General features: G+C 38.4%; 1 protein-coding gene and 1 long non-coding RNA gene across 2 annotated transcripts; both read left to right on the plus strand.

Annotated features, from left to right (window-relative positions):
- The first annotated feature begins 1671 nt into the window (after positions 1 to 1671).
- On the plus strand, positions 1672 to 6490 carry LOC139723416 (uncharacterized). The gene is made up of 4 exons (XR_011710351.1): positions 1672 to 1778; positions 4404 to 4459; positions 4885 to 4972; positions 6149 to 6490. It is a non-coding gene; the product is annotated as an uncharacterized lncRNA (long non-coding RNA).
- A 23570-nt stretch (positions 6491 to 30060) lies between these two features.
- LOC139723419 (plexin-A4-like) lies at positions 30061 to 60291 on the plus strand. The gene is made up of 3 exons (XM_071634665.1): positions 30061 to 30720; positions 48221 to 49381; positions 59980 to 60291. Exons 1-3 carry the CDS (start codon positions 30616 to 30618, stop codon positions 60289 to 60291), a joined length of 1578 nt encoding a protein of 525 aa, XP_071490766.1. The 5' UTR covers positions 30061 to 30615.
- Positions 60292 to 72089: the final 11798 nt, after the last annotated feature.

Below are 72089 nucleotides of genomic sequence, written 5' to 3' on the forward strand. Positions count from 1 at the left end.
TTTGGGGACCTTGCAGTTTTACAAGCTAGCTTTCATGGATGGAGGCCCCCTTTTCTGTTACTCCTTCTGGATACGTTCGTACCAAAGTATGACCATTAGCATTTTGTGATGTTCAATACGTACTTTATTAATTTTGATGTAATGTGCAATCTTAACACGTGGTTGTGCACCTTTGTATGATATATTCTTATTAATTTTGTTGTGGGGTTGTACCAATGTCAAGGCGATTGTAATGCCATTGAAAAATGTGGAAATATGAAATAAATTGACTGAACTGGACTAAACTAGATTAAACTAATACCATTCAAACAATAATGGCATGCTTTTTCTTTTCCATGGTTTCGAAAAACTGGATTGTTTCATCAGATGAAAATGACTTTGTTTATGAGTATTTTTTCCCTGCCAAATCTAGAATCCAAGGAAATTTTTCAACCGAGTAATGGGGAAAGATCTCATTCCATTACAACCTATCACCTCCCCCACACATTTTTTTTTTCAGAATACAAAGGAATACATAATGTCTTTTCATACACTTGCCCCCTCTTTTTATTCAAAAAAAAATGGGGTTTGACTTCTTTTTTTTTTTAAATCTTGGAGCCAATGTTGTTAGAGGAGTGGCATCAAAAACTGTGAAGCTTGTTAGCCGATATTGGTAGGATAATGTATCCACAGCGGGGATTTTTTCAGGCTTTTTGTTTTGTTTTGTTTTGTTTTTGCTAAGCCCGGAAGTGCCAGGAGGAAAATGCATGGTAAGCCTTTTGTTTTTGTTTTTGTTTGCTTTTGCTTGTTTTTGTTTTGTTTTGTTTTGTTTTGTTTTTGCTTTCGTTTTTGCTTGTCAGCCGATTAACACCTGAAGAATGTCGTTTCTTTTATACTTGTCACAGCTGGATCATCCAAAATGTCTCCATCTGCGTCCCTGTTCCCATAAACTGGGCCCCTTCACTTTCAAAAATCTAGCACCGGCCCTGAACTAATCCCTACATGACAAAATCTAATGTGAAAATCCACAATGCAAAAGCTCTAGTTGGCTTGAATGGCCAAACACTCAAACAAACCGTTGCGACGCTTTAGAGTTTTCGACAGAATCAGGAATCATCAGAAATAAGAAAGTTGTGGAATCCTGAAGTTTCGTACTAATTACGTTTTCATATAAATTTGATATAATTCCTAACCACAAAAAAAAAAAGGCAGACAAACAACCAAACAGACATGTGGTTATCTGGGAGTGTTATCCCATCTGAGTATCATTACCAATGTGTACGATACTGAGGATTATGCTTGTTTGACTAAATGCATTGTGTCTCCGATCATACGCTCACTTTACAAGTCTGTTTTCTGCTTGAACATAAACCGTCCCTATATTTTAGCAACTGTAAAAGAAACACACAAAAAAATCTCGAAAAGAAAATAAATTTGATCTCCTTATATACACCCGGTACCCTTGTCAATATCCATCCCCCCACCCCACCCCCCCCCCCCCCCCCCCCCCCCCTCGAAAAACTTGGAGCTGTTTACACTCCGTGGTTACAAACGAAACAAATGAGGGGATGCTCTTAGGGAGTGGCGCGAAAAGTTGTATTGTGCGGTGTTTCTGCAGCTTTTGGGCTAGTTTAGCTATCTGCTCAAAACGTGACCCTGATCATAATTGGGCGCGTTAATGACGAAGACTGGCGTCAATTGAGGATATGTTAGCGCCAATAGGATTTGGTATTACAGCACGTGCAAGAGTTTCAGCAGGGGTAGGAACGTTAGATTCAAGAAAATGTCGGGAAGAGAAGGTAAGAAGAATTGTTTTAGGTATTGGTGAATTCATGAGACACCAGGAATCATGTGCTTATCAATCACTGTTTTGTCGCAACTGCCCATACCATGAATCAATCATAGCGGCAGAGCCTTTATTGTCTTTGCTTTGTCTGTACCAAACCCACACGCAAAAATGTATAGGTGGGACTACACAAGCACAGTGCTTCCCAGTTGTAAAATATACGGCACAGTCTATTTGCATGCTCTTCAGCTTTGCATTGCCTCCCATCTCGATCTCGTAACTCGTGGCACTTAGCCACATCACATTCCTAGACTTGTTTTGGAGACATTTTCACGCAGTCAAGTGGTCATGTTTCCATACTACAAAAGGGGCTGAACCCATAGAAGGGTGTCTAATGGAAGTGGAAATGGATTGATGGGAAAATGTTTCTCTGTGTCTAGCCTATTCAAGAAAAGACAAAAAATAAAATTTTTAAATTTAGATTTAAATGTTACAATTATTGTAGTCAAAAGCCTCATTTATTGGGATAACTGCACCACCAGTGACCAGGGACTGTGACCCCAACACTGGCAAGTTTGTGTTGTGTTACTGCGATACTGGTTACAGTCAACACGAAGCAGCCAACATCAACGTTTTATGAGAACCGGCTCTACCTTGGATGCCTACAAATACAGTTTTTTCCCAAGGACAAGCAGAGACTGGGATAGGCTTCCTCAACACATCATTGAACTGCCCTATGTTGAGCAGTTCAAGAGAGCCACAGAAGCCAATTAAGCATGGCAGAGATTTTTTACTTGCACAAGCACAAAGCACAAATGGCATCCACTGTCTGAAGCACCACACCACAAACCCTCATCCAGTTGCTGAACAGGCTTTGATGAGAAGCACCATAGAAGTAGAAGAAGTAGAACAGTGCCCTGCCCCTGGCCTGGGATTATCAAGGACAAGGTTATGAATATTATCAATATCATCAACAGCAAACAAATGTTCTTTAAGTGTTTACTTCTCTAGTCGTGTCACTCATGAAGACACTGTCAAAGTATAAACATATGTACCAACCATAGAAAAAGAGCCTAGAGTAGAAAGCCTAGTTAATACTGTAATAATAGTCTATGATGTACATCAACATAATGATGATTGACATTCATTGTTGGTTGTTCACTTGTACTGTAGCTTGTGAAGCAAGCAGCTCGGGCCATATTCCGACCATATCCTGCCTCATTGTATGCTTTGTGTGTGGTCAAATTTTAGCACAGAAGGTCAAACCTTGATGTGATTTTTTTTTTTTTAAACCAATAATCAACAAAGTACAAGTCAGTGTGACAAATGATATTCAGCACTTTAGTGAATATCATTTGGCCCACTGCCACTGGCTTGTACTTCCATGTCGCTGCTCAAAACTCCTCCGTCTTCACAAGCAATTGTGATGTACACTGCCGACACAGTATGAAACTGAAGTTAGACGTCAGTAATATCAGGGAATCATGACCAAATGATAACAAATCTTTTAAGTACTAGCAGCTGGGAGCTAGAAATCAATGTACAAATGATTTTATTACAGTGAGTTGAATGAAGTCTGTTGAGAAATGCAATTCGTAGAGCGCACAAAACCACACACAGACAGACTGACAGGCAGAGACAAACAAACAGACAAACAGAGCAATACACTTTTCTGAACCGACATTTTTCAATTTGCCACATTCATTGTACATTGATACACCTGTTGTGACCTCTTGCATTGAGTCTCGGCTATGTTCACTTGAAAGATACATCACATAATATAACATGACAAACTTCAATTTCAGATTGTGCAGGCAGCGTACACCCTGATCTCTCACAAACAGTGAGTTGTTTCGAGTGATGGCATGAAAGTTTACATTGATATTGGCGCTTTCCAACAACCGATTTGATTCAAAATCAGTTGAGTGATTGGAAATAAGCTATGGAATATCCTGTGATTCTGGTGCAATTTGGTTCATAGTAGAATATTAGATACCTACATTGTGCATCCACAGATACAAATGTGCATTAATGCCACACTGTATTTGATTCTACTTTTCCAAAGTTCTCTTTGTACTGTAAAAGTGGATATTTTCGTGCAACTAATTTTTCGCGCTTGGCCAGGTAAGAAGAATTTTACCTGTTTTTAATTCCGCGGAATCAAGACATCGACTACTGGAACATACTGCAGGCAAAAAAATTTGCATGCTTTTAATTTTGCGCTAGCTTCTTGTTGTCCTGGAAAATTTCCAGTTTTACAGTATCTCACTGCACTGCAACAGATTAACTTTGGGAGTATTAAACTCTTTTAAAGAAATGTCGAAGTCAAACTGTAAGTGCATGTAGCAGGCAGCAGCTACAAAAGCAAAGTAGTCAGTGCCACAAAACGATTAACAGTGATTTCCATGTGTTGTATTTGCTTTCTAGAATTCTTGATGATAATGGTACAAGCCTTCTTCAAAGTTTGCTCAAATGAGTATTTTGTCTCATACCTTGTGGCCTCCTAACCCCAGTGATGGCACAAAGATCAGATCCTGGTGAGATGTTCGTCCATGACATTATATGGAATGTTTGACAATTGTCATGTATTTGTTTTTTAGTTTTACCGGTTTACATTTCTTTGTTTTTCACATAAAAGGAGGAAAGAAGAAGCCTCTGAAGCAGCCCAAGAAGCAGAAAGGAGATGAAGATGAGGTAATAATTCTATTTTCCTTTCCCCTCCAACTATGGGGGGATGAATAAGATAAAGTGTTTGCCATATGCCCATGATCAATTTTAATGATAAAACTTTGCACCATACAAAGGAATACATAAGGTGTCACCACTTTGGCCCCCCCCCCCCCCCCCCACACACACACACACACTTTTTTTTACCTCGGAAGTGCGTAAGTGGCACTAGAAAGAAATAAAGACCTTGAAGTGTGAGCATGATAAGGTTATGTTTTTGCGCTGAAGACATTTTGTGTGTGTGTGTGTGTGTGCTTATCAGCTGAAGAAACCTGGAAGTGCCCCCCCCCTCCACTTTTTAAAACGCTCCGGCGGCCCTGTTAAGTACAACGTAACAACTTCTCTCGTGGACTTTATCCTTTTTTTGTTTGTTTTGTAATTCACTTATGCAGGATGATATTGCACACAAGCAGAAAATGCGAGAGGAACAGAAGAAACTGAAGGAAGCCCAAGCAAAGGCACAAAAGAAAGGACCCATGGGTGAGATTTATTGACCTATAGACCGATTTGGGTTCGTTGAGGGCAGCAGACAATTTGTGGCACTGGGCGCAGCCATGAGCTCATTTTGAGGTGTCTTAGCCGACCCCCCCCCTCCCCCACCCCCAGGCAACATGTTTATCGCGCACTTGTAACAAAGGTTCGCGCACTAAGCAAGTGTTCGTGCACTCAGTACGAGACGCCTATTGGCTAAAACAACCATGCATCAGTTTTTCATTCCGCGCGCGGAAGGGGGTGGGGGAGAGGGGAGGGGGGGTCAGCTAAGACACCGCAGTAATGGCACTGCCCATGCCAAAAATACACATAGCGCGTCACAGAATCAGCCTATTGGATGCAAGCCATGCAAGATAACTTGAAATGAGGAGGGAGGTGATTTTTGCATGGGTATACCGCACATACTGTGATCAGAGATATTTGACCATATAAGTGTTTCGATAGGAGTCACCAGCCATGGACAACTGTATAACTGAGAGATTTGTGTCTATATTGTATGCTTTCTCCCTATATTAGCTATGTGGATTTGCTGTTGTTATTTTCATGAAATACTGAAACTAATTAAGAATTACTGTACGGATCCTAATGTATATTGCACTTGGCCGCTTGCACAAGATGTTTAGTCACAATTTAAAGATTGCATGCAACCTGCTGGGAAACATAGTCCGTCATCTGACAAGTGTTTCTGTGTCTCTTCGGTGCTGCTGTAGGTAAGGTACTGGATACACGTGTTATATTTTGGTATATATTTTGCTAGTGTAACATTAGTGAATTGGGCTTCATAAGACAATTCTGCTAGTGCTTGAATATGCAGGGATGAGAAAGGCAGTGACAGAATGAAATATAAGAATCATCCCTTTTCTGGAGAAAAGTCAGTGATTTCCCTCCTTGGAGGAAAAAATACACAGTGTTTGTGTCAAACAAGTTGTTAATTTTATGGAATGTCAGCCGACCTGCAAAATTCATGAAATATCAATACAAAAATAATACCAGTACTTGAAACATACAGGAAATACATAATGCATACTATTAGTCTTTTATGCTATATTACTTTGTCTGTCCATTCATACTGTTTCATTCTTCCCTGTGAAGTACATTGTAGGTCTGCTCCTCACATGCTTGTGATTATAAGCCCAGTTCTCGTTCAATTTCTCTCAATGACAGGTGGTAGTGGAATCAAAAAGTCAGGAAAGAAGTAACATCGTCAGCGCCACACATCATAGGAGAACTACCAAACCAAGATTATGACGATTGCTGCTTGGAACATTACATGGACATATTTACAGACTTTGCCGTTAGCGGTGTACGAGGATTTGACCCCCGTGGACTGAGAGTGTTGCAAGACAGCATCAATGTGGAAAAGCCTTGCAGACGAGACTAAAGTTCTTCATTTCAGAAATATACTATAAGCTCTTATGGTACAGTTTCGGTTGAGATGGGGCTTCAGTTTTCCAATGTTTTTTAATGATGATTTTTTTTTGTTGAGATAATGAGAAACCTTTATGAAATATTAAAGAGCATATAGCTCTAATAGGAATTCAAAGTTTATTTGATGAAGATTGGTTTTGAAATGGATGAAATATCCAAAACAAAGCGATCCTGCTCAAAGGTGGGCCCCACCTTTTACTGGGATTGCTCTGTTTTACTTTGTTATTGGATATCTCAGCCATTGCAAAACTGATTTTCATCAAATAAACTTTGAATTCCTCTTAGAATTGTATGTTCTTAAATATTTCATGAAGTGGTTTCTAAGTATCTCGCAAAAAAGTTAAAAGCTAAATCCTCACCTCAACCAATGCTGTACCATCCCTTTAAGCTCTGAATCTCTGTCAAAATTTGTTTTGTTTGTTTGTTTTTTGACAGAAGATGCATTCCTATCAATTACTGCCCACACCAGTGCATCATGTCTCTAAATAATTGTCTCTATTTAGATAGATGCGCATCCCTGGGCATGAATCCTTCTTTATGCACCTAAATTTAGCCGTGATTTTAACCAGTTTTGTTCCACTTTTGCTTCCTGAAACCAAATACTGTTTACTTCTGTCAAGTTGAATCATTGAGACCATTCAAGAGTGAATTTGACAATCAACTGTCTCTCATAAAGTGATGACCTAAATGCTGAATATCTACACACCTTATTTGGCACTGTCTTGAAAATGTGTGTATAATGATTGGAAGTATAACCAGTAGCCTAAATTCTGCTGATAGATTTATGCCCTATTCAGGATTTGAGTTGGGCTTAAGTCTTGCGAGTGGTATTAACGTGTACTAAAATTTTTCCTATTTCAGTTTTGCTTGGCTGATTCGATGATACCAAAGTATGGCAAGTGAAATACAATGTAGATGTTCCTCCACCTATAGCTGTAGTTGAATTTGCAATTTCTCTGCAGTGATGCAACACAAAGAGTTGCATCACATTTATGACATTGTCTGTAGAACTTGGATCGCATCTTGTGAGATTGCTAAATATCAGTAGGAATATCAAGTTTGGGTCTGGCAGTGGGTCTTCTTTTGCTTGTGTCTACAGTGGACTCCCGTTATACATTGTAATGAAGTCCTCGGGGACCGGCAGTTTTCTGTCTTTGTCTCGAAATTTTGTTTCAGCCTAACAAATAAACAGTAAGAATACATAGAGCGGATAATGTTGCGGCATAATGTTTTACAGTTGTACTTCGTTGTAACAGGAGTTTTGTTATAACCGTGTTTGTTCTAACGGGAGAGCACTGTAGTTTCCATCTGATCTGTTCTGCAATGTACTGATTAGCTGAACAAGATTCCATGAAAGGCAAGTCAGATGCAAGAGAAATGAGAGGAGCAATGCCTTGATTCAGGTTACATCAAGTTTGTGTGCTTCTCTGTTCATTCACTCATTTCAGGTACTTCTCTGTGTGAAATGTCTATGAAATCAAGAATGTGTAGTAAGTGGCAATGATATTGACATTGGTGTCAATACATGTATGATATTTGAAATGATGACTATCTTAACTATCTCTCCCTATCAAGCAATGAGATTCTCTACCCTGCCCCTGAATAACTGGATGTACACGTACATGTATCTTCAATCTTGGTGTGTTGAGAATGTACTTTCCATTCTGAAAAAAACATACCCGTTAGGACATTTTCTTGTTGAAGGTTGAGATGGAAGAAAACAAACAAGCTCAAAGAACACAAAAATAGTAGCAACTGTAAAATAGTTTATCCATTTCTAGCAGTCATTGAGTTTCATACAAGTGTTTAGTTTGGGAACAATGAACATCTGTTCCCTGGGCTGAACAGTATAGCCATAGATTAAGGTCACGAAGAGTCTTTAATTATTTTTTTTTTCTGAAGCATCATGTGTTTATAGAGACAAAAAGTAGGAATTCGTCCTTTCAGTGCTCAGCAGGAAATTTAGAGGATACGAAAAGCTGTGCTTCACAAGGTAAACACACAGCAACTTGAAGCATCATTTGAATGTTATTTCCGCTATTTCTGCATGTGACAACGACAGAATAATTGAGCTGGGCATCTATTTCCTGTGTCTTTGCTGTCACTATACAGTCTATCATTTCAAGAATTTTTGGTGTATACACATGTATTTAGTAGTTTTGAACTAAATCAAAATCATGAAATGAGAAAGTGATCCAAGAAATAAAACAGGGAAAAATATGCTGCCCAGATCTTCTGGGGCTTCAGAGAAGCAAAATTGTGCAAAGAGTGAATAGATGCCGTTACATTGTACCAAGGTGTTTTTAGGTCATTTCTTTGATTTCATGTCATACACTGTATTTTTGACATTGATGACAAATTGTAGCCAAGGCTGTGAGACAATGGCCTGAGGTCAGGGTATGGGTCAGAGAACAGACGTCTAGTGGTTCACATTGTCTATATCTGTGCAAATATGAAGATTTGGATCATTTGTACAGTAAATCTTTGGAAATGTCTTGCAAACTCTGTATTATAGCAGCGAGTTATTTGTGCTGGTCTGGCGGTGTGAGTTAGAGAATAAACCTTGACATTGGGGCATTTTGTGTGCGTGTGTGTGTGTGTGTGTGTTTGTGTGTGTGTGTGCATGTGTTGATGTGTGCATGCGTGTGTGTGTGTGTGTGTGTCTGTGTCTGTGTGTAGTATTGCATATAACGACACTATTTGGATGTTTCTCTTCAACATTTTCTTTGTAGCTATTGTATGTTCCAAGGGGCACCCCATTCTAGGCTTGAAACTGACATATTACAAAACAAACCAAATAAATAGTGCAGTAAAATTTTGTGAAATTTACTAGAAAAGAGAAAATTCCACATGTATTTCAAATTACACATGGGCAATATTGACCACCTTCACATAATTCATTTTGTTGTACATGTATATGCAAGTTAAATGAAGTAGTTTTGATTCAGATTATGTCATTGCGCAAAAAACAAAAAAAAAACAAAACTATACATCGAAATAAGTGGCAAAGCGAATTTGCTTCACGTTCAATTCTTGTCAATGAAGGCTCAAAGCATCAGAATGACTGAAAATTGCTTTGATATGGTAGATGATAAAGAGTTATGAGTCCATTCCATGAAGAAATTTGTAATGATGGCAAAAATTGCAACAGTTGTAGTTGTGATAGCAATACTCGTGGCCTATTGGTTATTTTCCAGTTGTGCCACAGTAACCGCAATTAATGTAATATTGTCAAAGCTCCATACAGCTGTATATTCATAATTGATGTAATACTATACGATGATAAGAGCGATGATGATTAATACACATTCTTCAGCCCATTTATGAGGAGGGGGATATTGCTGCAAGCATTATCACCTTTTCATTATCAAATTGGCACATTGGCCCTTTTCTCTGCATATCTTACATCGGAGCAAAATTCGTTGACATAAGAAGGGAATAGATGTTGAATTGTCCACAAACCTGGCAAAATTCGATGAAAGTCCAGGTGAAAGTTTTCATAGTCACAGTTGAAGGTCAAATGTTAGAACCGATACCCAAATTTTAATATTTTTGTGCGATATATTGATATTTCTCAAATAGGTCCTTAGTTACAACATAGCAGGGCAAAATCACGAACTAAATTTGATTGAAATGTGATAGGAAAGGATACAATTTTAAGGTAAGCTGTTAAAATTCAATGTGTACATTCTTCACAAGAACTACAATGTATGATTTCTTTGACAATACATACTTCAAGATGGAGTTAGTGATAATGTCTTCCCATTTACCTTCACACAAAACTTTACTAAAATGCTTATGAACTGATAAGTCCAAGAATGGGAAAAACGTCTGTATATCAAATAATTTTGAAGATGAAATTAAGAGAGGGAATGAAAGCCCCCCCCCCCCCCCACACACAAACAAACAAACAAACAACTGTTTGTATAACGACTTCCCAGAGATTTGCTACAATGACACACTAAAGATAGACATTCTTTCTTTTCGTTGATTTTGCTTGATTTTAAGTGTTATGAAATTAATTTTTTCGGCCTGTACACATTAGAAGAATGATATTCTTGTTACTCCCTCAACTATGACTAATTCTTGGGACATTCGGTTTCATACCAGCTAGATGTACTAGTACTCGTCATCGGGCATGCCTACGGGGTAACTCTGTACGTGCTAGTATAGCGCCATCTATTGGACAATGAGTGCAGAACTCCGCAAAGCGCAACTATCGAATCATTCCAAACACCGTTTCGTACCGCATTGGGTGCTACCCATAGAGATATATACTAAGGGCACATTAGTATACATCTCTATGGTGCTACTTGATTGTCACAAGGGTTATTGGTGGGAAATAGATATACTCAGTAATTACAGTTCCATGTTTTACTCTAATTCTTTGATCAGTCTGCTTCTCACACTTATTTTATCCTCAGTCTTTCTCTTATTGTTATCATTCTCCTTGTTGTTCCTCTCATTCTTCTTATTAAAAAAAAAGGAGTATTAAGATTTTGTTTTACCATTATCTCAATACCACTACCACTGCTGCTGCTACTACTTCTACCACTGTTGATGCTGCTGCTACTACTACTACTACAGCTACTGCTACTACATAACTAAACACCCAATTGTGCTACTATCACTACTGCTACTGTTACTACTACTGATATAGTACCCACTACAAAATCATTTGATGCTAGCGCATAATAAGGGATACAAACAAATGGCGGATCCAGGCGGGGGCGCGCGTCCCCCTTTAATTTTTGTAAAACAAAAGAAATAAGAAAAAATGGAGGGGGAGACGCGTGGTCCCCTCCCCTTTAATTTTGTAAAGGCGTTCCCTTTTATACGGCATTCTTGGATCCGCCCCTGCAAACTGTAAACAAACATGCAAGCATTCAAGGGAACTTTGCAATTCAAATACATTTGAGCTTATGTTGATTCATAGATCCCTGATCATAATTTATTATATTACCTGACTAAAAGAACATCTAAATTTGTGCCACTTATTTTATTATGATTTTTAAAATTATTTTTCTTCAAATTACTTGGATATGCCCACAAAAAACAACAACTTCCAGCCCAAGATTCTGCCAGTGACGTCAACAATCATTGCTGAAGTGCTTATCATTATGAACGAAATATAGTGGACGGTATATTCCCGTATATACATGTAGACTGAACTTAATGCATGTTTCTCTGCAATGTTTTTGTTACCAATAGTGGCATGGAAATGCTCAGTTTAGGCATGGACCGACTACACAATATGGACTATGAACTGAGGTCTTTCTTTGATCCCATCATCACCACCGCCACCTGATTATGTGCATCTTAATGAGTACATTCAGGTGCTTGGATAATGGTGATTGTGCAATCGTGCATTGTCACTAACAAAAGAATCATTTCCCTCAATGAGATCTTGTTTCGCTGATGTGCCTTTTTCAGACGGAAATTGTCTTTGAATAAATACAGATGATGAGGAGCAGCAAAACCGGAGAACATGGCAAATTTTGTGTCAAAAGATGGATAATTGCTGATTCGCACATTTTCGCACACGCATAAGACCTTGCCTATATGGCAAAATATAATATCAATTCTGTTCTCTACCATCACCGTCCCTTTTTGCTCTGGAATAAGCTGGAGAAAAGTGAAATATTGAGATCACAAATGACTATCATTCTGCCAAAATGTTAGTTTTCTTTCAAAAACTGCCTGCTTCTCCCAAGCGAAATTGTTTGAGGCATGATTTCCTAACATACACCACAACTGCACATTCACTTTACTTGATTTTTGTGAGTTATTTTCTTCTGCGCATATAGTTTTAGATTTCTCGAATCTCCGTCTTGTTCTTCTACCGGCTTGCTGGCGGCGACGATCATAGGGATCAAAGCAGTGAAGCATGTTAAAAATGTCTATATGGCGCTTTTGAGATGTATAGGTGCATGAATTAATTAACGATACGATGAATGTCCATGTGTGTAGTAGGTCCATGGTTCAGGGAAAGGTGCATTCCAATGTCTTTTGTTAATCATATTGGTATAATAAACAATGATTGACAGATGACGCCACCGGCAGAATTTTGATTTGGAAGAATTTTATTGTGTGTGTGTGTGTGTGTGTGTGTGTGTGTGTGTGTGTGTGTGTGTGTGTGTGTGTGTGTGTGTGTGTTTTGGGGGGGGGCGGGGTTGTGGGCGTATCAGTCAAATATTCTGAAGAAAAATAGTAAAAAAATACATTGAAATATATGACACGCATTTAGATATTAATTTGACCACACGTGTGATGTTGAGGGCATCATGAATCAACACAAGTGTGCATGCATTTGCATTACATAGTTCCTTTGAAGTGAATCCATACAGTGCTCCACAAGCAATTCTGTATCACCATAATTATACAGAAGACACCCCCAGCCCCAACCTCGCGGAGTGTCGATGAAAATTACCTTAAACGTAACGCTAGTAGATTAACATGCCTGTTTGTAGTGTATCGTTGTGAATAATTTGATTACGGTTAAGTTTCCGTGACCGTAATTTCGTTATCATCGTGCATCAGTCCCGAGAGAATTTCTGTCACTTTTGCGAGTTCGAAGAACTTTCAGTAATCTCTGTATTGATGGCATCTCAGATGGTCCTTTGTGACGTCATCGGTATACCGATTGTATTGACATACCTAGCGGACGGAGGGGAACGCTTTGAAAGTCAAATCCTCGTGCGACGAAGCCACCTCTATTCAACGCGATGAATCTCCTATTGAAAACTAATGGTGCCTTCATCACTGTGCAGAACTAATAACCTGGACTTAGAGGCCCGCCTGTCACATTGTGCCATGCTAAGTAGTCAGTAATAAGATCCTTAAGCTCTTCAGAATGGAAAGATTTGACCTAGTGACATCAATGTTGAACCGATTCACCTTCAATGAAAAAAAGGAATTGGTCAACAAAATAGGCTCATGATTTGGCATATAAATAATCAGTCCATTGCAGTGCTAAGGGCGCAACTTTTCCTTGAAATGATAGCTAAAGAAAACAGATACCGTATGAAGTTCATCAAAGAGGAATATAAAACTGGGAGAGGTGGCTTTCCATCCGGGTGATTCTTATTGAAAGATCTCTTGTCCGTGTAAAGTCGACGCATGCGCTGAGGACACTTCAGGATATATAAGGACGTCTTTCGAAGGAGAGTTCACAGCACTATGGATGTACGCCCTAAAACGATTTAAAAGGCTCCCGTCAAGTATTTTGGGGAAGAGAGAAAGAGATGGGGGGGGGGGGGTGGAGAGTAATGGGATAGTCATGTATTCATCATCATAGCACATACTGCCCGAGTGCTCAATCTGGCATTGATGAATATGTCTATCTATTTGATAATGCATTCTTTATTCCATTGTTAATTCATCCTGTATCCACTTGTTTAGTGATTTATTGATGCATCATAATCGTCGCGTGTTCTAGACATTAGCCTGATCAACAAAAGCTGGTTGACTTCGAGACCCTTTACAATTTACATGACGAATATTTCGTTTGGTAACGATCGAGGCAAATAATATTCTCACAATGATGTATAAGAATAGTCCAAACATGTTTACAATGAAACATGATATTTTTCAAAGATATAGGAAATGAAATGAAACGGACACTAACCCACGATCTAGATACACTTCAGGCACAAGTTAATTGATACTCTGGGGGGAAAAAAATCATAAAATGAAATCACAAAGGATGAAACAAGCAAGTGATGATATAAAAATCACGTTGGCTAATGAGAAGACGAAATAGATAAATAAGAAGCCAATAAAAGCACAGAGAGGAGAAAGATTGTGCTGGAGTTTAATAATGTTGCCCACTTGAGGATAATTATGATCACGCCGCCGTAAATAACCCCTTCCCTCTCCAATAATGATTATAATCAATGTTTGAAAGCACGTACACGTGTGTTTACCTGGAGAAAACAGAGGTCAAAACGTGTTTTGAGGTCAGGTAGACAAGACCAGCTGTCGTGAATCAAATGGTATTATGATAGCTCACATTAATCAATAACCGTGCATAGACACACACACACAAATATAAGTGTACAAACACACTAAAACACACACACACACACACACTTTTTATTTTATGATATTCTTTATTTGAGTTACATTCAATATCAGGTCCATGTTGACAATGAAATTAATATGAACAACATCAACAACCAAAAAGCAGCTGTAATTCTTCTTTCTTGTGCTGCTAAATCATTTTTTTCCAATATACAGTACAATATATTTTGTTTTTTTTTATCATACCATGTTTATATAAGAGAAATGACATGAAATTTTGCATAACTCTCAGAAAAAGCTATCTTGATTAACCTAATCAAGCCAATCCATGCATATCTGCCTTATTACACACACATAAAAAAAAATGTGCTGCTAAAATCACTTTTTTAACATACCTTTTTTTTTGGAGAGCACACGCTTTATACAAAAATTATATCAAATTAAGAAAAAAAACACCATCTTGATCAACTTGATCAAATCAATCAATATCCGCTTCATTACATAAACCCCCTTACACTCCCTTGAGAATAGGCCTACAGCATTTCCCAAAACTTTCCATAAACTGAAAAAAAAAAATAATGCTTAAATTGACCGAACAAAACTCATCATTTTTTAACCTATCAACCTACCCCCTTGTACACACACACACACACACACACACACACACTTATACACTCACAATGAAGGATCCTTCATAAAACCTTCAAAGTTTACAATCTCATAGGCTGACATGAGTCGATATAGGGGATCGTAGCTGCTTCTTTTAAATATAATTGCAAACTATTCTCTTCACTCACTATTATCTATAAAATCATCACTTTTCTGTCTGTTTGTCAGTATGTGTGTTCATGTGTGTATCATCTATGTGTGTATTCGTGGAATTATTTATATATGCATATGGTGTAATCATTATATTCTGTTATAATGACATAGGCCCTTCGTTTATCAACAAAAGTTTTCCATTCTGCAGAAAACTGTATTCATCAACATCAATCATTCCTATTGTTAACTCTATGAGAATCATAATCAGTATGGTATCAACAAGGAGGCATCACACACCTCCTTGCTACTACCATAGCCCGTGAAATACCAAACATAAAAACAAACAAACAAAGAAAGAAACCAGCAAAAACCCTAAATATCGTTTCCCCGGCTCCCACTGTATGTATCTGTTTACCGTGTACTGGAAATAATTTTGACGTTCGTAGCGGTGTCGTATATAATACGCAATCATTTTCCTGTTCACCGTACACATTTTCCCCCCTTTTTTTGAGGCAGAAGCACAGGGACAGCTGAGGGAGGACGAGTCTGCCTTGACAGTGTCAAAGAACACTTTTAAGGCGTTCTGACGTGAGTGTTTGGGATTGGATATCTATCCTTTGTTTACGCAATCAAGAAAAGCGCTAAACAAACCGTCGATAAACGAAATGCGAACATGGCTGCGAGCGCGCCTTTTTTTTTCTTTTCCTTTTTTTCCCTCTTTTTTTTCAGTAATGTGGTGTGACATGACTCGCACCGTCCATCGTTTATCGTTGCTGACGGTGAGCCTTTGATGGCCCATTACGGCTAACTCGTGGGACATTACAAGAGGGTATCTCTCGTCGGTTGGTGTCACCGTCGTTCTTGTCCAGTTATTACGAGAATTCCGTCCGTCGGGTGAAAACTCCCTCGTCTCCTCAAGACCGTAATCACATCATGTGATATAAAAAGGAATATCAAACAGTAGAGTGCAATGGATGTTTTATGCATATTAGATACATACACATAATGTACAAGTATCAAATTGTGTTCGTATATATGCATAATTATGCTTACCATTACAGTGTATATACAAATTTATGCAATCTAAACACACGTATACATTATCATTATTATCATTATTATTATTATCATTATCATTATCATTATTATTATTATTATTATTATCATTATCATTATTATTATTATTATTATTATTATTATTATTATTATTATTATTATTATTATTATTATTATTATTATTATTATTATTATCATTATTATTATTATTGGTATTATCTAATGTGTATAAGCCAGTTCGGCGTGAACAGAAAAAGCCATTTGTACCAACAGACATGTTGGTGTTTATAATTTTCTTTGAGACAAGCATTAGTGGTCAATTATCATTCATGTAAATGGTGCGTGCCAGCTCGTTCATACATGACAGCTAAAGCAGTTGGCAAGTCTGGTAAATAGTAACATTCAGAAAACGTTTTTAGTGTATTCAATGCAGCATAATGTAATTGATGCTATACACTTCAGTGTTTATACAAGTCAACCTGATATATTATGCATTATATCGCTTTGAAAACGCATAAAGTGCCTAACCAACTTAAAAAAGGAGAGAAAAGCCCATCTGTACTATAAAGGTGCACTTGAGCTAACTCCGAACTGGTTATTCCATCATTCACGTAAAACCAATCTAATTTTTCTTTGTTTTTTTTTTCCATCTCATATCAATGCTACTTGAAAAGCGTATTCGTCTGTTATTCTCAGAAGTGGGTAGGTGATCATTATAAGTTCAGATAATTCCAGTCCGTGGGTAGACATACCATTACTTCTTTTCACAAAAGTAACCCCACGCATATAGGCCTACGCTGTATATAATTATACAAAAGTTGCGTCACCCGGAATTCTCTGAATTCTGCGCATGAATGCTTCGACAAAACTCTTTTTGACGTGAAGTGCGTGACTCCAGTGTAGATATGCATTTTCTAGTTTCTTTTTTAAGGAGAATTTACCTGAAAGAGCCTCAATAATAGACAGAGCACATCTGTGAAAAAATGCAATAGAATCGTGACGGAATAAATGCCAGTTGATTAGAGTTCATAATGACTTGTGAGGGTATCCCAAAATAGCTCGTATCAAGACCTGTGATTATTATTGTTATTTCTATCATGCTCTTCTTTTTTATTTCATTATTCTTTAAGACGGCACGAAAATGCCCTGTGGATCTTATATACCTAACACATTATTCTAGATTTTTCTTGAGCATATTCAGGAATGATTTTTTTTTTTAGAGCAAATTAGAAAATTGCTGCTTTTCATAGATTACACACACAACATTACCACCACACAACCGTTGAATCAATGTTGGAAATCCAATTCGACACCATATCGGTTGACTCGTTGACATCGGTGAGTTCAAACTGTCTTAATAATTTGCCTCATTTCCCTTGTTTTTTCTTGTTTTTACTGAACCGACCGATTCCCTTGAGTTTCAATAACAAGAGCAAGAAAACTTTCGTAAGAGATATAATCTTCTCTGAAATTTGAAAACTAAAACAGGGAGTTTACGCAACGAAGAAAACACATTTTTGTAGCCATGGGATAGAAGAAGTGTAGATAAGCCTACTCCTTTCGAAATAAACGTATAAGCATTCATGCATTCTAAATGAATTTGGCTGAATCAGAAGAATGAAAACATCTTTTCAGTTATTAATAATGACGAGTTACTCAGAGCTGGAAGGAGATTTCCCGTACAAGACTCCATACTGTTGTTTGTCAAAACGTATGCGCGGATTCTTGTACCAATTTCGTCTCGATTGACATTTGCGTGTAGAGGAGGTGCATCAATCACTACTGAATAAATTTTACATCGACAGCTTCCTTTCGGCTTGCATGAATTGAAGGCGATCTTCACATTGGCACGAGTGATAATATTGTTGTTAGAAGGTGTGAAATGACGGAGGCTCTCGGAACTCAACACACGCCTGCTTCTTCTATCGCCAACCGCAATCACTTTGTCTCTCATCCAAAGTAAGACAAAAGAAGTAACTTTTGGAATCGTCGATTTAGAAAAGGGGACAAGACTAATATTTCGCTACATTTTAATCATTAACTGCTCTTTAATATCACTCATTACATTGTAGCGAGGGCAGTTGATAAGTATACATACTACTGAGATTTGATATTATGATGTAAAAATTATACTTTATTTTGAGTGAGAAAGATTTTTACAAAATTACCCCTAATAGCTGGGATCTACATAGCCGCGCCCCAACTGTAATCAATAACCTCCGGAATCTGAAGCAGGTTATTGCGGAGCATGTGCGCTGCGTACGGTGCGTGCCTCCCTCGTCTTCTGTGAGCACCGCGGCCTCACATTGCTACACCACCTTTCTCAGCGAGTGTGTGTTTGCTCCTGTCGCCCAATCTTTGAGAATGGGTTACACACACTGACGAAGTTGTGAGGGGACATAGTTTCGTTGCGATTCATCGGATATTTACCAAACTTTGAGTGCTTCTGGATTGGTGAAAACGTGCTTTACCCGTGTGTGGACGTTATCAAATGCTTATGTGGAAGGCAGCTCTAGTGAGTCGAGTGGTGCTGTCATACATCCACACGATCTAGGTAAGAAATCTGGAATTTTGTTTGATATCATGCATATATGTTTTGAAGAAATCCGCTCGTCAAGGAGTGCGGAGCGGGGCCCTGTGCCCTCTACCTCCACCGGTGGTGGGCTTATCCAACGTAGCTGAGACCACGGACTCTGCTGGTGTGGTGATGCCGCACCGGTGGTCCTATGTGGGCGATGGATAGGTTGACTTGACAAGGCTCTCTATTTAGTGGCTGAACCTTGTTCATTCTTGTCGATCCCAGCTGTTGTTGTTACCTGTAAACTCTGGTATGCACCGTGACATCCAGACAAATCGTTTCATGCTAACGAGCAGGTGAATGGTGAATGTAGGTTAAATGGATGCCCCCTTTCTCGACTCGTCTCTGTCGATGAGACTCCGACCCCATCAACGAATGCTGGATTTGGGGCAGTGCATGAGGGGTGACGATTTGCACTGGGAGCAATGACTAATGACTGAGGTACAGTGATTGGTGACCGACAGCCCGAAGCATCATGTGCGCTTTGGCACTGCATTGTTTGGTTTTCATTTAGAAAATCGATGATTATAATTGGATGGGACATGTGGGAGAAGTGCAGAGAATGAGGTACCAGTTTGCAAGGGAAAATGGGTTATTTATGACTTGAAAGAAGCTTTCTGTAGGCAAATCATTTGAAACACCAGTGAAATCAACTGAATTAGTTTTTGTAGGAAATGTCATTGTGTACATGTATTAAGATATTCGTCATGTTAAACTTAGTGTGCTTTCTTTTTGTTTTATCGCTTTAATAGTAAAAGTATGTCAATTTTAATAATTTCATTGCCCATACTCCGGTAGTTGCTAATGAAATAGAATTCTCACAACAGTTTTTTTTTTGTGTGTGTTTTCCTGTAATGTTTGGTCTTTGACAAAGTATATTGTAATTATAAAGTAATTTGTTAATTATGTTTTGTGATAGTATCAAAGCGCACAGGGAACATTCACTTGTCACATGTGCTATAAAAATGTCATTATTATTATTATATGAAAGGCTCAGTGTTCTTTGGTAATATACTAATAAGCAAGAATGTATTCTGTGTATGAGATTCTTGTTTTGTCTTGTATCTGAATTCTTTGAAATCATTGAAAGTTTTTTGAAAGGACTGTTTTTATTTTTTTAGTCACATTTGATAACTTGGTAGAGAGAGATCACAGAACTGTGAGCTAAAAGAATTAAACAATATCCCCCCTGAAACTAAATTTGGACTCTTACAACAATGATTTAGGTTTGGGATTAAAGAGGTTTAATACAGTAAACATGGAGGAGAAATCTCTGTTATGTATGCCTTTCCCTAAGTTATTCAAGACCCCCCCCCCCCCCCACTCCCCACGGACTGGCACAGCAGAAACACAAAATAGTTACAAGTAATATCCTTCCTTTGATGTACATGTACTTATGTGTCAGCTTATATCCCATTGGCTGGCTTCTTCCAATGACCACACCCAGTTATGACACATGTATGTTGTTACTGTTGGTGACCTTGTCAGATTCCATAATACCATATGTCCAACAAAATTACAATGGTACCCTCCGCAACGATAACTTCAAAAATAGTGAATCAATCCACATACAATTTCAGGGCATGAAAATATAAAATATTACCCACATCTTACAGAAAACCCCATCTGATTTGCTTCAGTGGTCAAAGCGAAATGAGGATCTTTGCAGAGCATGTCAGGAATCCCTTCTTCTAAGTTCTCTCCATTAGTTTTGAGAGCATCCATGTGCTAATATACTTGAAAGAAATAGACCCATGACATGCTTTACGTCGATCCACATTTCTCTGTAACCACTGAACCAAATCGAACAGGATTTTCCGCAAAATATAAATAAGATGTTATATGTTTAGACCCTGAAATGGCATTCAGATAGTTTAATCATATTGAAAGTTATCAATGCAGAAATCCAGTTGAATTTTTGTTTTTTTGGACTTACTGCACAATCATGTCTGGTTTAGAATACTAAAAATTCAGTGTTAAAAGGATTTTTGTGCATTTCAGTGTGTGTGTGTGTATGTGTGCTTGTGTATGTATAATGGTTTTGAGTCAAGAAACATGACAAGATCTGGTTTTGCTAGAAATAAAGAAGATTTTCAGGGAAAGTAATAAAGTTGATAAAATGATCGTATCATACACTGTACATCAGCAGTGAGTAGGTCATGAACTCAAGAAGACTGTGTCGAAACTCCTGAGGGTTCAGTCAGTGGATGGTTTCAGGTGAGCTGCTAGGTGCTGACATTGGTGTTTTCTCCCAAACAACTGCACTAAAATTGAACTTCAACTCAAATGGTCAGATTATTAATGGCAACGGATACTGATCAATCACAATCATCAATCCCCAACACCAGTGTTATCTTTACACCACTGCAAAGTTCTCATTATTGTGTGGGGATTGCATGATGAAGAAATTGATCAGGCTTGGTTCAAAACAGAAAAAGCGTCTTAAATCACCTACCACAGAATAGTGCTTTGGAGCTCAGTTCGGTAGATAGCATCCAACACTGGGTTCAACACTAGCTCCGGAAACTATGTTGTAATTTTTTAGTTCAACCTCTTTACAATACATGTAGTACTGACTTATTTCAAATTAGTGATTATCAGTGGTGTACCATTGAGATACATTGTCGCACTCGTGCTAGCACTAGCACCAAACATGAATTCATCCACGATGGTGGTAATATGTGCATGCCATCCCCATCCATGGTGGTGAAGTTTGGAGAGTACAGTCAATCTGTGACGTGACCTTCATGTTGGCCCAGCCAGGAAGGAAGTGGGAACAGGGAGTAACGTTCACCTCTGATGTTTGCATTGATAGAATTAAATCTATGGTATCTTTCGAGGAATATCTGGTCCTTTGTTTTCGAAAGTTTAACAAACATAAAATCAATAACAACTTGAGTGAAATTGGATGAATCATATTTACTTCTTTGTTTCATATAGTCTGATGTGGTACAATCTTTGGTCATAAAATGTAAAGATCTCAAAATTACTGTCTGAGTCATTCATCAGATATCTCCATCAAACACAGTATTTCCTATATAGGGCATAAAGACTACAAATACATATCAAGCAATGTACAAATGTACACTGCTATAAAATTGCTTTCTTACTTTGAATAATCAAGCATGTTTTCATAGTATGTTGTACATTTATTGAATAAATTTGCAAGGTTGCGTACTGTAGGGCCTACACTAGCTGTTTCACAGATAAAGATTTGTCCTTTGTTTTAAGCACTGTCAAGAAGGAAACATACACAGGAAACCACTGTTCCAAATGGAAGAATCTGGGTTTTTATTGTGTTTTACAATTTCCGTGGCTTGTTTGGTTTTGGGAGCAAACTGTAATCAAACAATGTAGAGAAGTGTTTGCTTATTACAGTTGTCAACAGAGTGGTTGTGATTCATTTTCAGTATCCTCAATACATTGATTGCTCATGGTCATTCTAAGTGTGGTGTGGGCTATAGGCACACAAGTACAGACCCAGGATTTTACAACTTTCCTGAGTGTGTACATACTGCTGACAGTTGTTCCACAGGTACAGAAGTTTAAGTAACACAAGCACATGACAGCCATTCACACTGTGTCGTGCATCTTGAAACAATTGCCAGATAGTCATTCTACCAAGTATTTTGTACACACACCCCACAGCCATTCAACAGTATGTCAAACACCAGACAGTCCCTCCATATTTATCTGAAGTTATATCATAGACACTAGGCAGTCATTCTGTAAGTATGTCACTCACAGACGTTACATTCCTTCCACAGTTGTTCATGCAGCTACCAGATGGTCATTCCTTATTTAATCTGTGCACACACCTGGCAGTCATTCCACACTGTGTTGTGTATATTTAAAGGGGAAGTCCAAACAATTTCCATAATTTCATATCATTAATAGTATATAGGCCTAAATTGACAGCTCCATGGATAGATTTGTGGAATTTGTTGTGGTCTTTGAGCAAAGAAACCGATAGGGCCTACTCTGAAAACCCCTAAACAATATAGGCCTACACTGAACAATGATGATGACATAGGAGGCTCACATATTCAAAAAATGAAGCAGTGTAATTCCATTACAATATTGCTTGCTTAACAAGTTCAGTGGTGTAGAAGTTATGCATGCCTTCTTCTTTTGTTCTGCTTCCTTTAGCTCCAACTCATGCATTCCTGTGATGAGGCTGCAATGTCATCTTTTTTCTTTGCGAATTGTTATGAAATTTGAAAACATTCATTATTCCCTATCCCAATCACTCTAAATCTGAAACTCTGTACCCAGTATAACCAATTTATTATTTGTTCAAATGCAAAAGTATGAAAATCATTCGAAGGTCTCAAAACAAACGCCAGACAGTGGTTCCATATTATGTTTTTCTCGCGCAGCTGACAGGCATTTCACAGTGTATTGTTTGTCTTTGTAAAGCAAACACATGTCAGCAGCCAGTCATTCCACAGTATTTTGTACACAAAACTGACAGCAATCCTCCAGTATCTTTATACAGACACCATACAATCATTCAGTATACAAATGTTTGGGGGAAGCTTTACTTTCATAGGCTGGGATATTACAATCCAAATCATATAAATAGCACAGTATGACCTGTTTTGCAGTGTGTGAAAGTTCACACTTTCATTGTTCCCAGTACCAGGAGCTGTGAGTGAGGTGGGTGGAGATCTCCATGGTTTTGCTGTGACGTATAGTGTGGAAGACCTCTTCCACTCCTGAGACATAAAGCGAGGGTGTGGCTGTAGGCCAATCAGAAATGATATTAGCCATCTGCGCATTAGTGTGCTCTTCAATGTCCCGGGCCAGTGACTCACACCTGAAGTGCATGTGAGCAAGAAACGGAACACCCAGTCACCTTCTGAGCTATTTAGATTGTCCTCCACGTTAGTCGCAACCCCCAAACAATTGAGGCCTCCTCGGCCGCCGGACCTCCATGTAAACTCTCACATCCTCCTGTCATCCTTGACTGTAAATCACTGATGGTAATATAGTTTGACAAAGCTTCCGTGGAGTGTGTAGACAACTTGTTTTGGCGCCATTATCACTGTATTATGGCTTAACGACTTGGCTTTGATTTGGAATAGGGCAGTATACAATGACTGCATTCCCCATGAATTGTGGCTGATGATGCACTTTATGTCTATGTTTATTTGTTAGTGCATGTTGTAGACATTGATGTCAAACATTGAAATGTGCTGTACCTAGAAGGAAAAATGAAATATAAATAATGAGTTATCTCTTCATATCATTTAAATCAAAGGAAGTTATCTGAGCTGTTATGTATAATTCTAAAAAAGAAAAACAACCAACACATTTGGCTTTCAGTCTCTTGGCCAAAAGCTGATAAATAATTCTTTGCAAGGGACTTTAAAGCAAAATGGCTCTAGAGTTCACCATGGGATGACTGAAAGATTTCATGATGTTAATCAAACTGCTTGATTTTATTTTTCTTCGGTTGATTTCTTATTAAGATTGTGCTCAAACTTCTAGTATTTGATACATTTTACCATATAATTTATTTATAGAGTATAACAGAATTGTATTTCCAGGGTATTGCAAAATTACCGAAAGCAATTAGTAAGGAAGAGACCCATTTTTAAATCGGGCAAGTGTCCCTTTAATTTACATGCCTTGGATAAGTGGGCAAGTTTATTTGTAGTGAAGTGCATTCTATTTGAGAGGGAAAAAAAGTTCTCCCTGTAAAGAAAAAGAAAAATGATAATAAACAAATGCAACAAACAAGCAAGCAGGCAGCTATTCCTCAGGGCCTCTTACCCATTATGACAGGATATGTGCCACGATGCAGTTTACAAAGTAACCAGAATTTATGGTGTAACCCACTTTCCAGGTCTAGAAAACATAAAGAAACATTTGCAGGCCAGCCTGGGGAAATAGATATTTCAACAAAATTCCTTCCTCTGTGGAAATCAAGCAAGCGTATTCTTCCTTGCTGATGTGAGACCCTTGTTGGCATTCTCTCTGAATATTGTAAGTTGGACCATGGATACATTATGCTTCAAGTGTAGCAGTAACGTTTCTTCTACCCAACAACGTGGAAGGGTGAGATAAGAGGAATATGGTGATGATTTCCAACTACAAGCATTCAAGGGGACACCTTCAGCATGCATCTTTTCATTGTAAGATAAAAACCCTTCACAATGAAATATGACATTTTCACGGAGATGGCCTGCTTGGTGAAAAAAAGGAGGGAGATGGGGAAGGAAGAGATGCAAAACCTTCTTAGCCCATTATTTGTTGCATTTGCTGCGTAAACTGTATTATTGTTCTGTATTAGGTACGAATGGAAATCTAAGAAATACACACTTGTAATATACTATGCTTATGTGTAGTGAGCTGACAATGGGAGTGAAAAATCTTTGCTTCGAGTGACTCATCTGCTATTGTGGCGTTTTGCAACTGAAGCAGGAATGAAACAATTCATGAAAATTCAAATTCATGCAGTTTCAGGCTTGACGAGTTAGTTTCTTCCTTCATGTATTTTTTTTTTTTTGTCTCTCCAATGGAAATAGTTGAAGCTGAATTTCCAGATCTTTCATAAGGTGTGTCATCAACCTAACATCATTTCAAATGCTAAGGAGATAGAAGAAGAAGAAGAAGGAGGAGGAGGAGGAGGAAGAAGAAGAAGAGAGAATCAACCTGATATTGTTTGAAGTATGATGACAGAGACTGTGCTGACAGAGTGCTATCACTTGACAAAGATGTCTTGAGGCTGACAGTGATATTGATACTCTCCGTTTGCATTGGTGCAAGAGAATGACGCTTGAATTGAATTCCCTGAATACCATGAATCAAATGATGACAGGATTGTCTTCACTCCACGGATGAGTCTTTGAGTCCCCCCTCCCCCCTTCCTAAATCCGTTTGAAAAGATTCGCCTCTAATACTGGGTCAATAAACTCATACAATGCATGCAGGTGAATAGGGAACTTGCTGCAGTGATATCATCAGGAAAAGTGCACGTTGTATTAAGTTACAGGAATTAGGACAGCGTCAGTTCCTTCTTCCACCCCACCCCCGTCTTTCTATCTTTAGTTGTCTCTCATGGAACAGCCTTTAGGTCACGTCAGCCAGTTGACACCTGACAAGTAGTAAAGATGCCCATGACACCTACCTAAGTCTGCTAATGACAGCTTGAATGACAATGCAGCACCAGTAGTCTTGAAAGATCATCTTGCAGAAGAGCCTGGAGCTACGGTATACATTCATATCATGCCACTGCTTCCTTGTATAAGCGATGCATCATAAGAAAAATTCTCCCTGTGAAGCAAGAGTCTTTTTTCTCATGCTGGATTTAATAGAATAATTACTGACTTCATCCATAACACCATTGCCATTAGGATATAGAAAACTCTTGTAGAAACTCCCTACACTCATTTATGGTCATTGAAGGTGGTCAAAACTTTGTTTAAGGTGTTGAGGAATGTGCAGCGAGTACTCCTGTCACTCTTGAATTGATTCCTCACCTTTACAAGGCAAGAAAGTCAACAATGTGACACTACTAACCCATTGAGGACGAGTCACAAGTACAGCTGTATGCTTGGGTAGGTGTCTATGGGAAATGCGTGTTGTAGCAAAATCAGTCCGTCCTCAATGTGTTAAGTATTCGTTCTCATCATCAATTTGTGTTGCATTTAACAAGATCTTTGAACATTGTTGACTCTGTGAAGAACCATGGACCTACTGTAGGTCCATGGATGAACCTAGTGATGCAATTCATTAGTGTTTTATCGATAAACTTAATGGCTACTGCTACTGATACCAATTGGTCATGCTGAATTAAAGCTTCTGTGGGACTACTTCCAATACCTTTGGCCTTAGTCACTTCTAAAAAATCACTGTAGAAGGAAAAGCATCATCTTCGTACTGGTAAAGTGGTCAGCTTCCAGAACTACTTGTTACTCTCTTATTTAGCCCCCCCCCCCCCCCCGAAGCATTTGACTGTTCTTTTGAGATTTCTTACGAATTCCAAACAGTGTCCAACATCTACACACAGTTGAAAGTTTCCCTGAAAGCAGTCGAAGGCATAGCTAATAAATGGAGCATAGCAAGTCGCGCTCTAAGCCGATGTGGGCTCACTCAAGCCTTTGTAGAATCCTTTCAAGAATCCTCCATCACTCATAGCAATAGACTCATCCTTTCTAAGCCATGCCATAAAACACCCAAACCAAACAACAGTAACAACAGGACAAAACTTTCAAAGGTACCCAGAGGTAATAATACCCTGCGAATACCCTATGAATAAGACCCAACGGCACGCCATGCATTTGCTGGCGAGTTGAACAAATGTGCTTTTACGTGTGAAGCTGCATAAACGTTGCTACTGTACAAGAAAGAGTGCAGGCTGTCTGTTTGGTTGTGTCTGTACCATGGCTGCTCTCTCATCATAGTTCTTAAAGGTAGTTTTTTTTTTACAAGACAGATTTGGAATAAAGCAAGGTCCAAGAAAAAGAAGAAGAATAAAACATTTGCTTTACAATAAATGACCCTCAGCCTCAATATGCCATGAAATGAAAAGTCCATCATGAGTTCATGTTAAAGGGAAAGTCCGTCCTGATATTGTGTTGCTTTGTATGAAAACAGAAAAATCAGCGAATTACATTTTGAAGAGTGATTAAAATGTTGGGAGAGAATGAAACGAATTGGCATCTGTGTGTGATGTAGGTGCTTTGCACACAAAATTTTAAGTACTTTTGGTCATTTTTCTCAGATATTTTGGTCCGGACAGAACCTATGAACTTAAGAAAACATGCAAAAATGTATTGCATTAATTATACACCAAGAAATTTGTCAGTTTTTGTGTACAAATAGAATGAAAAGTTTTTTTCCTGCCCTTTAGAATTAAAAGCATTTCATAAAAATAGAGTGAACATGAAAAGAATAAGAAAAAAGAATAACAAATAACGTAAAGCCAGACATTTTTATTACATGAGGAAGACAAGATTTGCAATTTATATCCTAGTAAAAATACACACAAAAAGTTTTATCTACACAATGCATTAAGGGCCAGGAGCAATTCACAGAAGTTTCATGCTGTGAAAAAAAAACGCTATTGGCTCTAATTTGTGAAAGTTTCATGCACTGTGAATGTTTTTGGTTTTACAGAACACTTAGCAGGGTAAATCACACTTCATTCCTTCCTTAGATCTGGCCAGCACTCTGCTAATCCCTATAGTTCCATTTTGGGGAGCTTATCAAGGATCCTGCAATATTTGATCAATATCTGGTGGCGTAGGTGTGCGTTTATGAGCCAAAAAACACCTTGAGCATTGTGCGGCTCCTGTGTGTAAGGAGGCAATTATCTGCAGTAAAGAGTTGAACGGCTTCTATTAGTCATTGGAGAATTTATCCTAAAACTCATCCAAGGTCCCCAATGCCAGAAGAAGTGAGTGCTCAGCTTTATTGCAATGTAGGCTTCCATATGATATGTATCAGATTTGTAGCTCATGAAAAAACAAAAAAACAAACTATGCCACAGACACAGTTGCGATATGACGTAAGTCTCTTTATTTTTAACCCTACAATGTAATTTTAATCTTCTTTAAGCTCTATACAGTAGCTTTATCAATGTACAATGTAGGACCCTATATCTTCATCCATCTATCTGCTTACAGAGACTCATCTAATCTATCTACGTGTATACTATCTATCTATCTATCTATCTATCTATCTATCTATCTATCTGTTAGCCCTGTAGGATTTTATGATGCTGTCGTTCTCTTGGATGGGGGAAAGAGTCTGTGGGGTTTGTGAGAGATATCAAATATTGTACACTCTCTTAAAAACCAAAAGAACAAATAAACACACACACATATAAAATAATGTCTTTTCGTCACATAGATTTATTTCATTCAATTTTGTCATGTTCCTGTATTCAGTGTTATTAAACACAAAGTTAACAATCGTGTGCTTATTCTATAGGAGGAATATTCTTTTCCTTTTGAGCAAAATTTCAATAATTTGTCATTTTGGGCAGTGGAGAGTGAGGAGAAAGTCATACTTTAGGTAAATTATATGTTCTGAATTTTCACATATTATAGACAGATCTTTTGATATCTTATAAAGATGAGATGGCATTTTTTGCCTTTGTATGCCAATATTAAATTTTCTAAGCCTTCATTTGAGAAGTATCAAGGAAGTGGGATGCAAAGATTTCATGTAGTTTATGCATTGATGTACCCTATATTTTTGCAGTCAGTGAAAGTTTCTGTATGTCATCGTCGGTCCTATTTGCCGAACTCATCAGTTGGTACCCACCCTTGGTATGTGTGAGTGTGATGCCCATGTCATGCTTTCATCTTGAGAGGATTATGGAAAGTAATTTTTAATGTTGGAGGCTTGCACATATATATCAAAAGAGAGCTGCCTCTTTTGCAGCCAGCATGAAGTCTGAGCAGTATCAACAAGATTGTGTTGAATTTTGATATCAAAGTTTAGAAGGCCTGATAGCAAAGGAGCTGGCCCTTACTGTTGAGCTGAGTGAATTATGTGCTGTGCGGTTTAAGGAATAAAAAAGTTGCAACCATGTGAAACGGTGTGGACAAACAGAAGCTGACGGCAGGAGATGTGCCCGTCCTTGTGTCGACAGTTTTCCGTTGTATTTATCCTGCAGATTGACAGGGCCGATGTGTTGCACATGAGTACACACCTTAGCGCTTTGATGTTACTCATGCAGAATACCACATCTTCACAGCTCTTAGTTTGATGTGGACAGTGGTAGCAGTCCTGTTGGTAACCGTCCTGTTGGAGTCTGAAGCTTTTTTGCAAGACATGAGGTCGCAGGCGGGAGAAGTTGGTAATTGTAGGGTTGCTTGTATTCATTCCTCTCTCTTTTCTCCCCCTCTCCATATTGTCCATCTTTTCTTCGAAGAATCCAGCAGTTGATCTCGTCATGAAAAGTGACTGGGATGAAGTGGGATGAACTCGTAGCCCTCCTGCATATTTGCAGAAATATCAACAATTCAAACTATGTACATGTATTCAGAATAGTCAGAACATTGTCTAATAACAAAGTGCATCTGGTTCAAAATGGGTTGTTATAAAATGCTACTATACATGCCTTTAATGGACATGGTCTGGTGTTATTGATTATACATAATTTTGTAAACATTGTAGCATTGGATGATTCAGCAAAGGGAGGAGGAATAATGGCATTTTATTTTTTCGTAATCAATTAGACACTTTTCATTGTGTACTTTATAATACTGCAGTGTTCCCATTGACCCAGATTACTTTTGCACTGAAATTTGCAGTTATGCAGCATCTATAAGTTGTGTGCCATGTCATTTTACACGTAATAGCAACATTCATGTCCACAAAAGTGAAATTTAGATCTTCCATATTTCGGAATGTGGAGATATAGTTTACCTCGAGACCATATCAAACCCCTGTCCCCCCCCCCAAAAAAAAAAAAAATGAAGAAGAAAAAGAAAGAGCATAAAGTAGCACACTCGGTATGAGGTTTCATCAACAAATATGATACTCGCAAATGTGAAAATGTGACTGTTCCCTCAACTGTTCAGAAATGTTTGACATTGCTGTGGCACTGCTGTGGTGTCGGCAAGAAATAACAAAACAGGAAAGAATAAAAGAAAATGGAACATCGTAACTTTGGTATAGCAGTTGGCCAACGCAAAGCATACCACAAAGTTTGACTTCGCAAATGTGAATGTTTTTTTTTTTCAACAAGTAGCAACATCCTGCCAGTCACAATACTGTAGATTTTAACGGAATTTTGTCACTTCCTCAGGCTGACATTGGATGCATGGTTTGTCTGTGGTTCAGTTCTGTGTTTGGTGTGACTGTCGGTTTTCATTGCCACGCAGTAGAGCTCCTATATTTATCGCTGATTCTGCAGCATTATCATGAGGTGAGTGGCCAGCACAACACAATGCTGCATAAAAGGACAATTTTGTGCTGAAAAAGATTGCTATACATGTGTAAAGTGTAATCAAATATGCAGGAAAGGACCCGTTTGAACAAAAATAAGGACCATGTAGAAAGTTATGACAGTTTAATAGTCCTCTATACATGTGGTATTCAATGGGCTATGTAAAACTACTTAGTCCGTCACTTACGTTCATGCGCCCTTTAGATATGTCCATTGCACAACTTTTAGGCAATCATCACATTTCCTTGAAAGATGTGTTTGTGTCTTTGTGATTTAGTGATTTTGTTGAAGAAACATGGTAGATTTTGATGTCATGTAAAATCCTGTAAATGTGAGTAACATATCTTCCAAGTTGATGAGATTTGATTTTTCAGTACATTTGTATGGAAAAAAAAAAGGAAAGTTTTATTCAGTTGATGGCTGTCACAAGAAAATGGTGGCCCTTTCAAGAAACCATAACCGCTCAAATGACCTTTTGCTAACCTTTGATTGAACTGGTGGAAGAACTACTTGTCCAGTCGTTCTCAAACTAGAGCTTTCATTGAAAATGAAAAAGAAAAAAAAAATCTTCTGATGCCCTTCAAAGTCAACTCTCGTCTGGAAATAGGCCTGTATTCTTTCAAACTGTACATATGTTGGTGTGTAAGGGTATGAGTCAGCGATAATGGGTTTTCCAGCTGTCCTGCACAATGTGAGAACATTCAAAATCTAGTTTCATGGGTAATAGACTGTGCTTGAAAGTGGAACCAGTACTCAATGTTCAAGGTGACTGTAATGCAAAAAAAAAAAACACAAACACCCAACAACAACAACAAACAAACAAACGAACAGGAAAAAAGAAGAAAGTCAGAGAGGACAGGGAATGTATCATTAGAACTTGAAAAAAAAAGTGAGAAAGGGATGGTATGGGATTTTAAACTGTCGGTATGTTCCCATTCAACAGCACTTTCAGTTTTAGTCATACAAATTCCTCTGCTAATAGATGAGGCATGGATATAATTTTCTCATTTTCAAGTCTTGAATTCACTGGCAGAGTATTTGCTAAATTTCCTTTTTAGAAGTGAGAATCACAACAGTAGTAATTGTTCCTTATAGGCCCTGTATTCTTGAGCTATGATAATCTAGCAACCCCTTTCCATAGTTTTTCTTTTGTTGTTATAAATGTTATTGAAATGAGAGGAAATTTTTATGTTTGCTGAATTTTTGACCGAAATCATGTTGAAAAACACTTTTTGTGATATTCAAGGAAGGGAGAGCTTTTATTTCATATCATTCATGCATTATGTGAGTTTGAACTGAATGTAACTTTTTTGGTGAATCGTTGGAACATTTTAAGTAATGTACTGTAAAATGTATGGTTATGTCCTTCTTTGGGAGAACTTACACTAATATATGTGACCCGCTACAACAAAAGGATTCTAAAGTCGCTGACGGGCGAGCCAAGCATGGCCCAGAAAAATGCTATTTTCACGCCTTTCCTTTGATCATTTAGCTTCGAAATTTCGGCAGATAAGAAAAGATATATTAGACTAAAAAGTTATGTTAAAAACAGAAACCCAAACGTTTTGACAGATTTTGGTGATCTGACTTCAAACTCGATTTTCTCGGCTCACCCGTCAGCGACTTTAGGATCCTTTTGTTGTAGCGGGTCACATATACAAATGTACATTCTCTTGAGCATGGCACAAAGATGCCCTGTAAAATCATTCTAAATATATCACAAATTACATTGCAATACATGAGGCCTACTAGAAATGTTGGTTTCATGATATATTGTAGAAGTGAATACCCCTCTTGCAATTTATGCTGTCCAGCATTGACATTCGAAGCAACCCACAGTGATCAATTATACGCATACGTTTTTGATGCATGCAGAATGTAAATGTGCTGTCAATTGTTGCTATCAGACTAGGCTCAGAGAAGCTTCTGTACATTGAAAGGTTGAGATGAGAACTCTTCCCTTTTCTGATGGCATGGTCAAACTCTGAATACAAAGGACCTACAATGTACAGTACAATGCAGTGGGGGATCCAGAGGGGTATGCGCCGGGCATGTGCCCCCTCTTTATTTTTTGTTAAAACAAAAGAAATATAAAGAAAAAAATGGGGGCATGTGCACCCCCCCAATTTTGTAAAGGCGCCTCCCCTTTTCAAAATTCCTGGATCCGCCCTTGCAATGTATGCTGGACATATCAAGTGTTGTCACATGAAGACATTGTTTGAACTGCCATGAATTTGTGGAACTGAAACAGAGCAGTGCTGAAGCAGAAACTATAGGTGGAGAAGTTTATATCAAATGATTATGAGGGATGCTCGATCTACTCTGAAAAAATAATATTATCCAACTTCATAAGTATTATTGGTACATGTATGTGCATATTGCGCATGCTTCTGGGAAAACTCTTGACCATGCTTTGAAGTGGAAATAAGAATCCTCCCTCTGATATTGTGGTCAAAATTTAAAACATGAAAGACAAACACTGGACATCTCAAAGTTGTCACCCACACACTTTTTTTTTTTATTAATGGCATTTCATGCAGTGTCATGATTCTTTGGAACCGAAACAGAACAGTGCTAAAGGAGGAACTTGAGGCAGAAGTTTATAGATCAAATGATGAACAAGGATTCTCCACTCTAAAGAGATAATATCATTCAACTTCACAAAATATTTTAGATGCACTTGTATTGCTTCACAAATATTGTTGGTACATGCACATGCTTCTAGAGAAACATTTTGTATGCCTGCTATAAAGTTGGAATGAAAAACCCCTTCTGATGCTTTGGTCAAACTTTGAATATGAAAGACAAACACTGGGCATCTCCCATGCCTTGAACAGTTAGAGTGCCATGATCCTGTGAAACCCAAAACAGAACAGTGCTAAATGCAGAAGCTTAAGGCAGGAGTTTATAATGATTAAAGAATTCACTGTTCTCAAAAAAAGTAATGATAGTAGACAATGCCTGTAGAGAAACCTTTGAAAAAGTTTTAGTGATGCCCCCCCCCCCCCCCCCCAATGGTTTTGTGAAACTCTGAATACAATGGATAACCACTCCTATTTTTACTACTGGAACCAAAACGCAACAATGCTTAGAGACAGGAGTTTCATACCAAGGAAAAGGATTCTCAACTGCAAATGAGTGTAATATACATGTACAATGTAGCTCCCATGCTTATTGGTATACATGCATACACATATTGTATACATATTTTGCCAGGGAAACTCTTGAGCATGCTTTGAAATTGGAAGAACCCACCACTTTTTTATGATGGCTTAGTTAAACTTTTAATTCTGTGAAGAAATCCTTTCTTTGTGGAACCAAAACAAAGCAGTGCTAAAGCTGAAAATTGAGGAAGAAGTTTACGTGGTAACAAAAGATGTGTAACTCCCCTTAAAGGATAAATATTGGGATAAAATACCTTTTTTTTGGTGTGTGTGACTCTGCTTTATTTATTTCAGTGAGCTTGAAAATGGAGTAGATCTGACTCACACTTTATAGGCTAAATTACTTGGAAATCATATTACATGTACATGTCCAGCACTTTGAGGCTGGCTTGGAAAAAGAAACGTCTATTTTCAAAAAGGAATCATGCATATTGGATGATTTTGCCAATGATAATACTCACCAAGTGACATTCAAACCATAATCAGAAATAATGAAGCAGTGTACAGTATAATTCAAGTTTTGTGTTCTATAAAAAGAAGTGGTAGTAATGCAAAGTACAAGTGCACTTTTCATCGCAGTGTTTGAAGTTGATTATCTGACATCCCACATTATGGGTGTATAAGTGTGATGAAATGTTACATGAATAGGAATGTTTCTCAACACATCAATTAACAATCAACCACAGTGTTTCTGGTATTGCAGATACTGTAAAAGTGGAAAGTTTTGTGGTGTGGAAATTTTTGTGCATTTTGCATGATCAGAAACCAGGCGAAAATAAAAACAAATATTTTAGCACGTCATACAATGTATGTTCCATTACTAAATGTCTTGATTCCGCAGAATTAAAAACACGGCAAATTCATCTCATCCAGCCGAGAATGAAAAATTACTTGCACGAAAATAACCACTTGCTCAGTAAACTAATTTTGCAACCCCCAGGGGCATTTGGCCTCACAGATGTATGATCTGACTATTCAGCTGACATGATAAAAAGAAAATTGTATCGCTTACAAAAAACATCCCAAATATTCAGCTTCATGGTGGGTTTGAAGATGTTAATTTCTTTTCATGCAAAGCTAATTTTTGGAAACATCTTTTGCAGCAAGTCATTTATTATGAGAGCAATAATTTGTTTTGCCCTCCCCCCCCCCCCCCCCCCCGAAAAAAAAATATTGATGGCATTGGTTTAATGTAACTTAGTTTAACTATAAGTGTGAAGATCTGCATTTATGACATTACTGGAAAACTTATTTGATGAGACATGCAGCCAACTAAACAAGGATGAAAGTGAGCTTTTCAGTCCGTTCCCTTTTATACTTGGTCTTGAGGAACATGAAATCTAATTACCGCAGCCATTCCCCACTTCGTTACATGAATATTCTCCCTTGGTCCCTGGGGTTGATACCACTAAGTGGCTGTATGATGCATATGTATGATGAGCACACATGCTCGTCGTAACTCCAGTGGTGTTATCAATGCCTCAGCATGCCTTCTGGATCATCTTCCGCCGAAATTATGCATCAAAAAAATGATTGTCATTCTGGTTGAACGCACTCCATCTACTCGCATTTCAGCTTCAGATTCTTAATGCAGCGTTTGCGGCTTGCATGTACAATGATTTGTCCATCCCGTGAGAGGCACTTGTACTTAAAGGTTGCATCCTTCTTTCCCTGAACCTCTCCATTTTTTTTTAAAACCAGTTGTCATCTGAAGAGGACATTTGATATCAGAATAGCTATTTTTTCTCTCCTCTCATTCTGCCACCGTATATATTTGCTGAAGAAAGAGTCATTATTCTGTGAATTTAATTCTATTTTTGTGACTATCGCATTACAGCTACAGTGTAGTTTGGCAAGTCACCTACACGTGTAAGAATGCAAAATGTCTTGTCACTTTCTCAGTCAGTGGCAAAAGTTATTTTATGAACTGCTAACAGGTAAATTAAAAAAAAAAGAAATTACTATGAGATGATGAATTCTTCATTCTAGATTTTGACATGTGTGTGTGTGTGTTTGTGTGTGTGTGTGTGTGTGTGTGTGTGTGTGTGTGTGTGTGTGTTGGTAGTGATAAAGCCTGGGACTGCCTTTCTGGTATTGTTTCTCTTCGGGACAGTTATTTTTTATTTACCAAATTTGCCTAAAAAAAACTTTGTTCATGATTTCATCATTTCTACAATGTACTTTAACAGTCCAGTAGACAATCGGGAACAAAATTATGCAACAGAAAGGCCTAATGGGTCTAATGTGTCTGTCCATTTTAGAAAAGATTAAAAGGATCAAATGCAATTGAACATTGATGTTTGCATTAAGACCATAATGTGGGTGTATTTATATACATTTGAACGCGTCTGTCTCAAGCTGTCATTTGAAGCCATTGTGAGCTTTATTACATGTACTTCAGCCCGCACTGAGGACACTACCCTAATACTCGTCAGCCTCCATTGTAATGGAAGTGACCGTCTCTTGAGACATTTATACTGCCGGCGCCCATCTGCCCCTCAAGGCCTCAAATGTTCTATACTACCATGGTGCAATCAAACAAGCACCCAAGCTGTTTGTGCAAATTGAATGCTAATTAGTGAAGGTTTTTTTTTTTTTTAATACATACTGCCATTGATTTTTATCAACATGGAAATACTTAATCAGTGTAGTTACATCAGCAGGCAAAACTATAGAAGTTTGATGTCAATCGAAGTGAAATGTATGCTAAGAAGATTTTGACATTCAATATGTGAATTATAGACAAGTTAGAAGCAATTAAGGTGCTTTTGTTGATTAGTGGGTACCTTTTTGCTCCATCAGCAGTTTGTTGAATAATTTCTTAAATTTGTGCAAGGAGTTTAGACACAGATGGATAGGTAAGTCAGGGCTCGACACTAACGGTGGCCCGGTGGCCCGGTGGCCCGGGGCCACCCAAAATGAAAGTCGGGCCACCAAATTTCAAAAAAGGGCAAATTTGGTGGCCCGCCTCGGGCCACCAAACTTTTGTGAAAAGTATGTCAATAAATTCGTAACTTTTTACGCCGGAAATTAGCAGTTAAATTTTGTTCAAAGGATGGATGAAAATGACTGAATGAGTGCCTGAGAGTGAGTGTTGCAAGTTTGTTGAAGTTTATTTTTGAGTAGATATGTCCAACTTCTAATTCTTACTATCATAAATCTTAAATATTTGACTCATTAAAAAAAAAAGGACTTTTAATGTTTTTTATTGTTTTTTTACGGGACACCAAATTTTTCTCTCGGGCCACCAAAAATGTGAAATTTAGGATTTTGGTGGCCCCATCGGGCCACCAAACAAAAAAGTTAGTGTCGAGCCATGGGTAAGTGCTGTAAAACCAGAACTTATCGAATGAATGTACATGAAACTTTCATGAATTTCACAGGGCCATCATAATTCGCAAAGGTAAAATGTGTACGAAAGGTTTTGTCTGCACAATGCATTGAATGCCAGTCACCAGTTCATAAAAGTTTCTTGCCACAAAAAAAAAAAAAAATGGCTGTCAACTCCAATTCGCAAAAGTTTCAGGCTGCGAATGTTTCTGTTTATTTTTTTTGTTTTATTTCCAGTATTTCATTCATGTTGTCTCCATCAGCACATCACTGAGCCTGAAAAGCGATCGCTTATTTCATCTCGAGTATGCCCAATGCGGATTATTGCTCATACATAGTAGATATCTGCCATGTAGAATGTTCTAGGGTGTAGGGGGCGGTGTATAGACTAGCTTCAATTTCATGGTCAGGGAACTGAAGAGCATGCACAATAGTCCCATGTGTGTCTTTTTGCGCTGTGTAAACTTTTCAAGTCCCATCACCTGCTCGTCTGTGTTTGCATTTGAAAATTGGAGAGCAGCGGAGAGGATCATGATGGCATGGAGTGCATCCCTATTGTAGTTGGAATACAAGTAGACCGAGCGACCAAGGTTCATGAAATATTGAGTCCTCACAGAAATGGCTTTGGGTTCAGCATCTGAGCAGGCAATATCATCCCTCGAACATTACCCTAGTTCCATTAATGTGAACAGACAATGCTCGCTGATTATCTTTTCCTAATGACACATTTGTAATCAGTTTTCTAGTTCATTGTGTGATTATTGCTCGGTTTCAGAGTTTTTGTCAGACACAGTGAATGTTTCTGTCCAAATAAGGTCTATATATGTGTGAATAATAATGTCAAAAGAAGCAATTAAAATTAGAATAATAATATTAATGATGGATATGATGATGATTATTTTAAGTATGAAAGTGATCAATAACAATAACAAACCAGTGATCAATATCAATAACAGTACGTAATCAAAATACTGATGCTTAGAATATCATGAGAATTATACATATTTGCTCAATAGTTGCTCAATAGTGAAATTTGTTAGTGCTTTTAAATGGAATGAATAACAGGAACTGATCAGACAGTATGCTTTACACTACAGTGAGCAGTTAAGCCGTTGAGGACGAGTCCCCGCAGGCAAGCGTCTATGAGAAATGCGCATTGTAACAAAATCAAACCATCCTCAACGGGTTAAGGATTCCATGATGGGGCCATTACAGGTACAGATAGGTAACTGGGATAGGTATTAATGGTTATCTTCATCATCATTTCCCTTTCCTTGTTTGGAAGTAGTACCATTGGTTCTAAGAGCAAATCTATGCATATCTTTCCCCATCACGTCCTGTCAGCTGGGCCTGTACTTCCTGTCTGATTACGTGTGGACCAATTTTCATTGACCTCTGCAAATTTTGGGCAGATAAGGGTGGGCTTTGTGCTTATTTAGGACGCTCTTCTAGCTAGATACCTTTATATGGTGGTACTGTACTTGACTGGAGTGCAAATTCATATTATCTCAGTTATACTTGTATTAAAGTTGGACGGATGTGAAAAACACACAGGAGAATCTGCTGTTCTTCGTGTTTTAAGTACACCTGCTTTGAGTTTCAGTGATCCCGAACAGTTTTGTTCATTTTTTTTGGGGGGGGGGGGGAAGGGGAGGAGGAAAGGGGGTTATTGCTTGAAAGTTGAAAATTTCTTTTCATTCACCTTTATATAATTTTATTTTCAGTTTGCTCTTTCCTTGATTCTGCTGTGTTCTTCTTTAATGCAGTCTGAGATAATGTAGCTATTCTGTGGTTACATCAATGTAAATAATTATGTATATCTTATGTATGATGAACATATATCTTCTTTTTTTTTCAAATTTCTTCCTCCATTTGATAAAATGAAAAGTGTCCTCTGCTGACTTGTGTTGGAGGTATGCGGATTATACGACGAAACCTGCTGGGAGGAAACTTTATCCTCTATCCCGATTATCCTCTATCCTGATTATGCAATACTGCAAACTGTAATTCTTGCTTGCAGTTGTTTCTGTTTATCTACAAGTCTTGTGTCATACAGACAAGGTGGCAATGATATGTGTGTAAGGTATTATTTGCATAGATATGTACACACATACTTGTAAATAATGCAAGCAAAGGATGTGTGCATAACTCGTATACAGAATGCATATAGGTGTTAGAATTGCAAAGGAGATATAAACAGCTGTTGGGAATTCACGCACAAAAAAGGCACTGCTTTGGATGCTTTGGATCCCAGCAGCCCTAATCTGGCCTCAGAGGCTGGCGATTATTTCCTCATGAGCTGTTTGGTTGCCCAACAGTAAGCCCTGCAGATGCAGATAAAATGTTCTCAAGGAAGCTATTGATGGGACAATAGTGGATTTATCTTTTTTCACACTTTGCTGCGCACATCTTCGTCTTCCCGCGAAGGAGGAGAGAAGCATTTTCCCTTCTTCTCCCACCCCCCCCCCCCCAACCACCCCTTCCCTCATTCGGTTTGTTAAATCCTCATGTAAGTTATCGTTCCTCGGCTCTTCATGCACGGATTACAGTGATGGGGATTTTGTCAAAGATCAATAAAAGGTACTTTGTGGTGGAGAGAGAGAAAGGTTGGGTGAATCCCAAAGACCGAACCACGGGATTGACGCAGGAATGGGAAACCCTGATTTGGATTGTAGCGGCAGCATTGTCTGTTACTTTCTGTGTACGGAGGTAACTGGAATAGCTGTGCAGACGTCTCTCCTTTTATACAGGTGTTTTTCTTTTCGGCTTGAAGTTTATATCTGTGAAGAAGTGAAACTGATAATTTGAAGTCATATGTTTACGATGTTCTGCTATTCCTAATCCAACAAAAAGAGGGATTTAGGAGTTAACATTGTATAGATTAGAGGAAGGTTTTAAGAACCAAAAGTCTGGAAACTTTTCATTTTGCCTTGCCTTTTTTTTTTTAACCACAGTGAATCTGAGTAAAATCATAACATTGTGCTTCCAAAACATACTCAGGGGTATCCACAGAGCTCTCACATTGATTGCACTGTATTTGGATTTCACTTTGAGATATTTTTTGATATTTTCTATCTACACCCAAAATGTCATATGAAAAAAAAACACACACTCTGTATTCCACTTCATATTTTTGCCTGGTCTGAAAATGCTTTTAGCTCACTGAAAACCACTCTACACAAATACATTCTGTAAAAAGTAATCTCTCCTATATTTTCCCCAGCTATGCTTTGAGGATAATACAAATGTATAGTAGGTCTAAGTTTCAAGCTTACTACAAAGTCCTCTGGATCACACAATTTCCCCCCCTAATGTAACATTTTGATCAGAACTGAAATCTGTAGGTTTCAGTGGGGAATTGAGAATAAAAAGAATGTATATTCAGGGAGAGATTGTCTACATTTTGCCGTAATACTATGATTCATTGAAGTACTACCCAGCCACCGACAGCTAAATTAAATTGGCCAAACTAATGCATAAATTTCGAACTGTAAATCTTTGCCGGAGATACAAAATATGGCATGTTAATGCAACTAACTTGGATACGAAATGTATATCGTATACGAAAAAGTTTTATGAATGAAGTCAGTATTTTTTTTAGATATAAAAAAATGAAAATGTGCTGTTATTTGTAATCATTTTGGCATTTATATCAAAGGTCCTGTTTACCTTTGGGAGCAGTATTTAAAAAAGATATTCAAGATATCACATTTGATGCATATAATGTAGGTCTGTTGTATCACAAAACATCCTAATATATTACAATTTTGCAATAAAGCCTAAGATATAAGGAGATATCTGTATTTTTCTCATTAGACGTAACTATAGATGGTTTAGTCGGGAAACATTTTTATTATAACTATTGTTCACATTTTGTGTATTTAACAATACTTAACATCAAAATATACGGATTCAAATTTTTACAGTGGTTGTTTCCATCCCTAACTCACATTTTAGAACTACAATGTATTTTAAAGCACTAATGCTGGGTTTTTGTTTCTTATGCAAATGGTAAATTATACCTTTAACAATGTGTTTTCAAACAATTTCAGTGATTAAATATAATTCACATTCAAATATTTGTTATATTATACCTTTTGGGAAGACTATTAGTAGAATGTAGCAGTTTTGAACAAAGCAGAAATTACAGAATGATTATGCAGTGTATAGAGCAGTTTTAGTTTTTAAACAAAGTACCAGGTAGTAATTTGTGGAGAGCTGAAACGTCTGCATGAATGATGCAGTGATTTTCCAGGTGCCATTTCTCAGGTACTTTTGCTTGATACTGTTTATTTCTGTGTGTGCATGTTTGTGTGTGTGTGTGTGGGGGATATACCATATTATTAGCAATGTTTGATTTTGTTGCAGCAAAACACAGTCTCCAAGGAATTGGATGCATTAGTTATACCCATGGTTGCAAAGCAGCTTAGAGCAGAGTGAGATATCGTTCATATTTCAAAGAAGTACAGTGGAGTCTTAGGCAGGCTGTCAAATGGGAAAGAGAGAGATATAATATATTCTGCCTAACAAAATGCCATGTCTTGAACGATGTGTGGAAAGTTTTCTGGAGAGAGGGAGGTCAAACTGAAGTTGAGCTGTAAAAATGTGATAGATTTCAAGGCAGAGATACCTATTGCAAAGACAGTATTATTGTATTTTGACTCTAAATCCTCCTTGGGTTTATAATGCTCTCTGTAAAAGCTAATTCTGTAAACCAGTCCCTGAGGGAACCGCCACAAAATATTTATGACAGTTATATATCAGTTTATGTGTGCGTGTATGCAGAACTAATAATTGCTATGTTGGGTAAGGCTTTAGCACAACCCTCATTTTTTTTTTGGTCGTGTTCTCTCAAGAACACATAAAGTTTTTGCAGACAGGAAACACATAAATCTTCAAAGCGAGAAAGACGTGTCTGTCCGTCGTCCGAACCCGTCGTCGTCGCCGTGGAATCACCATACATCTCTGTCTGGAACTGACGCTTAACCAAATAAAAGCGTAGATCATATCGCAGCAGGTCACATGTATCAGTTTCATTGGTCGGGTAAAAGCTTCAGCCACACGAGGGCCACTGATGCATTTAGCGAGTGGCTGCACTGTAGATCATTCGGACAGATTATCCCCCCCCCCCTCGCTTTTTCTTTTCTAACTATGTATCACCCCAACACATTCTGCTAGTTGTATAGTCTTCAGGAGAGACTCTCTTGACTTCTTGTTATGTATGCTTTTGTGCAAAATGTCAAGTAAGCTTGAATATGATGTGATATACAATTAGTGGAATCTTCTCTTTCTTCCTCACTTTCTCTCTTCCTAGGATCTCAATAGTGGTATTCGCACCATGGAAAAATTTGCGGGATACAAATTTCAAGATTTTTGCTTTTGTGGACATTAAAGTCCCACAAAATTGTGCAATCAGCATTGAAATCCAAATCACTTGAAATTTTGTGAATATTTCAAAATCATTGTGATAATTTGCACCATGGTGTGGTATGTGAACACTGTTGTGAAAGATCTTGAAAAATGTTTGTCCCTTCATTCAGCACATGCATGATTGAACTGCATCCAGAGGCAAGGGTAAGAGTCACCATTAAATTTCAGTAGATTTTGGGTGTTCGCATTTTGGTCGACAAATCATCAGGAATGGCAATTAGCGGGATATGTCTGTCTGTCGTAAAGGGATGTTATAGTTTTGGTTGAGATGGGGATTCAGGTATAAACCATTTGCAAGATAATTGAGAACCACTTATATGAAATAATTATGAGCATACAATTCTTAGAGGAATTGAAAGTTTGTCTGATGAAAATTAGTTTTGAAATGGCTGAAACATCCCAAAACAAAGTAAAACAAAGTGGTCCTAATAAAAGATGGGTTCCACCTTTCATTAGGACCTCTTTGTTTTTGGATTTCTCAGCCATATCAGAACCGATTTTCATCAAATAAACTTTGAGTTCCTCATAGAATTGTATGCTCTTATCTCATATAAGTGGTTTTACATTTTTTTGCAAGAAGTTAAAACCTGACTCTCCATCTCAACCAAAACCATACCATCCATTTAAATGGCACACACACACACACACACACAAAAAATCTTGAGATTTGGATTTCTATGGTTATACCACTGTTTTGTCTGTGTGAATGCCATTATCGAGTTTGTGGCTATTACCTCTTTTTATACAGGAAATTGTTCTCTGCGTCTTTCCAAGCCCTTTCCTATCTGTAGTGCAATCACTTTGAATCCCCAACATTTCTTGGGTGTAGTGATACAGTATTTCGGGAATGCCTTGAAAAAATGTGTCTGGACAGGTTGATAAGGGCAGTTGATATCAATCCCGTAGAAAGAAGTTACAACAAGTAGGATGTGGGTAACCAGTAGTATGAAAAAGAATTATGATTATGTGCCAGGCTGAAGATGGCATGATGACCACCTGTAACTAAAAAATACTTTGCAGATGATTACTATGCGAAACAACACTTTCTTCAAATTGTGTTTTCATCCACACACACACACACACACACACACACACACACAATTGCAAAAATGTTTGGTTCTATTATCATAATTATAAAGACTTAGCCTTTTATAGAGAGACAAGTAAACCTGACTTACACCTATGTCCTCTGATATCATTTTTGTAACTTTGTCGTAACCATAACAACTTGTTTGCGTGAAATGTCAATGGCATTATGCCTTTTGGTCATGAGGAACATGTAATTTTTGTGTGGCATTTTATCTGTCATCTTTATGTTGAGAAGACATGAAATGCAAGGTCTCACTGTTAAAAGCCACATTTGACAGTTGACTATCTAACCTGGCAGGGGGTATTAGAAAAAGGGAGTTTTTTTTTTGTGTCTCATTGCCAATATTTTTGGCACAAGATGCCAAAGTGTTGGTGCGTACACACTGCCGGGGAATAAATGAATGGCACTATTTTGATCACCATGACAACTGCAGTAATCCCTGCCTGCATCTACAGAGAGGTAACCTTGACTATGATTGCCTTATGGGGCATGAGACAGATAGCAGTTGTCTACAGAAGGAGGTTAACGGTGGCAGGGAACATCTAAAACTCCCCTTTGCCAAAAGAGCAATTTAAAGCATAGCGTATGGTCAGGGCAGTTCAAGAGGGCGATGTAATTGACCTACAATGTATGTATACCTCATGCCTCTGTCTTGCTGTGTTTGTTTCTGACATATACAGTTTATATATCCTGTTTACTCCTCTTCCTCTTGAAATAAAGACTATATGATGGAGGAAACTGGACAGACTGTGAATCACTGAATCCTGGACATGATTGCGTAGGCTTGCGTAGGCCTATATCCATAATTATATCTGTGGTTTATCTTGGTGTTGTTTGCATCAAAGTTTGAAATCATACCGAGAACATCTTTACATTATGAATGTCTCTTCCTCATTGAAATGTCGGTGTGAAGATGCCTGGTCATTCATTCTTCTATCAGTATTTATCAAGTGCAATTTGCTTCAATATGCTCATTATTCAAGGTCATGCTGACTCAAAAAAAAAAAGAAAGAAAGAAAGAAGAAAGAAAGTCAACAACAATAACAACAACCAGAACTTCTGTGCTGATATCAGTATCTAAAAGGCAGTTGGTTTGGATGGAAGGTGGGCTCATTTCTGCTCCATTCTTCCAATATCGCAACTGAAAGATGAGCCTAGAGAGAGGAAGGCAGTTTGATGCCTCTGATTTCCTCTGCGCAAATCTTTTGCCCCGTTCACACTAAATAAATAAGTAGAATGTGGTGTAACGTTTCCCCCTCCCAAAAAGGTACAAGTACTCCTATACCTCCTTGATATAATGAAACTTACATCATTCTTTAATTTGACTTTGTATAGTTTACAACAGTAAACCTCAACCTGGAGTACCAAGGAGGTATGACTCATACCTCCTTGATTATATCGGACATGATATGAGAACAATGGATTTTTTTTTTTTGTAGTGTCATGTTTTTTTTTTTCTTTTTGAATAGGAAACTGTGCTTTCAGTGAATTTGTCACAGTTACGTGTGGTATGTGTATTAGATGAAGTAATGAGGTCAATTTTTCCCCAAGTTTTGACCTGCACACATTCTTAACCCCCCTCCCCCCCCAAAAAAAAGTCCACACACAGTAGCATGTGATTGTCTCAGATAAATGGTTCTAATAAATGAGTCATGATTATTTGTTAAGGTTATAGAGGATGGGGATATTATATTGCTCTATTCTGAGCCCCTATCATCCCCCCCCAAAAAAAAATGATTTCTAATAATTTCATGCCAGCTACAGTAGGGATGCCATCATCTTCTCATGTTTTTATCCGATATTGATGTCTCACAAAGAACATACGAAACTTAGATTTACCATGTGAAAGTGACATGTACACAATTGTGTTTTTATCAACATCAAAATATTCCTCCTGGCCCTCTATGTTTGGTATTTACCATATCAGATCTATCACAGTCAACATTGATACGGAGTGAGGTTTTTCAGCTTGAGATTGGCTGATGTGTGTGAAAACATCAAGATTTCTCTCTTGACATGACTTTTGGACAATATTTATTTGGCAATGGTTTTTATGGTACAGTATGCATAGAGCTCTGATGTGCTTCGTTAAAGCTTATGAACATGTTCTAAAAACTGTTCATCCATTAAATAGTACAGACTTTGCAGTCACCTTGCTTGAGATGTAAGAGGGTAGGAATATACACATAGTATACAGAGACAAACTAAGGGCTTTGCATTGGCGCTCGCTCCTAATGCATATCATTCTAGTGTGAAATGGAATCTAAACCAGCAACAGTGCCGACTATTCAGGGACATTCCTCACCAGAGGCCTGCCACTGATCCCAAAACTCGGTCAAACTCCCATCCCCCAGGGGGGTCGTTCAACTCCGACTCTGTCCCAGCTAGTAGGGCAGGTCTGTATCCATCTGCGTGTCCAAGCTATGGCCGTATTTGGCAAATATTTCGTGATCTCGTGAGAGCTTGTGTAGGCTTCAAGGAGGCCTAGTGCCAAGCTGCTGTCCTATTGTTCTGTAGTCCGTCTCCGCAGTAGTCAACTCCCTAGAGGACCTATGCAAGGCAGAGGCATGTTGACTTGTTCATCTATTTTATTATGTTGATTATCACCTACAATGTACATGGCCGAATGAATATTTGAATGCATACCTTTATTCTATGATAATTATTCGACTCTTTTTCTTCAGATTACTTGAATACTTTCTTCAGATTATTTGGGTACGGTAACGCCAACGAAAAAATATCTTCCAAACCAAGATTCTGTCAGTTACATTGTCTGTTAATCACTGCTGAAGTACGAATATGATTGACAAAAGACTTTGGCATGCATCTTTCCTAAATTGAGCATATTGTAAAATTGGAAATTTTGGCGGAACGAAAATAGGAGCAAACATGTGAATATTTTTGCTTGCTATGTTCCAGTAGTTCATGTCTTGATTCCAGGCAATCAAAACAGCTGAGCGCGGAAAATTACTCATACAAAAATATCCACTTTTACAGTAATTTGCATGTTTCCATGTTATCAATTCAATATAATTATCAAAAAGCATTGTATGGAAATATGCAAGTTATTTGTGGTTAGTCTAGGGGAAGGTGCATTCTGATGTCTTTTGTTAGTAATATCAATACTTTAAAAGTGATTGACAGATGATGACATAGACAGATTCAACCATTATATTCGACCAGGGAATAACATGATGTTTCAGACTTCAATGACAGAAACATTGAATTTTAGTCATTTTTTTTTTGTACCCGATCAATGGAAAATTGTGAGGCTATGACATGGTTAGCTCACTCATTTGCATATTCATATCCACTGTACAAGAACTGTTTTTCAGAAATTAGCAAAACTTCAAAATTTCATAACTTCCTTATTTTTCGTCCAATTTCAGTCAAATGTTTACCGTTGAACTTGTTAAAATTTTACTTTTTTTTAAAATCAGACTAACTTATATTTGGACTGGATATCCCCTGGATATCCCCAAGTACCGTGCAGATGCACGCAAAGGTACAGACTGTAAGCGAACTCGAAGTTAACTCGAAAAGAATCTCAAGATTTCTCAGGGTTAACACTCTATCCAGGAGCTGCGGAGGGGGGGGGGGGGGGGAGGGGAGGGAAGGAGGGTCCCCACTCAAAGTTAACATCATGTGGACACAAAAATCAACCATCTTGAATGTTTTGCTTCCAGGTCAACCTCCCCGATGTAAATACAGTGCTCCTTATATCATCGAGAGGACTCGCTCACAGTTGTGGCGTGTACCTTAACTTATCCTCGAAGTGAGCTGAAAACTGGAAATTAATGATCACCATCTGAGTGTACAGCTGTAACTAGAGTGTTTAAAAATACTTATTATGATAATAATCCAATGTACCCAGGGGGATGTTTCATAAAGCTGTTCGTAAAGTTACGAACAACTTACGATCACCAGTCGTTCGTAAGCTGTTCGTAACTTTACGAACAGCTTTATGAAACACCCCCCAGGAACCATACCTAGGTGTATTGACCTTCAATACATTAAGAACCTGGCATGTCTCTGATATTTTCTTTTGAAATGAGATTTGCATCTATTCACAACTTTTCTTTCTTCCGTTGTCATGGTTTACTGACCCCGATGTGTGAATGCCTGTCAGAGGATGACTCGTTGTCGTCTCACCTGATGTAAACCTTGACAATTGTCAGGAATTTCTGTGTTGTGGAAACAATGAAAAATCACTCACCTGCGTTGATTCGCTCCAGAGGTCACACCTGCAGTTTGTCAGAGGGTGATCCTCCAAACGTCTCTCCAGCGTTTTATGCATTTTGAAAGCCAAGGTTGTCTCAAAATTCGGAAGTTTTAGTTTGCTTCCAGCCTTGTGAATGTGTCATGCAAGTTTGAACTCTGTGTTCTTTTATAGTGAGTAAATTGAGTCCATTGTATAAGTAAGTAATTTCATATCTCTCATGGCATTCTGTCTTGTTCTTTGCAGGTGACTGCTGATGACGTGTTGGAAGAGAAGAACAGTACCAGCCCAAAGATGACTTCTTGTCACCTATCAACTCCACTTAGGGGGACTCACAGATTCCTAGTGAATCTTCTTCTGCTGCTGTTCATTGTCGTGTCTGAAGTTGCCTCTTCTTCAGGAATCTTAGATGCCTACAACATCGCTTCCTTTGCTCAACCAGAAGGAGAAGCAACGTCACTGACTAAATTCGTTGTTGATAGCAGGACAGGCAGTGTGTACTTAGCAGCAGACAAATACTTGTATAGATTAGCGCTAAACTTGACAGTGCAGGAAAGCGATGTTGCTACGGGTGCAGAGTGTGCTGGCGACAATCTGTGCCACGACGTTGCCAAGATTCTCGCAATTGCTGCAGGTGATGCGGGTAGCTTGATCATTTGCAAAAGCCGAGATGGCCTGTGCGAGCAGAGAGACCTCGGCAGGATATCGCAAGTACTAAACCCCGACGAGAGCAGTGAGGTGGTAGTGGTGCCAGGGGATCCCACAGAGCTTACTTCTGCTGGAGTGGTTGCACCAGGTCAGGATGGCAAGGAGGCACTCTTTGTGGCCAATACCCTGAGTGTGGATTTTCCATCTATCATTCATCCAGTCAGTAGGTGGTACATAGAATATTCATTTTTGTTCGACAGTGGCTTTGTGAACTTCTTTGCGTTGGAAAGTGTCAATGTGAACGACTTCCAGATACAATACAAGGATGCATTCACATATGGTGGATTCGTTTACTATGCATTGAACCAGGAGGATAGGAATGGCCAGTACTTCAGCAAACTTGCGAGAGTTTGCCCCAATGTCGACGACACGTTCAGATCGTACACTGAGATTACACTGCGCTGTGGCAGCGCGGATTCTAGTCGTCGCTACAACTTATTGCAGGCTGTGAGTGTCGGGGCAGCTGGTGGCACCTTGCAGCAGTCGCTCGGTCTGGAGTTGGCATCCGAGAAAGTTCTCTATGCGACATTCTCCTCCGACGAGCTCTCTGGCAGCTCGTCAAGTGGGGAATCGGCTGTCTGCGTCTTCAGCATGAGGGACATCGAAGACTCCTTCTTGCAGGCCGTCAGAGATTGCCTGACAGTGGACAATGCTCCAACCACACTCTACTACCTTGCTGGCTCCACTTGCAACATATATGTATGTAGGCCTCTCTTGTTTTGCTATACTCTAAAGCTTGTATTTTTTGTTGGTCTAATTCATTGAAGTACATTGGTGTTGTGGTTACTATTCTTTAAAAAAGTATGAATTAAGACTAGTTCATGATGGGATGGAAGGTGAGGGAGTTGCAACCTTTGATTTGAATTGATTTCATTTATTGGCTCCTGTATTATCATGGATCATAATGAGATGCATGGAACCCTTACATCATGTCTCCATATTCCTTAGGTGTCTATTACGGATGTCAACACAAGTCGGTTGAAAGTGATCGTTAGGTGGACATTGGTCAAGAATTTAGTGGCACATAATGACGTAATGTATTATGTATGATGATACAGATAAGCACAATAAAGCATATTGGGTATGATAGTTGTCATGTTTGTAAACTATAGATGCCTATTTTACAAAGATTTTAAATGAAAAAGTTCTTCTTGACCAGGTAGTGCTAGTGCATGAAGGCGAAAAAAAAAGAAGAAGTGACATTTCAACACAATTTGCGATTCATTGTTCAATGAGCCGCAAAGAGTAATAGGGAATACAAAATATGCCACTGGTTGTAAAAGTGATGGACCATGAAATCAGCGCTGTATTAAATAAAGTATCAAAAAGTTAATGACAGCATATTGTTCACATCCAGATTTGGGATTTTTTTTTTTATAGAAAGAAGTGGCTTTTTTGTGTGCTGTTGAAAAAAAAACAGAAAGCTCCAGTTGGTTCTCCATGAAAGTCTCAGTGCTAGTATCATCCTGGTGTTCAGAGACAGTTCTCAAAAATGCCACTGCTGGTTTTGCACACCCCCTCATTCATTCCTGACGACCGTGTAGTTGAGAGATCCATCGGAGTTCAGAGAACCCGCCCACTCTGCATATCCGGCCCTTTATTTGCCATTTTTTGCTGATTGAGGTTTCTACATGAATGCTCCGCGTCTGCATGATACAGGAATGCTAACGTTGTTTGCAGGCAGAAAAGTGTAAAGTGATGCACGCAGCATTAGAATGATAGACTTATACTCTGGCGAGTTGCCGAGCTTCGGGTCTCTCTCGTGCCGGAGAGCGGCATTCAAAATGAAATGGGAAACTGATTGAATAGTCTGCACGCTGTACGGAGTGCTGATTCAGATACGCCACCTGTATTTACGGTATTGAAGTGTGCATGCATTCTTCAAGAACTTAAGTGCTCAGGCCACATTTACATACATGTATGTTGTCGTTAATGCACACATGAGTAATACCCGACGAACACAGTAATAAGATCTCTTTTTTTAAAAACTTTTGGGTCTGAAATGAGTGAGTGATGGCTCATACTGTGATGTAATCTTGTGAAAGAGTTTTGCAAGTTTTAATATAAGATATTGTAGAGTTAATTTCCAACAAATATAATCATAACATATGAATACACATAACACCACAACAATGCACTGAAACAAACTGTGAACTGAGATACAATGTTGTCAATTTCATGACAAATACCAAAAGAAAGCTGTTAGAAATGGAGAGGACTGCTAAAAAGCAGCGCTTGTAAGTTTGCATTCCTCTCATAAAAAATACCTTATTACAAAACTTACAACTAGGCAGATTGCTTGAAATAAAGAAGAAAAAACAAGACAGAAAAGAAGTATATATACACATATACACATAATCATGACACAGCTCTTTTCTAAAAGAAAAAAAAGAGAGGGAAAGTAAAGATATTAATCTGTGATAACTGCAGACATTGCAAAATAGGTGTGGCCATGTGCCATGGTTATAATGTTGCTAAAGAGGAGTTATTGCATAAACCTGGGGTAGAAAAGCATGATTGCTGTACCCTGTACCTTCAGACATTGAAATCTAGCTAACTCAGTCGATGGCTTGCCAACTTGACAAATTTTGCTCAAATGCACAACCGCGTACATACCGATCAATAAATCGCAATATGCCACAGTACATTGAAAGTGTTGTGGCCTTTGATAACTTTGTAACGGAATTTACAGCATGGTGGCAAAACTTACAATATTCTATACAACTCTGCTGTACAACTGCATTTCTAACATAAACATTTCAAGTTATAAGGCTATGAAAAATGGAATGTTTTCCAAGAACGCTCATGCGTTGCGGTCTTAGAATAATGTGGCACACGAAAGAGTCGAAAAGGGGTCATGTGATGTGGCAGCAGCAACAGTGGGCGAGCAATTAATGTGTGACTTGCTTGGCAAGTCGACATTATGGTCTCTGTCACATGAGATATGGGCTGCTCATTCAGGTATGGAGAGGATTTGGGGATAGCAATCAATCTCCGCCCAAGGATATCTAACATGTGGCATCTGCTGCTTATTTCTATCTCAAAACTCATCTTCTAATTGGGATTTTTTCCTCTCTCTCTCTCTCTCTTTTTTTTTTTTTTTTTTTGGGGGGGGGTTGATTTTTCAGAGGGGGGGGGGGGTGACTCTTCTGTTAGTTCAAACTGGCATCTATAAAGTCCTTCAAGTCAAGACTTGATAACTTTGTATGCATGGATAATGCTAGTATTTCCACAACTCCCTCCCACCAGTTGATGTAGATGCACATTGATTTTAGGGCTTGTAGATATGGTTGAGTTTGCGGGTGCTTCTGCTTCTACGCAAATTGACATAATGCTCTGATTTGAAATAAAACTGACCCCCTGTGAGTGATAGAAAATTAGGCAAAGAAGTTATTCCTAAACTGCAATTCATTTTTATGTTACTCAGCAAACTTCAGATCAATTGTACTGTAATTTGTTGCAAATTTTAGTGAACTGTACATTTTTATTGCAGTAGATAATATCCCCCAGAATGAGCAAAAGATATGGGGGTGGCAATAAGGTAAGCTATAAGTGTTTCAATACTAGGAAGTCATTAACCATGACAATTGTTGGAAGTGTGACATATCTATGTTTGCCACGTGACTGTTAGTCTGTTACATACTTGTATGTGTAACATCATAATTTGCCCATGTATGAAGTGGCACTAATAAAAAGGCATATTTTCTTCATGACTATGTGCAAGGTATTTCATTCAAGGACACTTTAGCTCTCTACAATGTTGACTCCATTTAAGTAAATATTTGTCATGCCTTTTTGTGTGTGACCCCCCCCCCCCATATCATTAAGAAAAAATCTATCTTTAGGTGATATGTGACCCGCTACAACAAAAGGATCCTAAAGTTGCTGACAGCTGAGCCGAGAAAAACGAGTTTGAAGTCACATCATCAAAATCGGTCAAAACAATCGGATTTCTGTTTTTGGCATAATTTTGTATTGTAATGTTTTGTCTATCGTCTGCCGAAATTTCGAAGCTAAATGATCAAAGGAAAGGCAAGAAATCAGTGTTTTTCTAGGCCTTGATTTTCCGACTTTCAACGTAACAGAAACGTGTCTGAGGATTTTTTAATTAGAGCCGCAGCTAGACTCCGCCCCCTAGCAACGAGGGAGTGATCTTATTGGTCAGTGCGTGGCATCCTGATTACTGATTGGTCGTGGGTAGACCGCTGGTGCTAAGCTTGAATGAACATTGCGGAGGTCGCTAGGAGCGTACCTTCTATTGTCAAGCGGTGAAAACTGTCTCGCCTCCCCTTGATCATGATAGCGTCAGAAGGAAAACTTTGGAGGCGTTATTCTCGAAACTCTGATTTCCTCGACCACTTGACATGCGCTAATAAAATCATCGATATCTCCGCAACCGAGTACCTCTATGAGTTGTCATGAAATTTAAGCAGAAGAGTAAGGGAATTATGTCATGCCATTTTCAGAAAATTATCCTCCCCCGACTTTCGGATCCTTTTCTTGTAGCAGGTCACATATGATGGTTATATGACCGAGGTATCAATTTAAGAGTTCCCCCCCAAAAAAACCCCAAAAACAAAAAACAATAATAATAATTTATTAGATAATAATCATTTGTGCTTTAACTTTCAGTTTCACGTGGTTAAACCTGTTAGTGATCACCTCTTTTAAAAGGATTGTATAGTTTTGGTTTAGACCTAACTTCAGGTTTCTAAAATTTTTTGTTGAGATAATGAGAATCCTCTTATGAAATGTGAAAGAGCATGTAATCTTAAGAGGAATTCAATGTTTATTTGATGAAAATTGGTTTTGAAATGGCTTGAGATATCCAAAACAGAACAACTGCAATAAAAGTGGGATCCACCTTTTATTACAGTTGCTTTGTTTCACTTTGGTTTTTTTTTATGTCTCGGCCATTCCAAAACCGATTTTCATCAAATAAACTTCGAATGCCTCTTAGAATGGCATGTTGTGTACTATTTCAAATGTGGTTTCTTGGTATCTCGCAAAAAGCTACATTATAAAAGCCCAATTGTCATCTCTGCTAGTACTATACCATCCCTTTAACTCAGCATCTTCCGTGAAACACCAACCTGCAACTTGCATATAAAGGCCACCTGTCTAGTGCGGCCATGGCACATCTCATTTGTCTCCCATGACCGATATACTTCACATTAAACAGCAGCTACGTAATTCCAGGTTACGCATAATATGTCAATGATATTGTATATTAATTGGTCCATATGCATTAAAAAAAAAAAAATTGTCCTGCTAATGCTGTCTCACATAAGAGATTTGTTTTGTTTTGTTTTGTTTTTGATACGGAAAACTAAATCATTAACTGAGAGTAAAAAACCTGAAAGCAAGTACTGTCTTTCCGCACTATGTTGATTTGATGAATAACCTTGGCAAGCATATTTGTGTGGAGGAGACATGATTGTGACATTGAATGTCATATAACCTACAATAGATCAAACTGGCCTCCAACCTGTCCACAGTGGTCTCCTGTCCTTAAAGGTCCCCTTTGATCATGAATGGTTGCAATGACATACATGTCAGACTTAACACGCAACTACTTGTCTCATTTGCTGAAAGATTGGTTCTGGAATGCAAAATACGCTTAGAATACATTTGTATGATTCAAGCTGTTTTGTTAGTAAGGAATTCCTCGTCTTCAATGGTTAGAAGTTGTGACTTTTCTTTGTCCTCATTTTTTTTTTTCTGATAAAGGGCAAGTCCAAGATAAGGTCCCCTCAGAAGGCAAAATTTCATCTTTGCTCAATATTGACATGTTTGGTATCATTTTGAAGCTTATGAGTTGAAGTTTTGATTTCTGTGGAGGAAAAAATGATATTATGTAAATTTATGCAAATTTCAAGGGCTTCATTTGCATAAATGTGAAACACAGCGTTACGTATGGGACATTTATAAAAATTCATATTAATTCAAAGGAAAGCAAATGATATTTGATTAATATGTGGACATAAGAAGTTCATCACATAGTTTAACTTGGTATGAAAATTTAGGGATTATGCAAATGATTATGCAAATTAGCTCGTGTCCTATCATGAGACGTCCCATACGTAACAAAATGAGGTCATTTTTTTAGGTTTTTTCTGAAATTGCTAAGGTTATTTTAATGCCCTTTTGGAAAGTTCTAATTTATTGTTTAGAGAAATTAAATACCAGAGAAAAAAGAAAAAAAAGTTAAAGAAATATTTTTTATTAGGCATTGAAATAATGTTACGTATGGGACAAATGCGTTACGTATGGGACATCCTCATACATATTGCATGTGAATGCATGTAGCTAGCTGGGAAGGTCTCTCAGTACACAAATGGTCAATCATCCTGAAGAAAGCATCCCAACATTGTAGCTACACTTGTACTTTTTGAGTTATAGACACTTGAAACAATACATGAACTTGACTGAACAATTTTCAGAAAGGGGGAGGGGAAAATGTCAAAATACACAATGACAAATCAGCATTAAAGGAATGGTATAGTTTTTTTGTAGAAATGGGTATTCAGTTTTCAACATTTAAAGAGCTGATTGGAAACCAATTATATGAATTACTTAAGAGCATAAAATCCTAAGACTAGAGGAATTCAAAGTTTATGTGATGGAGATCCAATTTGAAATGGTTGTGATATGGAAAAAAAAAAGTAAAATGATTTTTTTTTCATTGCAAGTGATACACAAATTGTCCTTATTCAGTTTTCAGTAGTAGCCACAACAAAATTCATGGGTATACATACTGAGTTTTGATTCGAATCAATGACCTGACTGCTAGACAGACATCATATATCTCGATCACTGGGGTTCCACGCAGCAGGTATTGCTTATTTATTAAACTTAATATTTCTTGTGTCAAGTTGTTTTTTGTTGAAACTAAATGGCAAACTGCCCTTCATCAATGCAAGTAAACACTTTAAACTATTCAATTTTTCAGTAGTAACTATCCTGATAAAAATAGGGCATATATACTCAGGTTGGTCATAAAAAATATAGAATATGATTGAATGTGATTATGATGGTAAATATTTGGGGAATATTGTTCCCTTGTCAATCTGGATCAGTATTTGAGTTATTTCAACTGATTCCACCTCAGTAATTATGCAAAAAATTGTTTAAATGGGTATTTTGCAAAAGTATTTTGCAAAATACCCATAAACATGGTTCTCCACACACTAAACGAATGGGGGACAAAGGGCATGCATACCCAGAGTGGTCATAAAAATATAAAAATATGATTGAATATGATTATGATGGTGAATATTTGGGGAATATTGTTTCCTTGACAATCTGGATCAGTATTTGAGTAGTTTCAATTGATTTTACTTCAATAATTATGCAAAATACCCATAAACATGGTTCTTCACACACTAAATGAATGGGGGACAAACTGTCCCATACGTAACTGTCCCATACGTAACACGTCATGTCTGTCTTTAATTAGATCCTGTAATTAGAGCTTTTTGCCTAATGACATGAAACTTACCTGTGATAATCTTGAGTGTTGTGACTTTCATCACAGTGAGTTACAAGTTGTAGAATGATATACTTTCAGAGAGTTTTGAGGTTGAAAAAAATGTTCAAAAAAACAAAATTTTTCTGGTCCCATACGTAACGGCTCATATTTTCTCTTCTAGAATAGAATTGTCAAGGTCATTTTTCTCAATTTTTTACAAGAATATACTTCTTCTAGATATCAATCACCATGATGAAGTTCAATATGATCAAAGGCCATTAACACTATTTTTCAGGTCATAAAAGTCTCTGAATGTCCCATACGTAACGTGCGCGTTATCTTGGACTTGCCCTAAAGCTGTAGATTGTTAAAATAGTATGGTTGAGCAGAAGTACTCCCTATTTCATTAGTGATATGAGTGGGTGCTTGATTGAAAGGCTGCTAAAAGTGCTTCACAGTGTGGGCAGCCAAAGACCCCTTCCGTTCATATTCCATCACCAGCTGATAGATCTCCATACTATAAAAGCATGTGGATGCCTGTCGTGTCGCACCAAATGCGTTGATCCATCGTCGGCAGTGCTGTACTTGGCCTAGCCTGCAGAAGTCGTCAGCCAGTCCTCATTCATGGCCAGCCAAGCGCACCTAATAATTCCTTTCTGGCCAATTGATGCTGCGTCAGAGGTAAAACGAGTTTCCCCGCTCCCTCGCAAGCCATCCCCTCCCGTGTGTCTGGGAGAGGTGTGACACACACTGGCCGCTGGCCCACAATCTGCCACTGTTTTCAGTCCATTTGGAAACATTGTCAAACACCACCCATTTTTTTCTCTTTATTGTACCATCATTATTTTTTTTTTTACTCGGGTTTTGCCAACTCTATCGGAAATTATTCTGTTTTGGTTCTCAACTTCATTCAGTCATAAGACACATCCCCCCTCTCTCTTTTGTTACTGTAAAGGTTACGGTCATGTGGCCAGTCGATGTCAACGTCATTGGATCTTGAAGGTTTATAGGAGGAACTTGCGTCATTACAATGAGGAGAAAAAGAGAGAGAAATAGACTCTTATGGTGTGAGGTGTGAAGTCTGTAGGTGTGATGATTGAAGGCTGGAATGGTTTTAGAAATGAAGATCATAATTCCAGATGGAGAGATGAAATCAAGTTCATTATTTTGCCCCAGATCTGTAGGGATTACATAGGCCATTTCATATTGTTGAAAAATTCAGGAGTGAATAGTAATGTTGTCCTTAAAGGATATGATTTTGACTTTTTCATTTGGACCTCTGTGTTAGTGCAAAGACCTCTTTTTTTCCAAATATTATACTGCCTGTTTAAGTCATGAATATTACTTATAAAACCTGAAAAGAATGTAATTTAGGTCGTTTGCTTTCATGATACTTGCTACAACCTAACAGTTTTTTTGACCAGAAACTTCCATTACATTTTTTTAACAATGGTATTATGTTTGTTTATTGAAATTTGACACATTCACACTGTACTGAAAGTAATTATCAAAATTCAAATCTCCATTGTGTTTTGATTGTTAGCCAGCATTAAATGCATAATATTAGAGAAGCCTATATTGTGTTGACCTACTTAGCATGACCTGATTTGAGCAAGGGCTAATTAAGAACTTATTCTCTTTTTTTATACCATACTTTTCACTGGGCATGTGTGTGTGTGTGTGTGTGTGTGTGTGTGTGTGTGTGTGTGTGTGTGTGTGTGAGTGTGTTAGTGTTTGGCTTTAGCACCTTGTGGCATCCTTATAGGAATGAAATAAATTGTGAGAACTCACTAACATAATTTGAAAATTATTTGTTGTCACGACCTCATGATTGGAAGTGATTACAGACTTGTATTCACCTGCAATATATAAAAATGGGATTGCAATAACTGTCTAGAGTAACTTTAACCTTCAGAAAGCGTTCTTCCTGCTCTGCCCATACTGTAAAAACTTTTTAGATTTTCTGAACTCTGAAAGAGCAACTGGTAATATGTGACTGAATAAATTTCATCTTTGTGTACACATTCAATATTGAGAACATTGAATGCTCCCATTTCTGAAAATCTTCCCATACATTTATTATTATTATTTTTTTTGCCAAGGCACTTTGCACCCTTTGCCTTTTCAAGGGGAGAACTGTAGCGTGACTATATGGACGCGTATGAATTGGCCCGCAGATCAAATTAGGGATTCACGGGGACTTGGCTGTGATTGATGACATTGGAATCTACCACAAATCAACGGAATATTGCTTCTGTGATCCCGGGGAAATTGCGCCGCAATGGTTCCGCCGAGCACCGAGCAGATAGCGCTGGCTCAATTCGGTGACATTTGTGTTGTCTTCTAAATCCAATTTGGTACTCTCTACCTTCTAGGATTCAATTTCTACTCATTGCTAAAGACTCTTTCCCTAATCTACGCAAAAGTCAGTCTGACAGCTCGGGAGTGATGCAGCCGTTGTTTTCGTTTGCGAAAGTGTCTGTGCACATCTGCAGCTATTCCCCCCCCCCCCTCCCTCTCGCAGACTTAATGAATCTCTTCGCAAAAGCTTTCATTGCTCCCCTTGCAAATGGCATGGGGGGGGGGTATGATGAAGAAATGGAGTAAGTTCCTGGAGTTCGACTTTAGATTGTAGAGCATACAGTATATGCCACGTGTATTTCGCAGATTGGGACATGCGGGACAATTTGGCAAGTGGTTGAATTCGCTGTTAAACCAGAACTGCATAGACGTATAAGAGGAGAAAAGAGTGTTATTCCGTTCAAGTTGAAATAGTAATCTTGGAGATGATATGCAGTACATTTGTGTTTATAAATGAGGGGCAAAATTGTGATGATTTGCACATTTTGCAAATATTAGTGTCCTCACAAAATTTGCTTCAACAAAAAACACCATGTGGACAGTGGGTCAGCCAGTGAACAACCGCAGTTCCACTTTCATCAGCTACCTCAAAGTATCAGTGAAAAACAAACTCACGGATGGTTAAACGGATGGTACAGTTTTGGTTGAGATGTAAGGGCTTCAGGTTTTTAATATTTTTTAAGATGATTTTTTGAGATGATGAGAAACCTCTTATGAAATATGAAAGAGCTTTTAATTCTAGGAGGAATTCAAAGTCTATTTGATGAAAATTGGTTTTGAAATGACCGAGATATCCAAAACGAAGTGATCCTAGTAAAAGGTTGGACCCACCTTTTATTATGGTCACTTTGTTTTACTTTGTGGATATCTCGGCCATCATTTCAAAACCAATTTCATCCAATAAACTTAGAATTCATCTTAGAATTTTATGCTCTGTAATATTTCATAAAGTGGTTTCTAAGTATCTTACAAGAAGTTAAAAGCCTAATCCTCACCTTAATCAATACTACACCATCCCTTTAATGTATGACAAGTCTGGTCTAATATTACTTAAAGCATCATTTGGCAACGTTTACACTCCTTTCCAGTGATTAATACTGATCACTTCTTCTTTCGATTTGATTCCAGATTCTTATGTCAGTGTGTTGCAGTGATACATTGGGAGAAGACATGCAATACCACTTTGATATTAAATAATTGTGTTTTTCTAGGACATTTTTTTCCTCTTGACTGAGAAGAATGCATGCAATACAAGTAGATTCAATGAATGTGTTTTAGAAAACGTCACTACCACGTTAATGTTTAATCGTTGTGTATTTCTTGGACATTTCTTTTTCTCTCATCTGAGAAGAATGCATGCAATACAAGTAGATTCAGTGAGTGTGATTTAGAAAACTTCACTACCACTTGATAATGGTCAATGATTGTGTATTTCTTGGACATTCTGTTTTCTCTTGTCTGACAGGAGGGAGATGAGCTGACAGATGATACGATCAGGAATATTCTTTGCAGTGGTAGTGGGGATTTCCCCTTCACCTACGCCAATGGCATCCAAGACCTCGTGTCCACTGCTGCCGTCCAGCTCCCATCTGACCACGTTCCAACAGCGGTCGTCTCTGCTGTCCATCGAAACCACACTGTCGCGTTCGTCGGCACGCAGGGAGGAGACCTTCTGAAGGTAGGAGCCTTTCCCCACCCCCCTCCCACCCCACCCCGCCACCATCCCATGACCCAATTTGAGCACAGACAAGCTCATCATTTGCTCTGTGATGAGTGAAGGTGTGGTTACTGGAAACCACCAGGGCAGGAAAAGAAATTGATTTTTTTTTTGTCTTTCAGTTTTTGTTTTCTTGTCACACTAAAGTGAAAGAAGATATCAAGTGATACCAGAGAAGGAAATGTGTAGACAGGACCGCAATTCTGTCCAAACAAGATCTTTATAATTAGACACTGGCATGAATACATTTCCCATAAATATGTTCCTTGTGTATCTTGCTTGTGAAACTGACAACAAGCAGGCCCTACCCTTTTTATAGTTCATTGCATCTTTTTTATTCCATGGCATTACAAGGTCAAGAGATCTTTCAATGCACATTTCTAGACATAAAACATCTTTGTTTCAGCAAACCATTCTGTTAAGTTCTCGTAAGCCTAAACTACGGAATAAATTTTCAAATAGTCCTAAAAAATTGCCAACATCAGAATTCTTTTCTTTCAGTATTAAAGAATTGTTTAGCTGTCACATAGATACAACATACACATCAATCCTGTACTGTTTTCTTTTTTTCTTTGTTTTTTGTGCATGTGTGTTATTGTTAGGCGTGCATGATACAAGCTGCCCTTTTGAGTGTTTTTCTGTGCCATATCTCCTTCTATGTACATGAATTATCATTGCACCTAAGTTTTCTGGGTAATGAGTTAATATTGAAGGAAATAAACATTACTCTTTATTGGGATGGAATTAAATATAGTGACAAAAGTGAAAATGCAATTTTTTTATACAAGGATAAACTGTCAAATGAACACTGTGCTATATTGGTGCCTCTTTACCTTGAGCATAAAGAGGGAGATTTTGTGACCATATTGATGCCAGGGAGTCACTAACCTGGCTTCCTTCAAAAGTCTTAAAGGACAAGTCCACCTTCATATACATGTGGATTGAGAGAATGAAGCAATATTAGTAGAACACATCAGTGAAAGTTTGGGGAAAATCGGACAATCCGTTCGAAAGTTATGAATTTTTAAAGTATCTGCGTAGTCACTGCTGGATGAGAAGACTACTACAGTGTATGATGTCATATGCGTACAACCATACAAAGAAAATAAAAAGAGAATTTCACAAAACTTAACTTTTTGAATAAAGTGCACAAATCCTCGACTTGTTACTGACATATATTACAGGTAATATTATTCCCCCTGCCTTCTGAAAGAGAGAAGTCAAGTGTTCTTTTGTTATGCGAAAAAAGTGAAAATATGTTGAATTTTCTTTATTCTTTCTTTATATCGTTGTACTCATGTGACATCACAAGCTATAGTAGTCTTCTCATCCAGCCGTGACTGAGCAGAAACTTCAAAAATTCATAACTTTTGAACGGATTGTCTGATTTTCCTCAAACTTTCAATGATGTGTTCTACTAATATTGCTACATTCTCTCAATCCTTATGTTTATTAAGGTGAACTTGTCCTTTAACATCTCTGAAGTGTACCCACTACATTCTTTCCCCCAGCCATCACCCTGAGATAAGGATAGAATTCAGACTTCCAGTAGAATCTGTTTCTAACCCATGTTTCTGACATACATTGGTAAATGTGTTCAGAGTTACCTACAGTTCAGTCTTGTTGATTTCTCTAACTGCAAAAAACTTTCCATGTAACAGCTGTGCTGCAAAGTCCATGGGCCAACAGCTTTCAGCTCGTGATGTGATTACATATAAAGTAAGGACACGAAGGTACATGTACATACATGCACCATAGTGAATATGCGAAGTGAATTCAAGGTCAAGCTAAGCTCCACCCCCTCAATCCCGATTAAGATATCAAACCATTCAGGTTGCAAACAGAAGCGTCTGGAGTTGAGCAAAGCTTATTTCCAGGAAGCACCTAAAAGGGCCATGATTTTAATACCAATTGTGACGTTAGAATCCTGTTTTAAGTCAAGTGGAAAAACAGAAAGCCAGATTCAGGGTTTCAGATATGCAACTACACCTTGTAGGTGTAGTTTGCTACTGTAGTAGGGTGTAACATGTTGCCCAGCTATTTACAGGCATCTGTGAAATCCCCTGAATGGGTCTGATTTTATCAGGCGAGTGTGCTTGTAGGATTGTGGATTGATTGCTTTTACACTTTGCGTGCAAAAGCTCTCATTTCAGCCGCGAGCAGCCATTTTCTGTTTCGGATTTCCACCCACCTAGCCGCAATGCAAATAAAAGTTTCCTTGACTCATCTCCCCCCCCCCCCCCCCACCTCATTGCTGCAAATGAAAGCATTCTTCCCTAAAGTGCCAAAGTGCCAGTTCTCCCAGATCCTTCCCCCCTTTTTTTATATGACACATATGCCCATCAATTGGACGCTTTACTAAATGTCAATTAAAATGGCAATTATTTCAATTGCAAGAATCTATTTTTGGTGTGAGAACTGAGATGCCCGTTTCGCGATGCAGGGCAAACGAGGGTGTCTGCCTCGATAGCAGCCCTTTCAGGTGCCGGGGCTGCCAATAAGTGGAGCAAGAGTGACGTTCTTGGAAGTGACAAGCTTAAGGACTGCGGTAATGAGGAGATGGTTTTTTTTTTTTTCTTCCCTCCCTCAATGCTGTAGATTTTGCTTTGTGGAGGTCTGGAACGTATGTTCTAACTTCGTGTGTAGAAAACCATTCCGATATTCAGGCACTATTGAATTGACTATGTATACTTTGAATTGATTCCCAAGTACCCAATATTGGTGTTGTCATTTCCTATTTTTTTGGGCTGATTTTGCCCCCTTTCTTTTTATTATTTCAAACCAATTCTTGTAAAGATGTGCATCAAAGTTACTTTGTCTTCTTTGTTCTTCAGAGAGGAAGGAATGATAAGCAAGTATTCTTCAAAGTCTGGTTATGCAATATACATATGATATATATCTTTATCATATCAAAAGGATGAACTGGCTTTTGACAACCATCTTGTCAATTTCATTCATGGAGGGAAATCAACGCAAGAGACTGGTGTTAAAGGCCTGTGTACCTTTTTAATGACAGCAATTTGTTGTAAATGAATAGAGAAATCAATTTTCATGGTCCTGGTTTAATAAAAAAAAAAAGAAAGGCAGTGTTAGCAGTATGCACATATAACCCACACACAAAAGAAGCCTACTTGGCAGTATTCTTTAGCTTTTTGTAATATATGAAAGTATCATGTCTGGGAATAGATATGCTCATCTCAAAATGCTTTTTTCACTTATAAAACTTCTGTCTTTGTGATAACTTCCCAATTCTGATATTTTGGCTTGAAACACTGTGCAATGCTGATTCAAAATACTGATTCAGAGTTTGCACAATACCAGTTTGAGTATTCAAGGAGGAAGAAACTCTGAATATAACCACACTTGTTTCTGCTTTGCTGTATCTGCGAAGAGATGAATGTACTAGAGGCAAGATCCCACTGATGATGGATCATGGGAATGAGAAATGATGCAAATGATACCTCAATAGGATTGTCCCGCTGGCTTTGACTATCCGACTGTGTGCTAGGTTCCTTTACAGACTCCTGCACCTGTGATTTCTCTTATGTGTGTATGTGTGTATGTGTGTGTGTGTGTGTATGCTGGGAAAGAAAAGAAAGAAAAAAACTGAGAGTGATAATGGTGTCTGCGTCACTGCATCTTTAATGGCCCAGGGTGTCAGCAAACGCCCATGTTCCGACACCCTCTCGGTGTGCCAGCGTATATATATGAACGTGCAGGCAGACTTGCGATGGGGTCTTTTCACATTGGACTTTATGTCACTGATTTGCCCTGTGGAAAACCCTTTGGTTTCCTCTTATCACATTTACACCTTCTCTCCCCTTCCCTCCCTCCTCGTAAAGGCATGCCTTTAACAACAACAACAACGGCACAAAAAGGTAGTAATCTCGAAATGCGCCAAATGAAATGTCTCCTGGTTGAGAATCGGAAGCTGGGTGAGATTCACAGATCCGACTGATGTACTCGATACGTTCCCCCTTCTTTCTCCCCCGATGCGACCCTGTGGCCACGTCTCGATTTCAGGTGCACTTTGCCCGTAATTTGATGAGCAGTTTTGACAGCTTTCTACATGCCAGCCCATGGCCGTGATAGCGAAATTGATTCTTCCGCACGCCCAGCGCATGATCGTCGCCGCGGAGGAGAGCAGATTGAGCCCCGCTGCGAAATGCTGGTGCAGCGGCAGTCAGCGAAACTTGTCCATTATTGTCGGCGTTGCGCCTCAGACTACAATCTGTAGTGAAAACAGGAAATGCACAGGGTCCAGTTCGTAAGGCTATCAGGCTTTTTGTGGTAGGCTTGCACTTCGCAGACAGAGCCAGGTCAATCTGATAAGTTTTCCATCTGTAGAACGCTCATAGAGATATGTATCTGGCACAGTGGCAATTCTGGTATACATTTCATTTTATACAGGCACATCATCACAGGCCGTCATAAAGATTTATGTTTTGTTTGTCTGATGATCGAGATCCTTGATTCTAAAGAGCATTAGCAAAATATGCTTGTTTTGATTTCTTTCTTTTTTTTCACACTGCAGACATAAAGACACCCTGTAATATGAGTGATGTTTTGCTCAGCTTTTAATTCACATGCAACCCTGACCTTGTAAGATGTAATGTATGGTAATTGATGCTCATTGCGTTTTAATAGTGATATAATTCCACTAGTCTTAGGGATTCATTGATTGAAGAGCATATGTTATGATACTGCCGCCATCTTGGTTCACAGTCTCCCTCATCTTGGCCCCTTTGCTTCCCTCAACACTTCGCTATTATACAGGTACACCAACTCTGAGGAGGGTGTATTTATCAAGATTGTCTTGTTGTAGAATATATTATGTCCTTAACCCATCCACGTACGGGCCTCTGTGTAATCTGTAATATCGTGCCTGCCTAGTAAGTTGGCCATGAACTTGGGCGCGATCTTCCCTACGGCGCGATCTACACGCGAAGAGCATTCATACGTCATGGAAAAAACTGCCTGTGTCATTCCCACTAGGCAGGAGGGATGATGCGTGTACACTCGTGCTAATATGCACTTAGTTGACTCAATACAGCACTAGTTTATGTGAATTTTATGAAAAGAAATAATAAATTGTGCAGGAATTATGAAAAAATATTGTTTCTGTGTATTTCATTGATAAATCCTCTTCATTTCAAGCCATCTGTAATCACATCTTACCCACTTGCGAATCGACGTGTCCATAATGTCCTCGAGCCCCACCCCCCCGCCCCCGAGATAGCTCTGGAACATTCCATTCAATGACGGGGTTTTTATTTTGCAACGTTATCTAATAACTCTCATGTAAGCAAGTTCTTGCTATGGCTAATCTATTTTGTAATGTATCATAATCTATCTATGCTGAGATAGCCTAATTCAAATTTGCAGAGACATAGAAAAAGATTTGTTTTACAATCGTGATACGTTCAACTACTCATTTACCCTGTGCTGAAATCCGTATGTCTGCTCCGCACATGTTATCGCTATCGCTCAAACCTCGATCGCGATGGCTTGTGTGTGTACACAGGTACACAGTGCTAGTGTGACGTGTGTGGAAAAGAATGGGGCTGAGAAAACCCGGGACTCCACGTGGTGTAGTAAAAAACAAATCGGACGTTCGAAGTCGTACATTCAAGAGCTAAAACAGACAAATAGCGAATTCAAAGTCCACTGAAAAGGTCTTGACATTGTAATGTATGTTCCAAAATCATGTCTGGCTTAGTTTTGAGAGAATTTTCTACACGCACGAGATCAGGAATGAGATCGGTGAACTGGCTAACAACGTGTGTACTGTGAACATGTGACTGGCTTGTGCACATGGCCTAGCTAGGTGATCGTGAGAGTGCGGCAAGAACGCTAGGAATGCACCCGAGATGCGGTGTGTTGCAAATTCTTGGGGTGAAATTAGACTTCCTTGTTCAGCCCGTCTAGTATCTATATTTTTTTAATAATTCTAATTCTTCATGAAATCACGATAAAAAGACTTCATATATTCATTTTATATTTTAGAAGCGTAATATGAAATATTTTGGGTTTTTTTTTTTAGTCCAAGAAAAAAAATAGTTTGAATAAAAAAATAATAATAAATAGTCGTTCTTGACTCAAGTCTAATTTCCTGCGCCTTCTTGCAGTTACCCCGCAGTTGCCCATGGATACGATGCATACAGCTGTTTACTGAGTCGTACTAGTGTACCACCCTACTGCTCTTGTTCAAATTGAGAGGATTGTTATTTTATCGGCGGCACTTAGTTTTATAACCTCATCCAATAAAAAGACAAATTCAAACATCAAATGGTGTGACAGTTTTTGTCAGAATTCCCTATCAATTTCAACTTGTTGCCAGGATAGTTTTCAGATTTCACTTCATTATCGAAGCTGTTTGACATTTGAAAGAACTGCTCCATAAGAAATCACCTTTCATTTGTTATTTATTTTCACAAACAAGTATTTTGGTCACTTGAATATTTCTTATTATTACTTCAATGTCATGATATTTCATGATGGTTATGTATTCTGTCTTTACATGGCAAGATGGGATTTTTTTTTCCATCCAGGGTCAAAGAAGAAAGTGACAGGAAGGAAACCAAAAGGATAGGGAGGAAATGAAAAGGATACAATGAAACACCTGATCAGCAGGCTCTTTTTTATTACAATGGTGAATGCAGTACATCAGAATTTAAGTACAGTTCTAAATAATTTATCAGTTGAAAAATGAGCAAAGAAAATGGATTTCATCGAGTTCTAAATGAAAACTAAATTAGCATCGCCAGTATGATTTAGATCTAGAACCTAGTGCTAGTACTACAGAATAGACCTGATGCAAACTTGTTGTCAAGCTTTTGGTTGAGTTTCTTCAGAGACACGAATTTTGGTAGCACAATACCCGAGTGAATACGAAAAAGGAAAAAAAAATATAAATACACAACTGTAATGCACGTCTCTAGACCACTCCCGTGCACGAGCGAGCATCAGCCCCCGTTTCTTCAGTGTCACTCTAGTCTCTAGCTCTCGTTATTGGCCTAGGCTAGGTTACTCGTGTCGTAGTTTTACTCGCCATCATCAATGTCATACATGGTTACACAAAATAAATTACATCTTGCCATCACCTCAACCACAGCAAAACCCTGAATATCACTCCCATCATAGTCACTCTCAGCTCACAAAACATATCAGCAAACGATACAGACATCGCAGACCTAGCTAACTACTAGCTCTAAACATAGTTGTAACTACGCCACGTTAGACATTAGTTGTACACAAAAATGAAACGGAGGTGAAAAACTAGTAATGAATACACGAAGATCATCAACGATGGCATATTACCGTAGAAAAAAATACACAGAACATCTTGCACCCAAAAAAAAATCGAGGTAAGAAACTACGATGAGAAAAACTAGGGTGAAAACACGATGCTTGGAAGACGAACGATGAAGACACTACGGCAAAAATGCTTACACGGAAAACAAACGAGTGGGTACCACACAAGCTACTATGTTTGCGCACATACGTAGATAAGCTACATCGTGTTCAATCAAAAAACTCAACAAACACTAGGACAAAAACTCACCTCTAAATTGTTGCAAACGAGATAATCACTTAGAAAAAATGAACAAAACACTCTCAGAAGTACGATTGTACTCTGAGAATGAAAGATATAGAATGATACGAAAGCAAAAGAGAGAAAAGAGAGAGAGAAATGGACGGGAAACCTAGAGAAGTTACCCACACTCACTAACGTAAATGGAATTCGACACACACACCCCCGTGCCCGCCCCAGCATAGCATAGCAGTACACGTACACACACAAGGAGATATCGTCAAGCACTCTATGAGGAGATCGATATCACGATACCGCGCGTAAGAAATCACTGCAGTTGCTGGGGCAACAAAGATACATGCGCGCTGTAAACATGAATATTGATTAGTTTCTCAGCAGGCTCGAACCCCTGGCAGGTGTTTTGGCCAATAAGAGACATTCTAAAATATGTTTCTTTGCATAAATTATTTTTCTGAGTCCCAGTAAGGATCTCTGTGATTGGCTAAAATTATTCTACAGCTCCTGGCCAAGCCTGAGGTCCTAGGACGCCCTCTTTTGGTCATAAATAATAAAAACCACGTTTTTTGTGGGAGGTGACGGGGATGGGTTAAGGGTAGTCTAGAGTTAAAGGGTATAGTCTTGACAAAGAATCTTTCGTGTGCTGTAGAGAGTCATATGTTAAAGGGACGTGTTATCATGTAATAAAATCCAGGAGGTCAATGTCTGTTAACCCGTTTTGAGGACGAGTCCCAAGTATACTTGGGCAAGGGTCTATGGAAAACGCACGTTGTAGCTAAATCAGCCCGTCTACTCATTTTGGTAGTTACTGCCTCACGGTTGGTGAATAATGTACATTCTTTTAATATTTCTAATGACTTGCATTAATTCTTACACACAATTTCACCACGATATGTGTATTTGCATACCTGTTTAACTGGATGTCCTTGATTTCTTATTTTTTTGTGTGCTGAATGAGTTGTTGCCATGTTGTAGGACCTCCAAGAGTAACTGTGTTCAAACCACTAATGGGACTACCCTGGGTAGATAATACTAAATGAAGAAAGAAATCTGCGCTAGTTGATAATGTTCGGGCTGATGTGAATAGGAAATGAAGTAGTGCGCTAATTTGTGATCGCGAAAAATATCTTGAGCTTGGATTTTTATCGGCTTGATGTGAAAACGCCTGTTGTCACTAGATAAAATGTGCCTTCCAGAAACATATTGTATTACATCATCACATGATTCCATGAAGTCTTGGCACCAATAGATAATTTCTCCAATACATTAATTATCCTATAAATTATCCAGTTTGAATACATTATTTACTGCTATTTTAAGCAAGTTTTTTTTTTCTTTGCAAGCTTTCTAGTCACAAGAAACTACCGTTGCTACAAAGTTATGCTTAGAACATGGATATTATTATCATCATAGTTATAGAGTAAAACACTGTATTCATCTTGTATCATTTGAAGGGGGTTCAGCATTAGTGGACATCTATAATGGACTAGAAAGGGAGTAACACTATCCTCTTATATGAACACTGTATGTTCATGTATGTGTGTTAACAGATAATATTTTTGTTGCTTTGAAAATAAAAATAGACAGTCAGCTGACAAAATGATAAACTTTCTAATTCAGGATATGCAAATAGTTCCTGTATTGCCAAATATTTTGGCTTGCTCATGTTACACTGATTAAGCTGACATCCCAGCCAAGCTAGGATTTCAGGATTGCCAGGAATGCATGTTTTGTTATTCTTCCCTTTTTAAACGAAAATACCATGTATTATTGAAAAGGAGAAATGCAGGAAGAAAACAGATAGGACCAATTTGTTGTCATTCCATCGCACATTGTGTCACAAGATAGGTTGGTTCCTCATTCCACTATTTTGCCTTTGGTTGAGTTTGATAATGCGTGTCGATCATCTTTTCTTCCCCTCTGCTCTATTTCCACCTGTCGCTGGGCATAAATGTTCCATAGATCCCCTGGGCCCCCACATGAATGCACATACATAAAAAGCACCAACTAAACTTGCAAGCCGTCTGCTATGACAGTTGATCAGGCATGTGTGATGACAGCAGCTTCAGTACATCTGTAGTCATTCATCATTAGCGAAAAAAGGGGAAAAATAGAAGGGAATAAGATAACCCCCCCCCCCCCCCAGCATTAACTTATTTATTTCATTGGCTTCTGAAAGGAAAACAGCTGTGGGCGATGATTGTGGTAATTAAGTGAAGGCGTGTCCCCAGTGCCACAGCCCACAATGGGACCGACTTGCACTTTGGCACAACTTGCTCCTTGCTTCAGCGACACCTAGCATTGATAGCTTGTTCTACCGCCTTAGCAGGGATGAATGAAGTACAATGTATGAAACTGCTGGTATGCAAATATGTACGACATAAATCATGAGTTGACAAATGTGTTCTTCCGTGTGGCGCATCCCATTCAGGATTAAAGATCACCTCCTTGGCGTCACGATATGATCCGCAGCATTCTTAAACCATTGAGGATGCCCAGATTTTGCTAGAATGCCCATTTCCCATTGACACCTGCCAAAGTATACTCGGGACTACCATTTGATGGTCTTCGATGGGTTAATACCCCTTTCAGACTGGGGGTCTCTTGTATGAATGTATGTATGCAGGACATTTTGAGGTGTCTGAATAGTGGTATATTGATATATTGTATGAATATACATCATATCTTTTCTGTATGCTCTATTGTCCATATCTGTGCAGTGTCAGTATGCAGGGCTTTTTCATGAACTACCAAATTAATCCTATGCAATGCAGAAACACAGTGAGTTATGCCTGCAGAAGCACACAGAAAATTTGTACTACGTATGGGAGAAACTCACTCATGAGCTTCCCATGATGCATGACAGTGCACGAGGAGTGATGCTGCCATACGATTACTAGAAAGCAAGATAATTTCGCAGCATGAAATTTTCACCAATTTGAGCTGATGTTCTTTTTCGTGGCATTAAATTTTCATGAATTGCCACGGGCATTCAGTCCACAAAGTGTAGACATGAACTTTCGCATGCATTTTAGTTTTGCAATTTTTGGCTCTCGCGAAATTAAAATGCACGCAAACATTTGTGGTTTTCCAGTATGGTACATCAGGAGGTTGCTCCTGAATGGTAGATATGTCATGTGACTGTATGATGAAGACTTGGGCATGTCTGAAAGTGCTATTTGAGGCGATTCTCCCATTTGGATAGGCATCCTGGCGTCATCAGTGACTGAAAAATTATCACGTACATATAGTAACTTTGAAATGATATTGAATCTGAATGGTAAATTGTCACATCTTATGAATCATGGTCTCCCTGTAAGCATTGAAAAGCTACCAAAGTTACAATGATTTGGAAAATTCCTTTCAAGTATGCCAAGAAAGTGACAATTGATAATAAGATGGAACATATCCCCTAATGTTGATACATACATTTATTTTTATGTTTATGTACATATTTGTGCATGTATATATATATATATATATATATATATATATATATATATATATATATATATAGTGTGTGTGTGTGTCCCAAATTGAAATGACTCATACATCAAAAAGAAAAAAAATTGAAGCTGTTATTTGCAGGAAGGAAGAAACTACACACCAGACATGTGGTTTTCTGCAAATTGGTAAAACGACACTGGAATAATAGAGTCTGAGAGTAATATACTTGCAAGAAAATATATCCCCCAAATTGGATGGGATCCCCATTTTCGACAAACCATCATTTTGTTAATCAGATATGCTGCATATAAACTTCAGGGACCCCCCCCCCCCCCCCACTAAATGTATCAGAGTAGTGGTGGCCTTGTAAGCAGAAATATTAGTTCCATTCCAGTGGTGTTCTAAAGGAAAATATGATCACCTATTATGAGTGAGTAGTTGTTGCCAAATTGATGGAATGCTCCAACATTTGCGGATGGGTCGCTTGCTGCAGAAATTCCAGCGCAGGCTATCCCGGGTATATATTTATGGGAGTTTGCAATTATCCCCCATTATCAAATTTCGTGATGACGAAAATTTGATTACCTCGACAAGCAGTCTCCAGTTCTCACAAATTGAGAGCAATCTGCAAAGAGATAGTGGAAGGTGAAACCAGGATGGGGATGCCTGCACGCATCCGGCAGCAACCACATTCTGTCGTTTTGTTGGAATAGCAATGTTTGAGTGCAGTTTGCTCAGCGCTTTTGCGAGAATGCCGTCCCACAGATATACCAGAGTGATGACTGTACTCCAGAAATGATGAATAAATGCCAGAGTTCTTCAGCTGCTATGGTTATCAATGGACTTTTTACAAAGATAT

The sequence above is a fragment of the Diadema antillarum genome, unplaced genomic scaffold (assembly GCF_040938485.1).
Source record: "Diadema antillarum isolate AM-2024a unplaced genomic scaffold, OU_Dant_1.0 scf00000189, whole genome shotgun sequence".
Taxonomy (NCBI): Eukaryota; Metazoa; Echinodermata; class Echinoidea; order Diadematoida; family Diadematidae; genus Diadema; species Diadema antillarum.

Excerpts from the sequence above, each read along its gene's own strand:
- LOC139723419 (XM_071634665.1), top strand. The coding sequence starts at position 30,616 with ATGGTTTGTCTGTGGTTCAGTTCTGTGTTTGGTGTGACTGTCGGTTTT. Across the intron at positions 30,721-48,220 it reads TTCTGCAGCATTATCATGAG|GTGACTGCTGATGACGTGTT; the intron begins GTGAGTGGCCAG and ends TGTTCTTTGCAG. Across the intron at positions 49,382-59,979 it reads GCTCCACTTGCAACATATAT|GAGGGAGATGAGCTGACAGA; the intron begins GTATGTAGGCCT and ends CTTGTCTGACAG.